The 60948-nt window shown below is 29.7% G+C and overlaps 5 protein-coding genes across 9 annotated transcripts; all 5 read right to left on the reverse strand.

Annotated features, from left to right (window-relative positions):
• Window positions 1-2732: 2732 nt before the first annotated feature.
• Window positions 2733-6353, reverse strand: LOC149883255 (uncharacterized). The gene is made up of 9 exons (XM_090101124.1): window positions 6184-6353; window positions 5856-5998; window positions 4965-5088; window positions 4555-4627; window positions 4055-4162; window positions 3907-3927; window positions 3368-3412; window positions 3227-3286; window positions 2733-3113 (listed from the first exon to the last, which is right to left on the reverse strand). Exons 1-9 carry the CDS (start codon window positions 6253-6255, stop codon window positions 2821-2823), a joined length of 939 nt encoding a protein of 312 aa, XP_089957250.1. The 5' UTR covers window positions 6256-6353; the 3' UTR covers window positions 2733-2820.
• Window positions 6354-12726: 6373 nt separating this feature from the next.
• LOC145181744 (uncharacterized) lies at window positions 12727-17127 on the reverse strand. Of its 2 annotated transcripts, none has more exons than XM_090100384.1 (8): window positions 17110-17127; window positions 15532-15706; window positions 14156-15366; window positions 13898-14052; window positions 13560-13803; window positions 13363-13467; window positions 13075-13248; window positions 12727-12873 (listed from the first exon to the last, which is right to left on the reverse strand). In XM_090100384.1, the coding sequence occupies exons 1-8, from the start codon at window positions 17110-17112 to the stop codon at window positions 12799-12801; spliced, it is 2142 nt and encodes a 713-aa protein (XP_089956510.1). In that variant the 5' UTR covers window positions 17113-17127; the 3' UTR covers window positions 12727-12798. The 2 variants fall into 2 exon arrangements, with proteins under 2 accessions (XP_089956510.1, XP_079913026.2); XM_080056900.2 differs by lacking the exon at window positions 17110-17127 and adding an exon at window positions 16118-16363 and having other exon boundaries at window positions 15532-15845.
• Window positions 17128-27734: 10607 nt separating this feature from the next.
• On the reverse strand, window positions 27735-46895 carry LOC145181035 (laminin subunit alpha-1-like). The gene is made up of 27 exons (XM_080056011.2): window positions 45904-46895; window positions 45330-45563; window positions 45076-45181; window positions 39621-39788; window positions 38791-39275; window positions 38008-38178; window positions 37234-37488; window positions 36852-37032; window positions 36297-36446; window positions 35920-36198; window positions 35450-35798; window positions 35017-35269; window positions 34761-34883; window positions 34293-34572; window positions 33979-34205; window positions 33413-33590; window positions 33141-33334; window positions 32879-32972; window positions 31720-31857; window positions 30978-31228; window positions 30440-30748; window positions 29923-30318; window positions 29245-29528; window positions 29000-29141; window positions 28648-28824; window positions 28307-28451; window positions 27735-28037 (listed from the first exon to the last, which is right to left on the reverse strand). Exons 1-27 carry the CDS (start codon window positions 46447-46449, stop codon window positions 27895-27897), a joined length of 6258 nt encoding a protein of 2085 aa, XP_079912137.2. The 5' UTR covers window positions 46450-46895; the 3' UTR covers window positions 27735-27894.
• Window positions 46896-50113: 3218 nt separating this feature from the next.
• On the reverse strand, window positions 50114-53052 carry LOC145182075 (uncharacterized). Its single transcript, XM_090065366.1, has 3 exons — window positions 52792-53052; window positions 51537-52038; window positions 50114-51398 (listed from the first exon to the last, which is right to left on the reverse strand). Exons 2-3 carry the CDS (start codon window positions 51979-51981, stop codon window positions 50287-50289), a joined length of 1557 nt encoding a protein of 518 aa, XP_089921492.1. The 5' UTR covers window positions 51982-52038; window positions 52792-53052; the 3' UTR covers window positions 50114-50286.
• A 274-nt stretch (window positions 53053-53326) lies between these two features.
• On the reverse strand, window positions 53327-56576 carry LOC145181513 (palmitoyltransferase ZDHHC12-A-like). Of its 4 annotated transcripts, none has more exons than XM_090065388.1 (2): window positions 56265-56576; window positions 53327-54246 (listed from the first exon to the last, which is right to left on the reverse strand). In XM_090065388.1, exons 1-2 carry the CDS (start codon window positions 56321-56323, stop codon window positions 53598-53600), a joined length of 708 nt encoding a protein of 235 aa, XP_089921514.1. In that variant the 5' UTR covers window positions 56324-56576; the 3' UTR covers window positions 53327-53597. The 4 variants fall into 4 exon arrangements, with proteins under 4 accessions (XP_089921514.1, XP_089921516.1, XP_089921515.1 ...); XM_090065390.1 differs by having other exon boundaries at window positions 56425-56548; XM_090065389.1 differs by lacking the exon at window positions 56265-56576 and adding an exon at window positions 54770-55299.
• Window positions 56577-60948: the final 4372 nt, after the last annotated feature.

The following is a 60948-nucleotide window of genomic DNA, read 5'->3' on the forward strand; positions in this document are numbered from 1 at the left end:
ATTTTTTAAGATGTATGACATGTTGCCAAATCTTGCTGAAATATTCAACTTTCATTCAAAAGTATCTTCAGCTTTCTACGTTGTTTTTTTGTCGAGCTTTAGTGTTCCTTTGCTTACAAAAGACCCTTTTCATGACATCTGTTAGTATTTGTAATAATAATTGCTTTAAAAGGTTTCGGGCAGGTCTTCTAGCAGCTAATAAACTCCTCTGCACCATAATCGAACACGCAATAATATCGCGTGTACTAAATCATTCATCAGTTGGTCATTTGTCTTTTTTGGATTTTTGTCTTTTTTGGGTTTTTTTATCTTTTTTGTCTTTTTTAAATTTCTGATACTCTCCTTGTTTCAGATATCAATCTCTGTATATTTAAAAGTATTATATTATCTCCGATATTATAATACCGATATTATCTCCGTATCATATATCAATCATGCTCTTTGCAGTCTTTTTTTTCGACCACATTTTCTTTTTCATAATGGCAATAAACTACCAGTTGTAATGTACAGTTTTCTAATCCGTCTAACTATGGATTGATTTAATTTATATGTGGCTATTTCTCGTTGGGATTCATCAGAAAACTTAACCAAAGCTAATAACTTTCTCTTGGTGTCAATTTTTGTTTTATTTACTTTTAGTATACTTTTAATCAATGAACAGCTAAAACACCGATTGAAACAAAGATAGAAAAAAAAAAAAAAGTTTGATCAATTTATTTACACAAGAATCTAAGGTTTATTAATTTTTTTGTTTTATATTTACATGGAAAAAAAGTTGCAAGCATTTGTTGGGTAACACATCAGTTTAAACTTATACGAATATTTCAGTGAAATCTTTTCATCTTGAATCCGCAGTTCCGCAAAAGAGACATGTGCTAGAAGTTGTTTTAAACCTTTTCTATTTAGTTTGTATAATAAGATTTTTTCAACGATCCTATCTGGAGTCTTGAAGTTGTTTCTTTGCAAAAAAAAAAAAAAAAAAAAAAAAACCTCAGGCCAAATTTCCCTAAATTGAACACATTCACATGCCGGGAGATTTGAACGCATTCACAATTGAAAACATTCCCAATTGAACTCATTCTCATACCGGCCATGAAGTTCAGAAGCGCCAGAGTGCAGAAAAGTTTTCTATATATAAAAACACCGTAAATTAACACTGTGAAAACAGAGAGGGGTAGCAGATGGTCGAAAGTGTCTGTAAACTAAGTGGTATTTAAATGGCTCTGTTCAGAGTGAAAGTTCTTTTAAAGTCTTTGTTCTCTGACCACAAGAATTTAAAGCAGACCGCTGATTTCCGAAGAACATAATTTAACGTAGCGTTATACTTAAAGCATGATATTTTCAAAAGCGGTAATAATTCATGTACTAAATTGTCCAATCAAGAAGTGACCCGATTAAAATGACGCGCTTAATCAACCGAGCTATATATTTAATCTTCCACATAAACCAATAATGACGGATATAACACATTAAAAACAGGAACCAGAAGAAATAGAGTATAATTTTGTTCTTTGAAAATCTTATTTTTTCTCTACAAAAAAAAAAAGACGATAAAACTTTTCGTCTTCATGAATAATACTTTTTTTTTAAAAAAAAAAAAACAACAAAAAAAAAACAAAAAAACAAAAACAGAGATCTTTTTTGAAATAAAATGTTAATACTTATTTTACGTTTTAAAAACCAGAAAGGTAGTTGCCGATAAAAGGCATTTTAATAAGAGAGTTAAAAAAAAACAAAAACCAAATAAATACATTTAAAAAAGAAAAGCAAAAAAAAAAAAAAAAAAAAAAAAAGCGCGTTATTTTAACTCAAAACTTTGTTCTAAATAAATGCACTTGTAATAACTTACATTTAAATAAATTATACTTAAAACCTTTCGCCACGTCACCACATCGCATTTAAACTTTTCATCTTTTTTTTACACTTAAAACAACGAACATCACAAAACTCACATTTAAAGAATTGACGCGAGACAAAACCTTAGGACATACCACAAAACTTTTTTTAAAACCTTTGAAACTCACAGTTACAGATTAAATACGCAAATAAGAGCAAACGAATTGACTAAAATTCGGAACAAAATTGGACAATCATTGCAACGGAACAAATAAACGGATATTTACAACACAGGTTAAATATTAATTTTTGTATAATAGTGGACTTTTAAAATAATAGACATTTTTATATAATTTAATGAACAGTCGTCGTTCAGTGAAAATAAATATAAAAATTTTTTAAAACTAAAAACGAACGGTTAGCAGTTATTTTTAAAAAAGAATGTTTTCAAAACAATATTTAAAAACTTGAAAAACTTTTCATAAAAGACGCGTTAACTAAAATTCCAAAACTTTCCGATTTTTATCATTAGAGAAAAAATTGTTTTATAACATTCTTAAAAATATAAACAAAATAGTAACAAAAATAAAAACATATTTGCCACAGCCAAACATATCGTATATCATTTTAACGCCATATTTAAACTTCATAAAATAATCTTTAAAAAAATACGTTTAATAAGGGTCAGAAACATATAAAATCTATTTGCTCAATCTTTATGTTCATGAGAGCACGAAAAAAAAAGGAAAAAAAAAAAAAAAAAGCGCTCTAATAGTAATATGCAGACGTACGCAATGTAGAAAAGAAGAAATTCAGGGAAGTGTAATCAACCCCATAAAAAAAAAAAAACAAAAAAAAAAAAACAGCAGAAAATAAAATTTATTTATAGAAAATAATTTTGGTTTTATGTAAAAAAAAAAAAAAAAAAAAAAAAAAAAAAAAAAAAAAAAAATTAAAATAAAAAAGGTTCAAAATTTAGAAAACTTAACATGACGAAGAACTTTGCAAAATAGATAAAACTTTCTTTGCCATAGTCTGCTTACCCATGTCTTCTAGGGCGTTTGACAGATCTTTGTATGTAACTTTCTGCTCTGAGATCAGAAAGCCATACAAACCATCAGGATAGCTTTTATGGCTTAGATTGAGGATAGTTCTATAAGGCAATCCTAATTTACCCGCCAGATCTTGCCAGCTGCCAGATGTATTAAGTTCTTTATTTAATTCGCAAATTAAATCATAATTTGTTTTATTCGAAAGAGGTACATTTAATAGACGCTCTATACAACAAAAAAAAAAAAAAAAAAAAAAAAAAAATGAAATTCCATAATAAAACATCTAAAAAGAGAATTGTTCACAAAAAAAAAGCATTAAATAGTATCATTAAAATTACCTTCACTGGGTGAATAAACAATACGAACTCTTTTGTTTGGAATTGGAAAATATTGGTTAGCTGAAACAAAACAAATAGGAAATGTTTTGCAATAGAACTCACAAACAAAAATATGAAAACCAAAATGTAACAAAACCATACCTCCTATATTTCTTTTGTCCAAAAACTTTGATGGCTCTATTAAATCTAAAAATCATCAATAAATAAAATGCAAATAAATAAAATATTCTTGCCAAAGAGAGACAAATAAGCTCTACAAAGGTAAAAATGCTGACATGATTTATTTTGATTTGGAAAATCATGCCACTAAGGCTCTCACAAATGTTTCCTTCTAAACTTGTATACTTAGGGCATTAAAGGCAAAACACAAATAAATTTAAACTAAAGATGCTTCAAAATGAAACTGAAGCAGGGTCTACTGAAGTTTATATCTACTAAATGAATAAGTTAATGATAAAAGTAAACACAAATATAATTTTCTAATAAACTTTCTGGAATGATCTAATCTGTAAAATAGTCAACCAATATAAATATTAAGCAAACTATTTGACAAACTGCTAAAGCTGCTTATGGTACAAAGCTAAAATACACCGATTTATCAGTAGAACTTTATTAATATTAGATCAAAATAATTAAATATAAAAAGAAGAATAAAAGGCATCAAAACAATCAAAACTTACCTGGTTTAATTTCTGCTCTTTCTAAAAACAAAAATTAAACTTTTGTTAAGCTCATTTCACATTAACAACATGTGAATATGCAAGTAAAAATTCTTCACAAAAAAATCCTGGTGGGTCACACATTCTGATCAAAAATACTAATGCTTACCTAACGCATTTTCTCTTTTGCGCCGCTTAGATCTTTGTATACAGATACAGACCACCAATCCAAGGATTAAAAGACCAAAAATAATAGATCCACACAAAATAAATATACCTTTAAAAAAAGTGAAAAAAGACATTAGTTATCAAGATCCTCCAATGTCAGGGTAACACCATGACATTTTATGCTCATAACTTCCATAGAGTAAACTAGAAAATCACTCAAAGTGATGTTTGAAACCAAACTGAAGGACCTTCCTTCATTATGCAACAAAAAATTGGATAAATATTTCATATCTTCACTAATGCCATGTGCATACTTCACAAAACCATATTTTAATAAGTTATTTTCATTTATTTTTGTACACAAATGTCTACATCTATTTTTAATACAGCATTTTTGTTGCCTCATTTTAAGGTAAGAGTTTTTATGTTGTTACTCAGATTTTAACTGAGGCAATTTTTTAGTATAACAAAAATACTAAAAATTAAAATATTAAAAAATACTTTTGTTGCTTGAAACATTAGCAGGTGCCACTGTTGAAAACTTCCTACACATATTATCAACAACTTCTTCATCCTAAAAAGTAAAATTAAGCTGTAAGATAGATGCAACTTTTAAGTTAAAAAATAAAATAAATCAGCCACAGACATAGGTCAATTCAAGCTCTAACTGCTGAGGAACAATCTGCTGAGCACCTCAGAGTTTTGAGAACAGTAAAATCAAAACAAATTCTTGTTTGCCATCCTAAAATTATCATACTAGTAAGAAACTTGTAAGATATTCAAAAGGAAATTCTTTATTCTGCTTTCACAGAAGCTTAGAGTAATTTGTAATTTTGCAGTTTATTAGTACTTTTTCTTTCAGAATTTCCAATGAACTTTCAATAAAAAGACAAAAATTTTTAAAAATATACCTCGCCACATTTGCGGCATGGCTCTTGTTTGTCATAACGAAAACCAGGAGGACATGCACAAACAGTGTCTGCTAGACTAGTGCAATTAGATACTAATATCTCTTTCCTTTTGCAATCAGCACATCTAAATACAAATCAATCAGCACATCTAAACACAAATCAGCACATCTAAACTCAAAATTTTAAAAAGAGCTGCTGTACTTTGTTCAAAATACAAAACAGATAGAATAACTTAACAAGTAAAAAAAAGTAATTTTTAAAAACTCACATTCAACAAACAAAGTACAATTTTAATATTAAAGCCTTTAAAGCTTTTAAAACTTTTTAATGAAATTTTAATATTTGCACTTTCTACAAATATTTTATGCAGCCACACAAAATTACATTTTTCTAAAGCCTCATGAGATCAATGCAAAAAGGATTGTTCCCTTATTTTGCTTGAAAATAAAACTAATATAATATTTACAGCTTGAGTGAAGTTTTTAACAAATAACTAATTTTAGAAAACTTATCAAGTATGGTGTAAATTAGTTCTAAGTAGAATGTGAAGTTCTGCATTTATATTTAGTGCTTTACCAATGTCAAAAAAAACTATATCCTTCTTCTTCTAAAGCTTAAGGTGTGTGTAAGTATGAGACTTTATTTTATATAGAATATTTTTTAGGAACTCTTACTTGTAAATCAATATGAAGAGGTTTAAAAGTCAATTAAAATATGCTACATGGTTTTACAAATGATATAAGAATGCAAAAAACAGAAAAAAGTTCTTTTAATGTATTAATATGACTTCACTTTATCATGATTAAATTTGCATGTAAATTTTAGCTAACAAATTTATCTTTAACTAAATATTAACTTAAGACATTTTACCAATTTCTCAAGATTACCTACCTCATACAAGTGGTATCGTTATTAAATGACATTGCAAAAGTCCTTGGTGGACATGCACCACAGTTTGTAGGAAAATGGTCATTGCAATATTGGACAACTCTTTGTCCAGGGGGACACAAATCACAATTCATTATATTTTTACTCTAAAAAGATTAACAAACTCATGTTGGCAAAGAAAAATTAAAAACTGAGTCTAAAAAATAATCACGGTTTAACATTGTTTATTTGAAAAAAAAAAAAAAAGAAAGTAATGAACACAATCTAAAGTCAAAAGAAGAAATATTTATTTTTCTAACACGCCAATTAATATTATAAAATGAGAATATACCTGATAACGACTTAGAATAAATACAAATGTAGCAAATATCTTATAAACAGTTGTTCTCATTTGCTGAAACATCTTTAGTAAAATAAAACCTGAGGTTGCGTAAAAAATTTCCCTCGGAAAACTTTTTATTGTGAAAAAATGTCAAAAATCAACTAACTGTTCATTTTCTACAAAAATGACATAGTACTTTTTTTAAACAAACAGATAAATAGCTGTGAATGTCAACAGATGAAGTAATTTGTTTTTTTTTAAAACATTACTTTAAAAGCTGTAATACAATTTAATTCAATTTAAGATATTTAACAAATCTATACAATAGTCAATAAGTAAATTAGAAATTATAATTCAACAAAATAAATTTATCTAACTTATTAGTTATTACTTAATTACATACCTACTAGTTTAATTATTTGCTTATTTCATTGTATCATTTTATTTAACTAAAATAAGCTTTATGCATTAGAGTATTACATATACATATATACATATATATGCATATGTATACATACTATATGCATATATATATATACATATATATATATATATATATATATATATATATATATATATATATATATATATATATATATATATATATATACTTTATTTTAGTTTGATGAAATTACTTTATTGGAATATTTTGATTATATATATAAACTTATTAGTTAACTATGTATAAAATAGAGTAAGATTTTTAATTACAATGTAAATTACAGAAGTTTTTGGTGATTCTACCTACAGAAAATCAATTCATTAAAAGATAGATGGCTTTCACACCCTTTATAAACAGAAAATCTTTACCATTTATTAAAACATTTAATTGTTAAGTAAATCTATTAGCAAATAAAATTCGGGAGATTTATCAATACGGAGCTAATAACTTACACACTGATTTTGGAATGGCACGCCGTCAGAAAATATTTTGCTGATGCAAGCAGCTCTTAAGGCATGCCCAAAACAGATGGTTAGTGGTTTTTTCCCTTGTACGCTCGCTTGTTTCTGTAAGGCTCTGGATGGCTTCTAACAAATCGCACTTCTAGTATTAGACTTAAATACATCAAAATGTGGTATTATAATATAATTTGGCTCAAAGAGAACGTGTGCAGTGAAACCAGCAGAACGAATTTAATTAATCTAACATAAATTTAAATTAAAAATTGATTCGTTGATAACCAGTAGAAATAGCAGAAAAACATGTTAGCTAAACGAGTTATATATAACGGTCTTGATTATCATATTTAATAACTATGTTATGTGTATATACATTATGCAGCATGTTGCATGTTTTTGACTTTTTAAAAAAGTAACCTAAACGTACCCTATGAGATGGTTTACAGTTATTGTTATAAAAACATTGTTATAAAAAATAATTTTATAGTTATAGAAAAAAATTAAAATTGATGTTGATAGAGCTGATCAGAGATTTGAGCTTATTTTTATTTTTATTATTATTGCTATTATTGTTGTTATCATCATTATTATTGTCATTATTATCATTATTGTTATCCTCCTCCTCCTCCTCCTCCTCCTCCTCCTCCTCATCATCATCATCATCATCATCATCATCATCATCATCATCATCATCATCATCATCATCATCATCACCATCATTATTATTATTATTATTATTATTATTATTATTATTATTATTATTATTATTATTATTATTATTATTATTATTATTACTATTATTATTATTATTATTATTATTATTATTATTATTATTATTATTATTATTATTATTATTATTATTATTATTATTACTATTATTATTATTATTATTACTATTATTATTATTATTATTATTATTATTATTATTATTATTATTATTATTATTATTGTTTTTATTATTTATTATTATCATTAATATTATTATTGTTAAGTATACTCTTTCAAATAAATTTATTTTAAAGCACTACTTAAAATGCCATATGAAAGTCATTTAGGATAATAGACACCAGATGAAACAAGCTTGTTTTCTAATTATTTCCTCATACAACTTTTTTTTTGTGCAGCTGACCATATAGAAGATGCAAATTGTTTTTTAGTTATCGCAGTAATGCAGTTCAATATATTTTGTATGAACTACTTTTTATGCTATTATGCTTCTTACAGCAATATATTTAATCACTTTTTCAGCTATTACAACATCTACGGCAAAGATAATTTGAAAATTTAATGGATCTGGTGATGTGGCAATGTGGTGATATGGCCGAAAAAAAATGGTCAGTTGGATAACAAAAAATGGGCAATCTATTGTTGGTAATTTTATTGTTCCTCGAAGGAAGTGCATTTGCATAATGTTAGCAACTTAGTAATGACAAGAAAACCCCCTCTGCAGATATTTAGCAAACTATACTGGATATTTTAGCAGTCGACAACTTCAAAATCTTTGAGTAATTCAGAGGTCAAATGGAAATTGGAAAAGAGGCATACTTGACTAGATTACATCAACTTTTGCAATTAACAAAAATTATCAAAGAAAAGCTATTATATCGGGCATTTGTAACTGGAATGTTAAGAGAAATATCAAAACAATGAAGAGCTCAAGTAAAAATTTTTGGAATAAAACTAATTGATATATCACAAATGTACAAGTGCTCATGTCAGAAGGAACTAAAGATGAGTGCATAATAATGTGATAACCTTGATAGAACATTTTTATCCAATAAAAAGCCTTCAACTGTCAAAATTGCAGAATGGTGCAGAAAAGATGAAATATCAATGAAGAAATAAAATATTCTCTTTGTGAACAAACCGACCACATTGTAATGTTCTGCTCGTTTGCAGTGTCTCAAAACATATTTTTTCTTAAAGCTATCACTTTTCTTTGATTGTGTTTACAAAGAAAAATTAACAGCTACTTAGCAGTTTATATAAAAACTATTGTTACTGCTTCTTCTTCGTTACATCATAATTTTATAAAAATACTTGTAAATATAAAAAACAATTGATAAATTGTATTATTAATAGTTATTAATAGAATTAAAATTCCCGCTTTGTACTTTAAAATAAAGATTTATGACTTTGTCCATAATGAGGAATATGGTAGAATTATCGTTTTTTGGTTCATAACCAAATAATTGTTCTTAAGTTTTTGACTATAGAATTACAGTTTGATAATAGTTATTAATGATATAAATAAGCAATGTGTTCCTCATTGAATATCAACACTAATGTGCTCTTTTTTTTCTGTTAAATAATAATTTTTGTTATAATAAGCAAATTGGTTTAAATTTTCACAAGTTTGAATTTAGAGTTTTGACAAGTTTTTTATCTCGATAATGACTCGAAAAAACTGCAAATTATTAATTTCCAATTGTTACTTGGGTGCTCATTTGGCATGTTTATTTCGAAACGGAAAAAAACATCACTAAAGGCTGACTATTTCAGGAAATTTGTCATGCTAGGAAGTAACTAATCACTATAATTCTTAAAAAGGAGAGATGTTTGTCAGCTTCAAAACACATCTTTTCGGCTCTTTTTTATAAATTAGATGCATCACGGAAAAAAATTGCAGAGAAATTGAAAGTCACCAAGGAAGCTGTGTAGGCTATTTTAAAAACATATAAAAGAACTAGTAACTAAAAATGCAGAAAAAGCATTGGAGGACCTCGCGTGACCACAAAACGAGATCACTTGTTAGACAAGAATTTTTTCCAATCGGTATATAATCCTCTTGTTTTGTGGTCACACTTCACCATATCTAGCTTCTTTTTTAATTTTTGTCAATCAACCAGAGGCTTCTTAAGAACATTAAGTAATCCTGGCTGTAGTTCCACTCGTGGGAACCATTGAACTTATTTGTAATAATCATCAACCCTGCTAATCCATAAGCAAACGAAACAATACTTTGTATCCCTTTGCAAGCCAAGCAAGAAAGTAAGCATCTTAAAATCACCGCAAACATCCCATTTGAATTAAGAATAACTAATTTCGTCAAGAAGTTCTTTGACATTATCATAGTCTTCTTTTTTCTGTACCGAGTGTGCAAGAGGCAAAGATGGATGTGTATTTCGATTGTAGAGAGCACTACTTCGAGACTCCGTTTTGAGCAATCTATGAACAGTCGCGATTGTGCAGAATCATGCTCGAGTCTAAGAGAAGTAAACAAACAAGTCACATCTTTACAATAACATAGATCATCACACAAGACATAAATTTACAGTAAATTTCCAACTCTTTATGTCGTTACACACATATCCTGGAGTCTTTGCCTTGTATTCCATTTCATCAGCCTTGATGAGAGAGGTTGAGCTCCTGGTTTAGTAAGACCTAAATCTCTGATTAAATTATCTAGCTCACTCAGATTTGGAAAATGAGGCTGAAAAGTCGTTATTGGTACAAAAGCTATCTCCATGTCTTCGCTACTGTTACTTGTTGACTCTTGAGATGAAATGTTCATTACATCTTCCTTCGTAAAAGAACGAAAAAATAACATACAGCAACTTCAACATGGTCATAAATAACACTAGCGTTCAAAACTTCATTAAAAAATAAATACATAGTAAGTACTTCATGTTTAATTAAATTAAATGTAAGACTTTTGGAAAGTATAATGAGAAGTGTACTTATGTTTTGATTGGCTCATGGTTTGTCCTGATCACCTTTCACGATCTTATGTAATACCTGTTTTTTGTCAATTTAATATCCACATACATAGCAAAAAATATATAGAGGATTTCGATATTCTAGTAGCTCTAGTAGCTATTATGAGAAGAACAGAACTTAATCGGCACAAATACGGATATAAAACGTGTTAGTTACACATTTAGAGCTTAAAATGTTTTAAAAACAAATTATTTTGGTCTTAAGCGCAAACTTTAAATGCATATTTGATAACAGGCATGCAAAACATTTTTTTATGAAAGATTTTACGAGGAGGAAACGGAAAGCCTCCTTACTAAAGTACCTATTAATGACGTATTTTTCCGTTTACAATATATGTATTACTATCTTGTAACGCAATACTTTTCCAATACTAATCCAACCCTCAAGGCTGCGAGAGAGGCACACTAACATGGGCGTATGGGCGTTCAGTTGCCGGTTGGCGCTAAAAACTTTTTAACTTTGAAACGGTTAATGATAAGAAAAAAGTTTTACATTTTTGGAATTAGCAGAGAAAATTATTTAACAAATAATAAAAAAAAATATACAGTGGGGAAAAATTTGTAATATTGTGTGATCGGCCGATAAAAGAAAAGAAAAAATTAGGACGATTAACATATGGAGAAAGTCCCTTGGACTCGTGAATTTCAGTTTCAAATATCTGAGTCGAAAGATAGAGTTTTTATTCGTCGATGCAAAAACGATCATTGGAAAAGTTTTCAATGTACATCCATAAAAATGCCTGAGGTTTTGTTTGAACTGCTTCGGAATAAAATTCCTTTTGAAATAATATTGGGATGATTTTGAAAGCCTTTGTATCAGAATAGGTATTCTATCTACGAATCCAAAGGCTTGAGGCATTTATTGAAATATGTACTTCATTTCTGATTCCTTAGGAGAATCAATAATTAATGGTCAGAGGTAATACATAATGGCCTTACATACCTCAATGAATAATTGCTGTGCATTGAAAAAAGTGTCATCCATACAGATTTTTTTATTCTTTAATATAGACAGCATCCTGCTTCCTTTTCAAGATTTATTGCTTTTATTTTGTAAGTAAACCCGATGTTATGCAGTAAATTAAATTACACTAGGATTGTTTTGGTCCTTAACTTTATTGACAACGTTTTCCGCTATTTTCAGTTCGATCAACAGAAATTAATGTTTGTAAATAAAAAAGTTGATTCAAGCAGGTGGGGTGTAATTTACATGGGAAAATTTTTATTACAACGGAACAAATTTTTTCATGTAATTAGCTCCTCAATTAGGCGAGGAGTTTTAATTTAAGGTGCACCATTGATGGTTGAATTTAATTCAGATACGTCGTAGTTTATTCAAACTTTAAAGCAATGCTGCGAACTGTGTTTCGGAAATTAGATTTGTATATTTATTTCAAAGAAAATGGGAGACCTAAATATGGAATTTATTTGCACTTAAATATTTACAGTAAGAATTTAACCAAAAATATCTACAATTGGTCTAAATGGCGGCAAAAAATTATGGCAAAAAATGTAAATGTCCATTTCGTGTGGGACATGTATACTTTAATATGTTGATTATGGGATTATGATATTTATGCGCCTGTTCATAGATATTTCGATACCTCTATGTATGTATGTATGTATGTATGTATGTATGTATGTATGTATGTATGTATGTATGTATGTATGTATGTATGTATGTATGTATGTATGTATGTATGTATGTATATATGTATGTATGTATGCATGCAGGTATGTATAAATATGCATACAGATACATGTATATATACATACATGCATGTATATATACCATGCATACTCATATATATATATATATATATATATATATATATATATATATATATATATATATATATATATATATATATATATATATATATATGCCCACACATAGACACCAAAAATTTATCTTCACAATTAACTGCCATCATTTTGTTATAAAAATTTAATTTTACTTTTAAACATATTTTGATTGATTTAATATGCTTGGTTTAATTACAAATTAGGACTGGAGGAAAGGATGTTGAAGGAGTTGATCAACTGACTGTCTCTCACGCTTGTCATATTTTAGACAGACCTGAAAGAACAAACTTCAGTTTCAAAATAAAATTTAATAAAAACAGAAAAAAAACATTTGCAACAAATTTAAAAAAGCAAGTTACATTCTATGGATCAAATCATCATTATTGACGCTAACATTATAGTAGAAGTTGTCTTTATGTAAATATAATAACAAACTGTTTAAATCTAACAAATTAATATAAAACTCATAATTCACCTTTAAGCAATGTAGAAGGTTTTTATCACGTATTCCAGAAAAATCAATTTCATCTCCACGTTGAATTGCTAACATCTTTGCATTTTGATTTCTAATATGCTGATATGGTGTTTTTTTAAAAATCATCATGTATAAGATACATCCTAAACTCCAAACATCAGATTCACGAGATATCTATGATCATAACAATTTTCATTATAGTTATATTAACATACTATATATGTAGGTGTAAAAGATGTAAACAAATTAAAAGTAAAGATATATAATTTAACATTTGAAATAACAAACCTTTGAAGCACCATTTGCATGGTTAATGTCAGGGTTGAGGGCTTCAGGAGGCATGTAGTTCAATGTTCCCATCACACATTCCCGTGTAATACTAGTCTTATTTGCCTAACAAAAAATTTGAAAAAATTTTATATGCAACAGAGCTTAAATGTACATCTGTTATAATGCATACACAAAGCAGAACTGTTCAAACCAACCTGAATTCCATTTGCTATCCCAAAATCAATTAGCTTAAGCTTTTCACCAACAAGCAAGAAATTAGCTGGTTTTAAATCTGCATGAACAACACCCATATTATGAATTGCAAGAACTGCTGATAACATTTGCCTCCAGAAATCTTTTAACTTTTCAATAGGTAAAACTTTAACTGTTCTGAGAATGCTTGCAAGATCCCTATCACCTTTCTCCATAACAATAAGTAAGGAATCATTGGTCTTTTCCCTTTAAATTCAAAGATATTAAAAAAATTAACAAACACAATTTATACATTACAGAAAAGACTAAATACAATGCATAAAACCATAAGCATAATCACCAGTCAAAAATGCGTATAATATAAGGATTGTCTTTCAACTTTTCCAACCATTTGATTTCACTTAAGTATAAGTCTAACATGCATGTGTCAAGCTCTTCTAAATGCACTCTTTTTAATGCATAAGTCTCACCGGTTGAAGAGAATACTTCAAAAACCTAATTAGTTAGAAACTCAAAGAATTGACAAAAGAAAAATCATGAACAAAAATTACAAAAGTAATATTTATCATCAATTAAAAAACGTAACAACTTCCCTTACTTTACAAGAACCTCCTTTTCCAATAAAAGAAACCCTCTTGTAACATCTCCCATTTACAAAAAAGTCTTTAGATCTCTCATTAGGATTAATGCATGTGTTTTTTGTTTCATTCAAGCCTTCTTCAGTTAGTGTCCTTATTTGAGGAGATGGATTCAATGAAAGATTACATATTTTTTCAAATAAATTCTCTTCAGTTTGTATTTTAAGCTTTGCATGATCTAAATTATTTTCTGATTTTAAAGTAGATTCATTTTTAAACTGACTTTCAACTAAGATATTTTGTTCAATATGACCACTTAATTCTTTTTTGACCAAAGATGAACAATCTGGTGGTTTAATGGATATATTCTGAAATGTTGAAGACATTGACACTTTATCATTATTACAACTATTGTCACATAAAACAGATAATGGAATTCTTTTTCTATTATTTGAATTTACAACATTTTCAACAGGTTCAATATTATTTTCATTTTTAGAGTCAAGTAACCTGATTGAATCATCTTTAAATACATTTCCGGACAAATCAGATACTTCTTTTACTTCTTCCTGAGAATGGCTAGCATAAAGGAATTCATCAGTAGGAATTCGTTTCTTAAGAGCTTGTTCATTGTTATTATTACATACTAAACCACTGGAAGCTATAGACCGACGCATAAATGACTTATTTCTTACAGAATGATCATTACTTGCTACTTTATTAGGAACACTTACAATGTCATTTTCTTTGTTTTGGTTTGGTGCAGGAGTTTTACAATCTTGAGTCTGTGAATTCAGAGAAGTCTGATTTTCAAAAACAGTACTCAAACGTAAACGTTCTGTTTGATTTGCATACTCCAAATCTACATTGTTTTTTTTGCTTAAAAAATCAAAATGCTTTGGTGTTTCAAAAACTATATTTTCTCGAGAACGATTACAATTAAATAAATCATGTGGTGTGCTTTCTATAATTTTAGCAGTTGAAGATTGGAATTCAAAAAGTTTTGATGAATCTTTCTCAAAAAAAGGAGATAAACTTGGACCATGGCTTTTTTTCTGTTGATTATCACCAGAACATAAATTTGATTGGTCTTGTCTTCTGAAATTTTCACATGGACTATTTGTTCCTTTAATTAGAGCAGATGTTGATCTCGTTTTATTTACTGACCTAACTGGTAATGACCGAGCTGGGAATGAAGATAAACTCTTTGAGGAGTGTAGAACATGGTTTTCTAGAAATTTCCCAATGAAATTTGTTAGGTAAGCATCTATTAAACTAGAGAAAACTTTGTATTTTAACAAGGAAACTATAAATATTTGACTTGTTTGATATTTGTAAAAGTAAACTTTAGTTTAAAAAAAAAAACAAGATAAATACTCCAAATCAAATAACTTACCTGGTTTCTCTGGAGATACAGTTTTAGAATTTGTAAATGTACCAGTATCAGTAACATCACATAGTGCTTCATCCCAAGGATCAGTTATGCCATCAAATAAATTTGCAATGTTGTTTTTTATATTACGATAAGCTTGGGTCAAGAGAATTTTTGGAGTACGACCATCACATTTTCCCTTAACAATAATAGTTCGTGCATTATCTTTGTTATGTCTATATTCAAATTGGGCATAGTATACACAAACAACAGCACAATCTATGTCCAGACTATTTGCATTAATAAATGTTTTTCGAGCATTCTCTGGAGCAATATTACTAGAAAAAAAAAACATAAGTAACAGAGAAATGGTTTTTTGATCAATTTAATGTCTGGAATGAGCAATGCAATACAAAATTTTTGGCAGTTAAAAAAAAAAATCCAGACATAGTAAACAAAAGAAAAAAAGGAATTTAGTGTTTTTCTAAAGTACAAACAACTCTCCTACAAAAATACAGGAGTAAAATAATCTTTACTGAAGACTTTATTTATAAACTTATTAAGAGAAAAAATGCTCTAACAAAAAAAACTTGAAATCTGATTTAAATACCTCTGAAGATTTGCAAAACCAACAAGTAACTTTTTGTATGCCTTGGACTTATTTTGAGAAATATTATTTAGAGCAGCAATATATATGCTTTCAAGAATATCGCGATCACATTTGCTTTTCACTTGATCAACAAAATAAAGCCAATCAGTAGCTTGACTTCCATTTTCAATAATTTTTTTTATTTGAAATTTTATGTCCATTATTTTATTTATATGATTTCTAAAGCTAAATGCAGTGCAAATTAAAAATTTTGTTCTGATTATTACTCTTATACATATATACATATATACATATATATACATATATATACATATATATATATACATATATATATATATATATATATATATATATATATATATATATATATATATATATATATATATATATATATTTGTATGTATATATATATATAAAAAGAGTAATAGTCAGAACAAAATATGCCGCCGCTCAAGACTTGATAATCAAAACAATACTGACTTGCCACCATTATTAGACATCTGCCGCCAAAAAAGACGAAAGTTATCACTTGAAACGTAAAATGTATTTAAAATGTATATTTGTGTATATTTTGTTTATTTATATCATTCATGCATACTCATGTTGATTTTAGATGTACTAAAAATGTATTAAAAATGTATTTTTAATTTTATATTACTTAAATCGATTTTTCTCTTGCTGCTCTAGTGTATATATATACACTTTATACATACATACAGATATATATATATATATATATATATATATATATATATATATATATATATATATATATATATATATATATATATATATATATATATATATATATATAATCAGTAAATTTGCAGTTAGCCATGCCTATCGATTATTGGATTTGCAACTTTTCGTTATAATTCGGCATATTAATTGAGAATTACCAGTACAGATAAATATCAGACATAGGGTTTGATATTTAAGTGCCAATAAATTTGATAAGTTTATGCTAATCAAGACTTGATTGGAAAAATTACCATTTAAAAATTATCGACGCTGTGGCTTTTTATCATATTTGTATTACTACAAGCATTAGTGTGTTACCGTTGTCGTTATTATGTTTGGTCTCGCACCTTTCGCGTCGTTTTAAAATTTTCGGTAGCGTCGTGTGTCTCAGCCATAGAATATTTTGTGGAATTCAACATAATCGCTTTAAGTTTGTGTATTTTTTTTTCAACTATTTTAATTGAAACCGAGCAAATTACTTTTTCTGATTCTGACCAATCCGTCACTCGACATAGAGTGAACTTTTTCTATTGGTTCTTTTATTCATGTAAAGCATTAACGCTATAAACATTTAATGACGTACAAACTTTATCAACATCAAAATACCACAGATAAATAAAATTGATCATTGGCTTTTGTAACATAATGGATGTTTTTCTCATCGGGTAATTTGGTCACAGTTCTGATATAGTGCAATTGGTCACAGTTCTGATATAGTGCGAAGTGACTTAGTCAGGCAAAAATCCATGATTATTTGGTTACCAGTCCCGTAGGAACGACAAATGGTTGAGAGGTTGCAAGAGGGGGATATACTAATCCACATGTTTTGTTTTTTTTTTTTGGTTGTTTTTGCGCTCATTTTTTTACATTTTTTGGTTCATCAGAGTAAAACTCCAGCATTAGAATTTTTAAATGTAAAAATTCATCGTCTCAGTAATAAATTTACGGTTTCTGAATTTGCGACAATTTTCTCTACACCTTAGTTGTAACTTCTCTGTTTATCAGTGCAATTCTCTACTATGTCCTCAGTTTTATCGTTCGGATGCAAATTAGTTGCGCAATTGTTCAATTAAATTAGTCACCTTCATTTTGCAACAATTTTTTTTTACTACTTTTTTTGTAACTAAACAAAACATTCACCGAGAGAAAGAAAACAAATTCTTTACAAACAAAACAATTTTTAGTTGTTTAAGTTGCCCAGATAACATGAGTGCTGCCTATCGAATAAATATGAGTGCTGCCTATCGAATAAATGAACACCTAATGAGTACCCAGGTTCTGGTGGCTCAAGGACAAAATCAATCACATCTCTGTTGTCGACAAAAGATCTCATGATGTTTTCAAGATGAAAGATCTCATCGATGTTCAGTTCAACACGGGGTTTTTGAACATCGGAATGAAGAAATGGTCAGGACCGTTAATCAATCATTAAATGCACAATTGGTTCCACCCAAGTTCCATGCTAGCTTTTTTTTTTTTTTTAAATATATATAGGGGAAAGTGGGGTAATATGGGATACTTAATTTTAACGACCTATAAAAATGAAATTTTAAAAATTAATGTTGTTGCTAATAGTCAGTTAGTTTCAATAGCTATCAAATTCATTTCTGTAAAAGATGAGTCTGAAAGCTTCAATACACTTTGAGAAAATTTAATAAACAGAAAATGTTTGGGTATCTCTTATTACCCTCAAGGGTGGGGTAATATGGGACACCTGATCAATGTCAGCTAAGGATGGTAATAAGTTATGCAAGATCTTATAAATCAATAAAACAAAACAAAAATTTATAATAAAAAATTAAAACAGCTTTAATATTACAAAAAAAGAAAAGATTAATAAAAAAGAATTTCAGTTTTTAATCGCTGTCAATGCATAAATCACATTTAAATTCATCTTCATCAGCCCCTGCACATTCTGTGTGGGCCCATTTTCTGCAAGTTTGTCACATGACCCACTGCTCTCCTTGGCCATCTTCCGAGAATAAGCCAATACAGTATATACGTGGAGTGTCATTATCAACCATTAACGCACTCGTCATTGTTGCGCCTGTTTGTTTTGACTTTATTTTCGGCTGAAAAAAGTTTTTTTTTTAATTTTAATTTTCCTTTTGTCTTTTCATTTTTTTCAGCCTTCTCACTAAGCGATTGTTTGTAAGGGGAACTTGTCAGCACGGCAGTAAATCCCTTACGCCTTCTGGTTCTGTTCACCCTTTCTTTGGCTACGGGGTAAGGACTTATGTCACTAGCCAACATGGGTGTATCACTAAAGGTGCTGGCCACTGGCGGATGTTGCGATTGAATGGTTATCTCACTTTCAGGGCAGGCATTTTTGTTGTTTCTGCCGCTTTTAACTCCCACTCCTCAAATACATTCCTATTCACTGCCCAAATTCCAGTCTTATCCATTAACTGTTGTTGCGAGGCTGGCAGTGCGCAGATAGGCCTTCGCAAATATAGAAGTTATTTGGAATTCTGTGACGATTCGCCCAGGATGTGAGCGGAGCCACATCTGAATCTCGGAGTCATAATAAGTAGTTAACGGCTTCATAAATGCAACATCAAGAGGTTGCATTCTGTGAGTGCAGTGCGGTGGGAGAAAGATAATTGTTATAAAATGTTGTCTAGCCAAATTGATGGCCTCTAAATTCTTGGTATGTGAGGTATGACCATCTAATATACGTAAAGCAGGGCTTTCCTGACTAGGCTTTACACATTCAATGAAATGTCTGAGCCATTGGGTAAACAATTCAAGTTGAATCCAGCTCCAGTCTTATGACAGGCATAAGTAGATCCTGCTGGTGCGCCGTCTATTAACTCCATTTTCATGCGCTGCCGAGGAAAAATAAACATAGGTGGGATATATGTCCCAGATGCACTCATGCAAAGTATTGTAGTAACCAACCGTCCTCTTTCAGCTGAAGAAAGGATGCCAACTTGTTTTTTCCCTTTCAATGCTATTATTTTGGCATAATTGGACTGGACAGTGGTAATGCCCTTTTCATCCACATTGAAAATTTGATGAGGTTTAAATTTCTTCTCATCGATTTCCCTTTCCAAAAGGTTAAAAAATTTGCCCACATTTACTTTGCTAAATGCTGTAGCTCTTGCAATGGAAGTAGATTCTGGAGTTCTTACAGATAAGTGTGAATGTCGTCTTAAAAACGATGCTAGCCAGTCTTTTCCAGCTCTTTCTTTTGCAGAGTTAAAACAGTTGGGAATACCGTTTATTTTTGCAAGCTGAAAGGCCAGTCTACGGACATCTAAGCTGGTAAGACCAAAAAGCCTGGCTTCCATTTCTACTATGTAATCAGCCAGATCTGACTCAAATTTGGAAGAGAAAATGGGTTTTCGTCCAAGTAGGAGACTGGTCAATTCTTGTACTGGATAATCGTTGCATTTTACCTTGCGTTCTAGAGTTGACCGAGGGACATTGAAGACTTTGCTAGCTTTTAGATAGCCCATTTCTTTTTTTCTAACGGCATTAATAGCTGCTGTCATAGCTTCTGCTGACCACTGTTGCCTCACTTTTTTTTTTCAAATGTTCTCGGCATCTAATAAAATGACCAAAAAAAAAAGAGTGACAACTTTTATACGTTTTATTTTCTATAATTTTAAACCTCTTAAGGGTTTATAAAATAAAAACATAAAAATTTAGTTTTTATAAAAGAGTTGAACACATAAGAGTCTATTTTCAATGTGCTATTCCTGAATGCGACCCCAATCAAAGATGTATGAAAGAAAAAATATCTAAAAATGATAAAGCTTTTTTAGCTTAAAAAAAAATTAACACATTTATCATTATGACTAATAATATGAGTTGAGGAAGTTGTTAGTGTCTATTTAATTAATGCACTTTAAAATTCTGAACATTTTTAAAGAACTGTTGGATCTTAAGGTGGTTTATACTAATGAGAAACTGTTGTTGGTTTTTTAGCTTTTTTTTTATCATGAATAACAAAATTGGTTATAAATTGTTTATTTTTTAATCTCAAGTTAATACTTAACACACCCAGACTAATAATTAATGTTAATGAAACTCCTGGCTAGCTCAATACTGACAATACAATAAAAGCAGAATTAGCATTGAAAATGTAATAAGATAAAAAGAAAATAATGGAAATAACGAAATAATAATGGGGGTAATATGGGATACCATCCCATATTACCCCCATTTAGGTATCTCATATTACCCCACTATATAGCACACATCTATTTTTTTTTTTTTTTATGTACCACGTGGAATGGACAACCCTTAAATAGTATTTTATTTTTAGTAATTGGTCAGTTACTAATTAAATTCTGAATATAGTAAGATAGTTTACCTTTTTAGACTATTTTGGCCTCCTGTAACAAAGTCGATGTTATGTAAGGTTCACTGGTGAAAACTTGCAAGACTTTTTTCAGACGCAAATAACTCGAAAGAGATCAACTTATACTTTCGGAAGTAACCTCCTGACATTAGCCTCGTTTCCAATTCAACAAATATTTTACAGCACTAACCTATAAGTAGATAATAGGGGTATCCCATATTACCCACTATCCCATATTACCCGACTTTCCCCTATCAATTTTTGTTAGATGATTTGGTAAAAAAAGAAAAAAATCGAAGCGTAACAAAGTGAAATCTTAACTTTGTCCAGAACAATTGCCACAGTTTAAAGCCTGGAACGTCTTTGGATGTGGATTTCTGAATAAAATAGGCTAAAATTGTTCGGGTATAAATGATCTTGGTAATAGTCAAGGTTACCTAAAGAATGTTGTTGTTTTCTTTTTCATTTTGTTTTGATTCCCGCTTTCTTGTGTAATTTGGCATTTCTTATTTGCAGTTGGCGGACCCTTTCCATGGTGGCTTTCTCTTTTAAAAAAACAAGAAACTTGAGAGTTTGCATCAGCAAATCATCAATGGTTTTTCGTTATTGCGAGAACACGTTACCACATTTACAGACAATTTTACGTTGAGGTCTTACAAAGGATTTCTAGACCAACTCAACTTGTTTAATTTATTGGAAAAAAAACAAAAACAACTGCGTATTGTTTGTTTATTTTTTTAATTTTTTATTGAGAACAAAATTTGTAATCTTTTTTATAACTAAGCATTGTGCAGTTATTATATTTTACAAAAATAAAAAAAAGATCTGTAAATAGCTTTTGGCTCTTTTTAACAAAAATAGAAGTGGACGCCATTTTTCCTCGTCAGCGTGTATTTAATAAAGTAAACTTTTCGAAAGACAGGATTCAGAAAGTTTGGCAACTGATTAGACCTAAATCCAAAGTATGGACTTGCACTTAAAAAAAACCCGTTTTTAAATATTTTTTATTTCTTGTTGCTATTTTCCCCGGAAATAATAAATATATTTTTTAATTATTTTTCCGAAACAAAAAAAACAATAACTATGTTCCCCCAAATTCTCTTTGATGCCACATTTTAATAGTTTCATTTTAATGATTCCATTTAGATACGCAGAGATTTTGCTGATGATGCTGCAATCACAAAGTTTTTTTGGTGAGAGTGAACCTTTCAATATTGTTTTCCGCTTAAATTTTAATTTATAAAATTTATGTACATAAATTGTATATTTAATTTAAAAAAGAATTTCCAAATGGAAATTCAAGCTCAACTGGAAAATTTGTGCTAACAATGTTACAGAAAAAAAAACAAAAGAACTCTTTTTAAATGTTATTTAACTTATAGTTTAAAAACTAAGTGGTAACGTTTCCAGTTAGAACGATTTATTAAGCTATTACCAGTTACGTACCAGCAAGACTTTCAAAATTGATATACTCAATATTGTCAGCAGAATTTCATGCAAACTGTCATGATGTCAAGTAAACATTTCACAAAAACTGATAAATTCAAATAAGACAAACTTCTATTATCATTTTTTAGTATCGGTAAAGTAGAATCCCTCATGATATGAAACAATGTAAAGCATGGTCTCATTCATGAGTTTTATTCAATTTCAATGAACCCAGGATATTCAGCCCTGGGGGCTATGTGGTTTAATTTCTGGAAAGAAAAGTTTTTCCAAAAAAATTATTAGAAAAAGTTTGGTGAAATATGGAAAACAATGACTAAGCAAAGTTTAGGTATTTGGATTGGTCCAGTGAGTTTGTCTTATTCAACCATAGAAAAAAAGCACTGCTTTGCATGGATTTTCAAACAAAACACGCTGGAAACACGTGTATTTAAGGGTCATTCCACGCCAAGTGGTCCAGAGGTCCCCGCACTACCATCTCCGATTTTAATAAAATTTTGACAGTATGTTGTTAAACATGTTTCATGAATATTGCCAAAACTTCAAATCAAAATGTTTATTATTTCGGATTTTGTGGTACTTTTTGTAAGGTTTACCCAAACTTCAACTTCAGTCAGTAGCTAAATTTCGTATATTTGGGGTCCTATATTTTTGAAATGAAAGGGTAATATATCTTAAAAACTTGGTTTCTTAGTAAACCGAAGGTGCAGAACACAAATAATTTATTACAAGTTTCATATTATGCCTACATTTTAGTCTATGGTTCGCCAAATATCGTCACAAACGCAACACTATAAATATTTTTTGTTTATTTGTAGGGTCATATCTCTAAAACTAAAGATTTTTGAATATTGCTATTTTGTCTAAAGGTTCTACATACTATTATAATGATATGGATTAAAAATTTGCTATTTTAAAAGTTTCTCTGCTGAGTTATTTCTGAAAGCAATATGGCGAAAAAAGTGAAAAGCCCTAAAATAACGTGTGTTTGAACCCCTAAAACTTGATGTGGGCAAATTTTCTTTGTTTTTTTAATTGTATTATTGGAAAGATCTTATTTCAAAATTTTAGAAACAATAAAAGCTGTCTTGGAAAGATTTTTCTTATGAACGAAAAAAATCTAGTTTTTATAAGCTAAGTTAGGTCTGCAAAGTTTTTGATATTTTAAAAACGATATTAAGGTCCGTATATTAACTATTGCCATGAAGAGGTAATTTTAGTAAGTATATTATTATTCTACGGACAAATCTCTCTAAATTAATTTCAAATATTTAAGTTTATCACAAACATCTAATATTCGAAGACGAAAATTAGAATAGATGTTATAATAAGAGTTATTTTGAATTTATCCTGACATGTCTGTTGAACAAAACTTAACTACTTGTTGTATTGGAAAATTTGATGGAAGTTTATGTTATTTAAGTACTTATTCTCGAAAAAAGGGTTTTATTGACTTTTGCTCAGAACTTTCGAACGAGGAACAGAGTTTGATTGTGAGGCGAACTTATAATTTAATTAAAAATATTACTTTAATTTGTTTCCACCACAAATCACAGCTGTTGGTTAAATACACGCATTTACAGCGCCATTGTTTAAATCCTTTTGGTATGGCCAATCGTTGCTCAGTTTAAAGGCTTGAGATGTATTGACCAAGAGACTGCAGACTGTCTTTCGAATTTAACAAATAAAGTTATCTGTCCAGGTCAAAAATTGTGTCCAAATTGCCGCAAAGCTTATTCAACCACAAGCTCTTCAAGTGAAAAAATTGACGATATTGATGACATAGATGATATATTTTGTTCAACTGACACTATTAATACTAGCCTTTCTAAGCTTGGAATTTCACCTTTAAGAAACCGTGTTAGTAAGAGAGATCATGCTAGTTATGCAAAAAGCAAAATTTCGAAAGTGCAAATAACAGTTGCAGAAAAAATAGCTTTTGTTAGTGGTTTATCACCAGACAATAGTGTCCTACCACTAAGTAGTGCAAGTGTAGAGTGTGAGAATTGCAGTGACTGGTCAGATTTGATATTAGAATTGAAAGATAAAATAGCAATGGATAAAAGTAGATCGTGAAACTTTAGAATCTTCGCAATTACCAGTAGACGACTTCATAGATGATTTAATTTCAAAAGTATCTATTTTATCTAAGCATTATTTTATTGCCAAAAACCAAAACAACTATTTGCAATTATTGAAAAATGAACTGAAATCAAATGAGTTGATCATTTTGATGGATTTTTCTGAAAACTATTCATTTGTTGTGCAAGATGCTGTTCAAGGGTTTTACTGGGAAAACAGCCAAACAACTTTGCATCCTTTTGTTGTTTACTACAAACTTAATGACATACATGCATCACAATATTATTTCTGTTCATGTATTTCTTAGTAAATTATTAACTGAACTTAAAACATTTTTATCTTTTGAACTTATTCATTATTTCACTGGCGGTTCAGCTGCACAGTACAAAAACTTTATGAATTTATGTCACCATTATACTGACTATGGTATTAGAGCAGGATGGAATTTCTTTGCAACTAGTCATGGAAAATCTCCCAGTGATGGAATTGAAGGAACTGTGAAGCGTTTAGCAGCACGTGCCAATTTTCAACGGCCAATTGATAATCAAATTTTAACGCCCTTAAATTTATATGATTTTTGCAAGGAAAGTATCACGGGTATTTCATTTATTTATGTTGATAGTGATGAAGTCGACAATATTAAAGACAATCAAGAGAAACGATTTAGTACTGGAAAAACAGTTGCAGGTACTTGCGATAATCACAAATTTGTACCTGTAAATGAAAATCAGGTTTGTGTCAGTTGTATTTCAAATGACAATACATCTTTTATTGCAAACGTTAATGAGAGTTACAACAACAACTCAACCAAATTAGTTTCACTGTCTGATCTTAGTCCTGGAAATTTTGTTGCATGTATTTACGATGCACATTGGTGGATTGGACATGTTTGTGAAATTTCAGAAGAACAGGAAGATGTTTTCATTGATTTTATGCATCCTCATGGTATGGCTCACTCATTTTACTGGCCTAGCTCACTCATTTTACTGGCCTGGCCTAATTGTTGGGTTCCTAAGCATGTTATTGCAGTCATTCCAAATCCAATCAGTTCTGCAACAGGTCGATATTACAATTTACTGTCAATTGTTGTTTCAGACATTAATTCCAAGTTTGAAGGTATTTTAAATATGTAATTTGGAATCAAGTTGATTATAGTTTCGTACAACTGAATTTTTTCTATCACAAATATTTTTTTTTTGTAGATAAGAAACAATATATTAACATAAAAATATTTGTTTTTAGTTTTTTGTTGCAGAAAATGTGTTGTAAAAGCTGTATTGTTTAACTAGATTTTGCATCTATAACCAGGACCGCATTTGTGATGTGTTGGATTGATGGTGCTCTTAGGCATATGAATAATCGTCGCCTAAAATTTCGTAATAAAATTTAAAAAAATACATATATAACAAAAAAACAAGCGCCCCTTTTTGGTTGGTGCCCATAGTCAGTTGCTTCAACTTCTCTAGTATTTTAAATTGCCAATAACATGCATTTATCCGCAGTATTTTATAGATAAAAAGATAATCTCTTCAATAAATCTGTTGTAAGTTTTTTTCTTTTCCTTGGCGTAGTACCATTTTCAAGAGATTAAAATAGCTCTTCTAAATCTTGAATTTAATGGCTATATATTCTAGTTTTTATTGTCATTAATAGCTCTCTACTTAAAGTACCATTAGATTCTTTTAATTTTCTTAACATAAAATCAATTGCTAATTAGGCTGTTGCAAGATTAGCAGCGTTTCTACTAAAAGCTTCAACATTTAATTTAATAGGCTTTAGAGTAGTCAACTCATGTTCCATATTAATAATTTCTTAAAGTGCACACTTCCAATACCTTGAAGAGTTTCTTAAATGATACAAAATTGTTTTAAAATACATTAGAAAATATTGTAATTTACATTTTGCCTCTTTCTGGATTAGATTTACCCAACTATTTTTTAATTGACAGTTTTGATCCAACCGTTAATTTTATGAACTTTTTTTACTTTTTTTAAGAAAAATCTCTCCAAGACAATTTTTATTGTTCCTAAAATTTTGAAATAAGGTCTTTCCAATAATACAATTAAAAAAACAAAGAAAATTTGCCCACATCAAGTTTTAGGGGTTCAAACACACGTTATTTTTGGGTTTTTCACTTTTTTCGTCATATTGCTTTCAGAAATAACTCAGCAGAGAAACTTTTAAAATAGCAAATTTTTAATCCATATCATTATAATAGTATGTAGAACCTTTAGACAAAATAGCAATATTCAAAAATCTTTAGTTTTAGAGATATGACCCTACAAATAAACAAAAAATATTTATAGTGTTGCGTTTGTGACGATATTTGGCGAACCATAGACTAAAATGTAGGCATAATATGAAACTTGTAATAAATTATTTGTGTTCTGCACCTTCGGTTTACTAAGAAACCACGTTTTTAAGATATATTACCCTTTCATTTCAAAAATATAGGACCCCAAATATACGAAATTTAGCTACTGACTGAAGTTGAAGTTTGGGTAAACCTTACAAAAAGTACCACAAAATCCGAAATAATAAACATTTTGATTTGAAGTTTTGGCAATATTCATGAAACATGTTTAACAACATACTGTCAAAATTTTATTAAAATCGGAGATGGTAGTGCGGGGATTATTTCGGAAATTGGACCGTTTGGCGTAGAATGACCCTTAAGACAACTTTTAGTGCACTAAGTTAATCAAAGATGAATTTAATTTTTGATTTCGCTTCATAGAAAAAAAACAGCAGTTTTTTATTTAAAGTTGTAGTAAATCAGTTAAATATACAAATGCGTCATCTTTTAAATAAAGGCTCTATAAATACAATATGAAACATTTTTAAAAAGTATCAAACAAATATAAAATAATACTAAAGTTTATAAATAATCTATAAATATATGTATTAAAACAACTAGTAAATTAATCTGAAGGAAAAAAACATTAAAAATACTTAAAAGGAAACTTTCTGACCCTACAACATTTCCAAGAGATATTTTGGATTAAATAAAAAAAAAAAAAAAAAAAAAGAGACTAAGCCCGTACTTTCACATGAAGTTATCATTTAATAAAAAAAAACAACGTGGCGATTGCTCCGAGTTCTGTTTACAATCTAACAGCAGAAGGATTCAGTATATTTGAATAAATTATTTATGAAACTGACAGACTAGCTAACCAGACTTTGATCATCCCGTCGACAATTACGGTTGGTTGCATGAACTTAACCTGACTCTTTCGCTTTCATATTTCAAAATAAGGTTGTTCAATATGCCTTCCATGGTTTCTGTTTCAACTTTGAGAAGATCAAGTTCGCTTTGTTGAAACAACAGTTGAGCTTTTAGACCTAAAAAAAATTTTTTTAAATCGGAAGCTAAACTATTTGAGATACTAAATAACAATTTTGTTTTATTCATTTATATTTATGTTAATTATTATTATTTTGTTATTTATATTTATGTTAATTATATTAAAAAAAAAAATTCGCGCTTGATAAAGCATTTTTGTGAAAACAAATTTTGTATATGCACATATTGAGGCCAACATACTAAAAGTGTTAGAGCAAAGTTGTACTATAAATATCGATAATAACAACATAACATAAAGAAAAATTACGTTCAGCTTCCGTAACGTCATTTAAAAGTACATCGGCGCTTAATTTAGCTTTTTTTGCTTCAGCGTGTGTGGCGGACGTTGAGGCGTAAAGTGTATTAATCTGTGTAGCATAAGTTGGGAGTGATTTTTCGTTCGATAGATGAGCCTAATATAAATTTTAACAAAAAAAATTTACAATCTAAGTCTAAAGATCATGGTGTTTCTGTGTAAATTAAAACTTGATTTAAAATTTATAAAATTCAAAGTATTACTTCGATTTTAAAAGCAGTAACTTCTATTTTTAAGTTTAAAAGAGAGGGGAAAAGAAAAGCATAAAGAAAAAATATCTATCGAGTACTCACAGCAGATGCATCGGTGGCTTTCAATCGAGCACTTGCTGCAGTTGCAGTTGCATTATCAATAATCGACTTGGCATCTACGTAGCACATTTTATTATTTTCAACATTATTTATTGCTGAACTCAACATGTTTAAGGCTTTTGCTCCTTGACCAGTGATCATACTAAATTCAGACTCAATCTAAATGCAAAATTTTCATGGTACTCAATTTTATACCGAGTTTAAATTGTAACAGAAATTAATTATAAAAAAACAAACTCGGATACTAAATAGAAGGGATTAATATTGCATATCTAGTTGCGTGAGCTTTGAAAAATGAGAGTGCAAGCAATTTAGGATTAGGGTCTAAAATTACATTGGCTGTGATGTTTTGAACAATAATTCTCCTCCGATCATTTTGACTCTGAACATCTTGCGTGGATGAACGAACAGCTGCAGACTGGGTTAAAGAGTTTTCAAGATTTTTTATATCTTGAAGTGTTGTTTGTGACACATCGCTAAAAATACATACTGCAAACATTATTACAATTATCATGATCATTGAAAATCTATTTATATTTTTTACCTCATTCATCACAAATTATAATTTAAAACCCTTACACAGCCTCCTGGGATCTCTCTTGGACTTCTTGAGCTTTTAGCAGGCCAGCCTGAGCATCGTTATATGTTTCATTGATAACTCCCTCATTAACAACAGTATTTATTATTTCATTCGATAGGTATTGAATATCTGCTAATGTAATGGGCAATGAAAAATTTTGAATTTGCAAAGATAGTGATTTTGCATCAAGCGTTTTGTTTCTTGAAATTGCAATTTGTATAACATCTTGAGCCAATGATTTTGTTTCTTGCTGTGCATCATATAAAACGTCATCAACAGTTCGCTTCAAAGGAAAATAATTTTTTTTTTTATTTATGGTCTTCCATACTACAAATACCAGCATTAAATATTTACAACATAAGAAGCTTACATTTAAATGCACTAAATTTTATTATTTCTGATTTACTGCTCAATAAAAAATATCTGATCTTTAAAAATAAAAAGACCAATTGTTTTAAATTAATTTCAAAGCCCTATTTTTTGCAAATGAAGCTTTAAATTTAATTTCAAAGTTTTATTTTTTGTAAATGAGGCTTTAAATCTAATTTAAAATGTTGTAAGTGAAATGCTATAATTAAATAAAATACTTTTATCATTGCTGACTTGATTCTCACTAGCAAAATATGTATATACTCAATTAATCAGAAAAATATTCAAAAATGCATATATAATCATACCTTTAGGTTATTAGCTACAGATAGTTGTCCTTCTACATTGGCCTTTAGTGTAACAGCATCCATTTTCAGCTTGCTAGCAGACTGGGAACCTATGTCAGTCTTTAAGTTGACTCTAATGCTTTCTGATTCAGCCCTACTTATAAAGTTCATGGCAGTCTGCAAAGTGTCCAAAGAATTTTTATAAACTTCAAGAGTCCGATTCTGTAGGATAATCACACTTGCAACAATATCATGAATTTTCATCAATTCTAGAGAGTTTGAAGCAAATCTAGCTTTATAGGCACTATCCAAATAACTGTTTGCACGAGAACGCTCAATACTTGATTGTGAAAGATCAACCATAGCTGATGATAACCTACTTGCAGCATCAGCAATGCTCTCATTTGCAGAGAGAATCTATAATTGAAAATAGCTTTATAATTTTAGCTGACGACACTAAAATTACAGAGCATCTTTTTCAGATTTACATTTGTAAATATAATTTTATTTAACTACAGTATACAGTAGTAATACATACGTCTTTGTATTGATTTTGGATTAAACTGTACACAGCTTGTCCTGATACATTCTGCTGGTATGTAGTTGTAATAAAGCCATGGGCCATCTGAGTAACACGAGCTGCATCTATTGTGTTAGCAGGATTTATTACTTGCCTTCTAAAACGAACTGTGATGTTAGAGATGGGAGTAATCTGTGGTATTGGCGCAAAGAGAGAGACACTGCCATCAAAGTTTTTTATGGTGGTTTCAAAGTAGTCTTTTGACTTAAACAGCTGCTGCTTTGTTAGATTAAGCACAGAATCAAAATTCATTATGTTCATCTCAATCTAAGAAATTTATGGAACCTTCAATAAAAACCTTTGAGATAAAAATGTGCTTTTTTTTTTACTTTTTTTATTAACTTTTTTTATTATTACTACGTTAAAAATAAGCAAAGCTCAACCATGTATCAGTAATAAATAACAGATAATTACTTCAACATGAATAAAGTCAAACAAATTCTAATGAATAAGAAAATCAGAAAAACAAGGTTTTCTAATCAACAAGAAACTTTACTTGTTTAAATTGCTTGTCTTTTGCACTTGTGTTATAAGTCCCCCCAGTAAAAACCTTCATGGCATAAGTTAAATTATTTCCTAATTCTGACAGAGAGGACCGTATATCTTCATATTCCATATTACCAAATCGTCCTAGTAAGTCAGTAATATTATCGCTGAGGTCATTGATATCTGCAACTTCTCCTTCAATGTAATTTTGCCAGTTATCATAACAAGGTGAATGACAAAGCTCACAATCAGGTGGTGTTCCTAATCAATAAAAACAAAGCTTACAAGTTTTAGGAAATTCTTTTAGTTTTCTTATTTAAAAAAATAACATTAAAATATAGTATACTTTAATATAAGTAAAATCACACAAAATATATATTCAATTTAAGCAATTCATTGATTGGTTTACACACTAAAAATAATTTTTTCAAAGTAAACTACAAAAAACTTTAAATAAGTCAGTTTTTTATGAAAAATTTTTGAAAAATCATAAAACTTTAAAAAAAATTTGAAATATATACATTGAAAAATATGAAGAAATTATTGAAATGCACAAAAAAAAAAAAAAAAAAAAAAAAAAGGCCTAATGTTAAGAATGGGAAAATGCTGATATTCCTAACTTTCATACTTTTTTTTTACAGGTTTTATACAAAGGAAAAGTAAAAATAGAACAAAAAAAAAAAAAACAACAAGAAATTGTTTGTGAAACCACAGAAAAAAAGTAAAAAAAAAAATAAGAGAATGTTTTTAACCAATAGCATTAACAGCACATTCGTTGCATGTCCTTCCGCTGTATTTACCACCTAATGGACTATCTATGCACATACATTGACCAGTTAGAGCATCACAAGTTGTGTTTTTTAATGTAAGATTAAAATTACAATCGCATGCTAAAAATTAAAATCAAAATGAAAATCAAGATAAAAGTAAAGAAAAAATTAAGAAAAAATGAACTGATAAAACAATTTGATAAATATTCTTAGAAGAAAAAAATGACTAAAAAACAGTTAAAAAATTATTAATAATCAAATTATGCTACACATGATGTATACATGATACAGTCTTTAAATGTTTATTAAATAATTGAGTAATTAGTGGTTATTTGGAATTTAACAACAAATTTTTCTTCGTTTTTATCTCATTTCAATTAACAACAGTAGTTTCAAGAAAATGTGTTAATCATTTTATCACTCAGAAATGTCAAAAAAACAGGATTAAATGCAATATATAGAAAACAGGATTAAATGCAACATATCAGTTATAAATCCTAATGAATAATGATTTTTTAATGTAACTAGTCAATTACAAAATAACAGCAAATAAGCTTAATAATGTATATTGATTATTCCTGCAATTAATTTTTTTATTGCTGATTTTTTAAATGCCAACATTCTAAATGATAACACTCTATCCTATTAATTACTCATAATTACTGAATATCTAGTGACTACAATGATATACTATTAAAATGTCTTAAAATAAATCTTTTGAAAAATATACATCAAATTTTGGAAGTTTACTAAATTTTGTTGCAAATTTCTTTTTGAACTCCTTTCCAAATAGCTTTGAGCTCTTGCTTTATCAAATACAAGTGGACATTCTAATTCATCCATGGCCAAATTTATCCAATATAAGTGGACATTAATCCATGGCCAAATTATTTTGGTTATATTTAAATCTAGTGATTGAACTGTTCAGGGCATTTTGATGCAAATCGTACAAATCACAGAAATAAATAATCTTGCTACTTATTTTTTTATTGTTAAGACTTGCATCCTTGATAGCTGTTAGCTGCTGTCTACTTGTTTTGCTTATCAAATTATTCAAGCAAAGCATGAATAAAATCAAACTGCTGGTTTGAAAATAAATTTTAGGTGAATTTTTAAGCAAATACATCAAAGGTTAACATACGCAAGCATCCTTTAGAAAGGTCATAGTAGCCTGGTGCACAGCGGTCACACTTCTCTCCTATAACATTTGGATTGCATTTACAGACGCCAGTTTGCTATAATAAAAAACACAGTAATGATAAAAAAAAAACAATTTATTACTTTCTCATTCTAGGTTATGACATGTTCCAAATGTTTTTCAGACAAAATACCATTTTCGAAGGAAAGTCTAGCCAAACATTAAAATGCAATATTGCCTAAAGGCAAAAACTGAACACACTTACTGAATCACATTGCTGAGATGCAGAACCAATTAAATGACACTGACAAAGTTCACACCCTGTGTTACTTTCAAAGTTGAAGGTATTTTCTGCACATTTATTGCACATGCGACCAATAACATTTGGCTTGCAAGAACAATATCCAGTTATATTTTGACAGTCATTACCAAATGACCCAACCGAATCACACATACATTCTAAAAATATTTCTCTCAAATTATATCTTCTGTTGTTAACAAATTAAAACATAAATGCACTCAAAAAATTTATAGTACCTTTACAGGTTTTAGTTAAAGCATCTCCATAATAGGTAGGCCGACAATATTCACAGTTGTCACCATATGTATTGAAAAGACATCGAAGGCAGAGACCTGTTGTGGTGTTGCAATTACCTGCTGCAGATTCATCAATGTTGTTGTTGCATTTGCATTTCTTGCATGATCCAAAGGGATCCTATAAAAATAAAGGCTTATTTAAAATTCAAACTCTGAAAATATTTGTACAAATTATGTTATTATATAACATATATATAACGTATATACTTGCGATAAGTCGATCCAAAATCAATACAAAATCAATATTAAATGAAACATTTTTTAATCAAAAAATAAGAAATACAAAAAAAAAAAATTTCTAGGAATAAATTTGTTTTTTTTCTGACCCGCATATATGTCGAATTGCTGTTTTAGAGTAAATATTTCGTCCAAAATTTCTCAACTTATACGCGAGTATATACGATAATTGGAATATTAATTCACTATAAAGTGAATCAGCATTCCAATTAATTAAAAAAAAAATAAAAGATTCTAGCTCTCAAAAAGGTAACAAATTCTCTTTTTACCAGCGGGTTTCCGTAATATCCATCACTGCAATATTCACATCGTCTTCCTGAGTAACCTTTTGCACATTCAATGCATGTTGGTTTATTGTCATTATCCAGCAAACAGCGATTTGAAAACTGATTTTTTGCACCACGCCCTCCTGGACATGCACATTCTTTACAGTCATCATCATTACCTTGAGTTGCATCACCATAATATCCAGCAGCACAAGTTCCACAGAAATCACCTAAGAAAAAGTATTACAAACAAAAATTATTTCTCTGCCACATTTTAATATACCTAGGTTTTTAAAAATTAAAAAAATCTCACAAACCTTCAGTATGATCCTGACAATCAAAACAAAGCCCAGTATTTGGATCACATTTATTTGTATGTTGATTGCATTGACATGGGACACATACATCAAATATAGATCCATTAGCAGGTGATCTTGTGTAACCATCATTGCAATACTGACAGAATTGCCCAGAATAAGAGATTGGACAGTTGCAGTATTCAACATTCTTGGCTATAATTGACCCTGATGTTTTTGGTATATTATACGTACTGTAAGTGATACTTATGTTTGTAATTCCAACTGATGCAAAAGGAGTCTAAAGCATGAGGAAAATATCAAAACTATGTATTTTTAGTACAACAATAAATGAGAATAATAAAATACGAACAAATGTAACATTTAAAACGAAGAGGGTATTTTGTGAGGAGTTTGTCAAACCCCTCACGAAATACCCCCTAGGTTTTAGCTTTCTTTAATATTGGATATGCAAAAAAAATTCTTTACTTTTGTCCATTTTCCTCTGATGTATATATATTGCAAATCACTGAGAGTCTGAATCATATCAATATTTGTTGGTGTATCCCCTAGCATGTTATTTTTTCTCCATAAGTTTTCATAAAATACAACCTAGATAAATGATCTTTATCAATCATACTTTTTTATTATTAACCCTTTGTATTTTTGTTTGCAAAAGTATGAAAAATAATAGATAATTGCATTTTAATCAATTAGTATTATTACTCTTTAAATTTTTTCTTACTCTGTATGGAGTGAAGGTTTGAAATATAGTTGGTTGATTTGGTAACATCATAACCAGGCTGAAATCAAGCCCTCTTCCCTTAATAATTACATCACCATCATTTGTAGGATCTAATGGATTAGTATTGTCCTGCTGTGCCAGATCAAATGTGATATAGTACATATAGAGTGAACGTTTATTTCCAAGAAATATGCTCGGAGCTGAGAAAAACAAGCTTTCACTATTTGAAATGTCGGTTAGCTTTGCAAAGCCCCTGAAATGTCAAAAGAATGAAACTAAGGAAAAAAAATCCTACAACACTGAAACAAACTTTTTATACTTATACTCAAGCTTTAAGTCAACAAATATTTAGTTTGCGGCTTCTATAAAGTAATTTGCAAGTTATTTTCTTTTGCAAATTTTTGAAGTAAAATGAATTGAAAAATATATCAACCTATCCACTGCATAATTTGGAGCCCAGTCCCACTCTAATTTACCACTCTCTCTCCCATAAATATCAACAGAGGTCCATCCTTCCAACCCAACATTATTTTTTGTTGTAGAAAACAGAGTACTAGCAGTTGTCAGATAATAATCCCCAGCTGTATCACACTCACTTGTCTTCCCAGAACAGTAACACTTTAAACATGTGTTAGGAAAATCACTACTAAAACCATAATAACCTATTGTGCATTGATCACACTTGGCCCCCATAACTAGTTCTTTACAGGTGCATGAACCTGTTGTTGGATTGCATTTATTGCCAGCAGTACCCACAGAGTTACATTGACATGTTTTGCATCCTAGTAAATATTTAAATAAGCAATGAGTAAATTTTAAATAAATTATGTTTACAAACTAAACATACTTTTATCTAAAAAAAAATTGTTTTATTTACAAGATTTCAAAGCTTTCAATGTCTACCTGAAACAGAAAGGTCATAAAAACCAGGAGCACATGATTCACATTTTAATGAGCCAACACCAGTTTTGCACAGGCATTGCCCAGTTTCATCACACTGAGAACTTGTTGCATATAAAGCTGAACATAAACAGGGTTTGCATCCAGAACCAGTGGAAATGCCATAATACTGTAAAGCACAATGGTTGCATGTGCGGCCAACTATATTTGGCTTACATTGACATTGACCAGTGTTATAATCGCAATCTTGGCTTATTGAGCCTTGCATATTACAATTACAAGCTAAAGAAAAATAAGATTTATCAAAATGACATTTGCCAAGTAAATTGAAAAAAAATCAATCAAAAAAGTGGAACTAAGATCAAGAAGAAATTACATACAGACACATCCAAGTCCAGAAGAAAAGTTATAATACTGTGGTAAACACAACATGCATGTCCTTCCGTATATATTTTCCTTGCAGTTGCACTGGCCTCCATAAATGTTACAAACATAATTGTTGATGCTACCTAAACTGTTGCATCCACAGGCTGTAAATATTAAAAAGTAACATAAATATTAAAAAGTAACATAAATATTAAAAAGTAACATAAATAAACATTTGTAGTACAGTTAATCTATGGTATTGAAAACTAAGCAATACAAAAGTAAAAAAAAAAACTCATTAAACCAAAAAAAAAATAAAAATTGAAAAAATAAAACCATAAGACCAAATAACATAAAAAATTCAAAAAATATTCACTGTATATTATTAACTTTTATGTGTTCTCTGCACCAGATCTGATACAGAGATCTGATGCAGAGATTAATTTGATAATAAAGCTCAATAATTTGTTTTTACTATCAAATTCAATGGCAAATTTAAAAAACATTTTCTTAACTAACTTTTAATATTAATAAGTTGATATAAAAACTGAGTTGATATAAAAACCTACAATAAGCTTGATCATAGATAGATCCATAACTGTATGCTAGATACTTTGAACCAATTGCTTCCTGAGTAGTCCATAATATTCGAGAAGAGGCTACTGAATAGTACTGTTTCACCATTGCCTGCTTATCTAGGTCAAGTTGCAAGTAACGAGGCTGTGACTCATAGCTGGGCATCAATAGTAGCTGAAAAAAGATGGTTAGTGATTACTTTCAACTATATTGAAGGCTCATTGAAGTTCATAAGTTTTATGTAAAAAGTCAGTTAAAACAGAATTTCCTTTAGTATAATCATTTAATCCTACATTCAATTTATAAACTCTACATGTTCTATATTTTCTACTTTGACAAATAAACTATACATTTAAATGTAAAAGTATCACTTACTGAAAGAATGAAAACATTTGCTTGATTGCTCAAAGAACCAGCACTGTTAGGGGGAAACCATAATACAACATTATATTTCCCATTACTTAAACAAAGACTTCCAAAACTTTGAGTTTGTGTATCGGGAGATAATTTCCCACTTAATGTCATTGCAAGACTACTTGTAATTATTACATTACCATTATCACATGAATATGGAATAAACTGACTTTGAATTTCAACTTGCATACTCAATCCAGAAAATGCATAAAGAGTCTAAACCGTAAAATGATAGAGCAAACTAAAAACCAATTATTAGGTCTTTTATTCCAATTCACTAAATAAATTGTATTTTTAAAAATAGACGTTCAATTGATTTGCTTACCTAAGCTATCTATACCTAAAATTTTTATAAATGGAAGCTTATTTTTCTAAAGTATCAAGGCAAAAAAGGTTATGCTTTTACCCTAAAGCAATTTAAAATTAATTAGCGGTCTAAAATAGAAAAGTTGTATTCTCTTTCACCAACTAAACTGGTGGAGATGCGTTGTGTTGCCATAAACAATATTTGTTTTCAGCATTTCATAGCTTGTATGCTCAAGTGCTTCAAAAACTCAAATTTTCAAAAGAGCTTGGATATAATTTAGCAAAAAACTGTAATTTACAAGAATCAGTTAGCAAACAGAAGTCAGGAGAAAAATTTAGATTACTGAGCTGTTGGTAAAAATAAAACAAACTATTAGAAAAAAAGTAACAACAAAAGCATTAAGCAGAGAAAAAAGTGCAAAAAAATACCTTGTATTGAAGGAAGAATTCATATATCAATACTTTTGGAATCTCAATTTGAAAGGTTACAATGGTAGCTGCAGTGCTGCCTGAACCTCCAAGAGCAACTGTATAACCAAGGACATAAAATGTATTCCCACTTGCTTCTGTCAAATTTACATACTGGTATGTGTAACTGGCCTAAAGTTTATATAAAATATTATTATGATTAAACATTATAACGAATTAAAAAGTTATTGATATATTAAAATAATTACAAATATATGAAAAAATGTGTAAGTAATTGTGAAAAAACTTTATAACAATCCATTACTTTGAAAAATGTATAAATATTAGAATTCTAAGAAAATAGTTTGTTAAATTCAATCAGAAACTATAAAATTCTGAATAACTTGTATGAAAATCTCAAACAAATCTAAGAAAAGGCAAAACAGTACTTTCAAAGTTGTAGGACAATGCAGATCCTTATATAGTGATTTTATATGATAAAAAAAAAAAAGAATTTTTCTTAAGTTTCGTTTTCAACCAAAAAAATAAAATTCTTCAAACCCCAAACAAACCCAAATAAATTACTTTATAGTCAATAATTTGCATAAATTTATTGATTTTTCTGAAAAAAGCTTTAAATTACAAAAAAATGAAAAAACAACAAAACTTATTTGTACCTCCAAAAGATAATTAATGTTCAACATTATTTCTAAATTTTACTCAAACGATAATCTAACACTTTATAGCATGCTCACTAAAATAATTCAAAGTAATACTTAAATTAAATAAAAAAAGTATAAATACCGGAGAAGAAACTTGTAACGGACTAAACAATAACTGTGCAACACTAGCAGAATAATACCCAGTTCTAATTTGTTCACACTGTGAACCAAAATAATTCTGGCGACACAAGCATTGTCCAGATTTATCACATGTCATGTTAACTGAGCCAGAAGGATCACAATTACATGATCGACATTCTGTTGGGTTAAATAAAGGGTAAGAAAAGTAAAGTGGTTTACAATCAGAACATGTACGACCAGTAAAACCAGCTTTGCATGAACAAAAACCAGTCAACTTATTACAAATAGTACTTCCATTAATGGTACCATATGGGGAGCAGGCACATGCATTACAACCATTTAAAATAGTAGCTGACAAGCCATAAAAACCATCCTTGCATGTGTTACATAAAGCACCATCAACATTACTTTTACAAAAGCATTTTCCAGTAAGTTGATTACATACTGAACTTCCAAATAAAACACCACTCATAAAACAGTTGCAAGCTAAAAGACATTCAAAACATTATATTAATGATAATAATAATAAAGATAATGATAGCAATAATTGTAATAACAATAATAATAATGATGATGATGATGATGATGATGATGATGATGATGATGATGATGATGATGATGATGATGATGATGATGATGATGATGATGATGATGATGATAATGATGATGATGATGATGATATCAATAATATGGTTTTAAGAACATGGCAATCAAGCAGAGAGCACTTCTTGCAAATAACTTTATATTTATATTAAGAATCAATATAACTATTCATAATTTAAGTGAAGAAGACAGAAAGGATTTTGATTTATAAAAAAAATTGAAACTTACATATGCAAGTATCAATATCATATATCTGTTTACCAGGATTTCTATAGAAACTAACAGCACATGAGTCACACTTATCACCCATAGTATTATGCAAACAGTTCTGACATACTCCATACTTTTTTAAACCATCATAAATGCAAGCAGAACTGTGGGAATAACATTCACAACCTAAAAAATATTAATGAGCAAGTAAATTTTGATGACCAGAATTCAAATGTCTATTCCCTGTACGACTATTTTAAAAACCTTATTGTATTATACTATCATAATTTTTTTATTACCACTTTTATTGTATTAACTGTATAAATTATTTCATTTTTTTCAATGCTACTACTAAATTAGTTAGCGCATACCAGGGATTTGTTGATCTATTATTTTTGTGTTTTTAAAAGAAAATTTTATGCACTAATTTTTAAATTGAGGTTTGCTGGCCATTTTTCTTATGTTTTTGACCATATGACTGTGATGACTGATTCTCTTTTTTTTTATCCTCAAATTTTCAGTCCAATTATTTTTAGCTTCAAAATATTAGTTTATCACATAGTTATTGCTTGTTTTTTCTTTTAAACCAAAATTAGACCACAAGTGATAATTTTATTATTTGTTTATTCTGGTATTTTGTATTAAGTAATAGTGGATGCGCACATCCTATACAAATAAAGATGTAATTATAAAGCATGGCTTAATTATAATTATAAAGCATGGTTTACAAAACTAAAGATAAAGTTAGCTGTGAATTAACGAAATTAATTTGCACAACACACAAATTCTTAAAGTCAGAACTGACAACTTTAAGAGATGTTTTAAAATATGGTCCCTTTCTTAGAATTATTGAAGGAAATGATGATAAATTATGACAAACCTCTGAGAAAGTGTGGGCCTCAGTGAAAAATTTATGGCAGAAAGCTAATCCACTTATAACAATTACCTCTGATAAAAGAGGAAGCAACAGAATTGTAAACGATTGGAAGAAAACACATAATTTGTGATTAAGTAGGGAAACTTCTAAACAAGTCTCTGATTATAACATGATCATAGTGTGATTTTAGATAAACTGTTTGGCATAGCAAGATGTAAATGTTCAATCATATCCTGCAAAGAATCAATCTGCGATGGCTGCAACCAGATTTTTCATAAATTCTTGTTAATGAACATCAATTTATGAAGTCTCAGAAGGATAAAATTGTTTGCAAAAGTGAAATGCAAATGGGATCAGTTGATAAAAAAGAGGCTACACAATAGAAACAATGTTAAGAAAGAAAGCAATCAAAGAGAGTTAGAATTGGTAGTGTACAGGCTTCAGTTGTGTTATCTCATGAGATACAGTTGGAGTCAGATAATGTTGACAATAATAAAGAAAATAATTATTCACCAAACATACAAAAAAAATCCTAAACTAATTTGTCAGCATTAAGATATGGTGTAAATGACAAAACAGTTGCATCAATAGGTACTGCAACATTAAATACAACCAAGGATGCAGTTTTGTTAAAGATAATGTTCCTGATACAAGCCTGGTTCTGGATCATTAGAAAAATGAGAAATCTAAGCAAAGATTTTTATGAAAACCTGTGAAAAAAAAACATAATAAGGAAATCAAGAATAATAATATAAAATGTGTAATGTTCGATGGTAAAAAAGATCTTACAAAAACCATTGTCTATAGTAAAGATTTTAAGCCACACTAAAGGGAGATTTTAGAAGATTTATATGAATGGATAACAGAACATGAGTTTGAGAATCAATTAGTTGCAACTGATGGAGGTTAAACCAATCTTAATACAGGTTGTATTATTCCTTTAAACTCCTGTACTTGTATGTTGTATTAAAACTGGATTTTAACAGATTTTCAGGAAAAATTGGACAACTGATTGTTAAAGTAACAAATCTTCCTTTGCTAAAGAAGCTACTCAGCTTGATAATGTTGTAGAAATGCTTATCTTGAGAATGTAGTTGTAAGTTCATTGTCTACAGATCAGAAGTATGTGTACAAAATATCTAGAGCAGTTGCATCAGGTATTTTCCCTGATGATATGAAGGAGATTCAAATTAGCCCACACAATCATGCCAGATGGGTGAATTCCAGAAGTAGACTTGCTAGAATATGGTGTTTTGAGTATGGATTAGAGGGACTGCTTTTCTGCTTGGAATGCACACAGTAATAGCATTTTTTAGACAATTCTTTGTATTTCAGATAAAGAAGAAAGAAAACTTGTTATGCAGAAATTTCTCAAAGTGAGAAAAGATAAAGACATTGGAGACAGAAGATACAGAAAGAGAATACCAAGAATGTATCACGAAGCTAGAAGTATACCAGGTCTAATGAATTGAAAAACTAAGGAGATCAGTGAACCAGTTCTTACTCGTTATATAAAGAAGCAAAACATAACCAATCCATGGTCAATTTATTGAACACATTTAGAAAGAGTCCCAAAAGCTTCAAATGTGGTGTATGGGGCTAAGAAAAGAGATGGATTCATAAGGGCTTCAATGGCTCATAGAGAACAATTGGGTTGGAAAGAAAGTTCTTTTTTCATTTTCATGAAATAGCTTAAACCATTTCAATTCTCTGAATAAACTTCAATATAATAACCATTATCATTAAAAACAATTCCTCATTTATTAGCCAATGAGCTGCCTGGTTGTGCCTCAAAGGATTTACTGATGTTGACTTTAAGTTGCCAAACATTATTGAAGCTCTTCTCTGACATGAAATTGAAATTGCAGGATACAGAAAAGGTGATAGCTGCTGTGAGGAATGTCTGGAGAATATGGCAGGTGGGACAAGATCTTCCATCCCATCTCTATAAGTTTATGACATGTCGATTTTGCCATGTGTGGCCATGCATTATTGTGCAGAAAATAAATCTTTTAGTGCTGTGGCTGCATTTGAGTGACCTTTTGCCTGAGTCTTTCCAGTTATTGACAGTAATAGTCAGCTAATATGTTGGTGTTAGGAGGAAGAAGCTCAAAATACACAATGTCATGTACATCTCATCACACTGACTAACTGATCTTATTTTGGTGAGGATCTACTTTGTGCTCTGGTTCTCCCTATCAGTGATTAAGTGATCTAACCAGTTAAACCATCGCTTTTTGAAGAGCAAGAACGTGCAGATCTCCAAGCACATGTCCTCAGCATGTTGTGTTAGACTGTGAGGAATCCAAATCCCTAATTTTAGAATCTTTCCCAATGAAAGAACACAGTACAGCACTGATGTGTGAGAACATAGAAGTGTGGAGATATAAAATGGCTATTAAGTCTTGGATCCTTCTCCACCAGTTTGCACACTGCCTCAGAATAAACTTAAAGTGGACAACCATACCTTCGACAATTCTCAAGTCGGAAGCCATTGGAGCAAAAATGTTAAAAATAAGTGCATTTGGTAATACTACCTTGACCTAGGGCATATAATGTGGAGATATTCCTGAGGATTCATTATGTTTTGCTTCACCTGCTGAATAACCAAGCTGGTGAGCTCAAACATAACATATGAACTCATATAAGATGCAGTGTCAAATATGGGATTTATGATCTGAAATTTTATGTCAAGCGAATCACCTGTACAAACTTATATATAGTGTGAAAAAAAACAAAATGCTAGAACATTCTAGAAAATCAGAAAAACTTCTCATGTTCTAATGAGATCTATATATTTTTGATAAAACTAATAATTTGAGGCTCAAAATTACCTGATTAAGCAATCAATCTTGAAGTAAAGAGAATCAAAATAAACTGGTATATTACATGAAGCAGTTGATTTGTACAGTGAAATATGGAAGAAAATATGGAAGGAGAATCTATAGATTTGTGTACTACATTATCCAAGGACAAACAATATCTTGAATATAGCTCGCCATGTCTCAAAGCTATGCAGTTGTTACTAATATCAACATTTCAGATGTGACCATAAATCCTGAGGATATAGTATTCCAAATATTATGCCTTTATAAGATGATTACCAGGATATCACAGAGCTTTCACTTCTCTAGCCATCATCAAGAAAGGTTAAAGTGACAATCCAATGACCCATTGAACTGCACAAAGCCTAATGGTTGGCCAAGCTGATCTACAGTCTTAGGATTGCACTTTGTGAGCCATTACCAGTCATCACTAAGTACCAAAGGTGTATTTCTTTGCCACATTTGTAACTCATGTGTTTATTGCTTTTTGGCTAACATGTAATACCAAAGGTGCATCCCTTTGCCATATTTAAATCATGTGTAAATTCCTTTGCATTTGCAGATGCAATGCTCAAGTTCAGACCATCATCAGCTAGTGATCTACAAACTCCAGTGCAGTAATATGACAATTAATAGGGTAAGCCTAATTTCTCATTGTTCATTGACAGCTCAACATGGCTATGCAACCTTGTTGAAGAGGACTCTTAATTTACAGTTTACTGCATTCAAATTGATCCCAGCTTCCTGTCAGTGAATGGGGTAAGCCGGTGTCTTACATGGTCAGTACTAAAAATATTGTTGCACTTAATTTATTACTGATTGTGAGATGTAAAACTGGCCTTAGATTTATATCTCTTTCAGCACCATAATTTTTTTTTTTAATTTTCAGTGAAAAAAATAACATTTTCCTCCTGACTGCTTTGTGGTGTATTTGAACAAGTTTTACACCTTAAGTTTTCAGAATGTGCCTGTTTTTTTTTTAACAAACCATGGCCTACCAAAACTATTATTTACATTTCTAATCGCTTTCTTCAATTAGCCAACTCTTATAATAAGACTACCATTTAAAATTAGCAAAAAATACATGATCAGCAAAATCCACCAACCAATAAAATAACATTTTTATCCAAGGGGACCTTTAAATCAACTCTGACTTGAAAAATATTTCATTAAAAGTATTATTAATTACAATTGAACACATTGGAAATATAGACAACAAACAAAATATACAGACATAGACAAAACATATAGACAACTTAAACAAAAATAAACAATTATATTTATGTCCTCCTGCGGTGATTCATCTTTTAAAAATGTGCATTTAATTTAGAATCTGTAATATAATAGAATTTGTAAAAAATGAAAAAAACAGCATTATACTACTCAAAAAAGTAGTATAATGCTGCTTTTTTTTAACTTTGCAAATAATACTAACTAAGAAGTACCTAACATTTCTTCTAAGTTTAAGGTTCTTTTTAGCTATTATGTTAGTCTCTAATCAAACATTCTTGAACAAGGTTACAAAACAAACCTGATCTTAACTAATTTAAAATTAAAATTTTGGTTTTAAAATCTTTACTTTTTTTAGGAATGAACATTTAAACAAGTAATACCACATGTCTGCCTTATTAACAAAAAAAAAAAAAAAAAAAACCTTAGTTTTTAGAAAGAGATAATTTTACTGAGTCTCTTGATATTAACTGCTTACAAAAATAATATTAAAGTTAATTTCATACTAAAAAATATCATTTATTAAAATTTTAAATCTTACTTTCACATGGTTGGCCAAAAGTCCAGGGTTTATTATTAAACAGGCTTTTGCATTTCTCACAGTTTTTACCATCTGTATTTTTCTGACAAATACAAGTCCCATAATCCTAAACAAAATTACAAAAACTTTTCAATTTTATTAAGTTAAAAAATTTCAAATATCCAAAAAGTGGTTGCAATTCCAGATAATAATCAAAATCTTAACAGTAAATTTATTGCATAAAATATATTCCAAATAAACATAGTTTTTTTTACTTCTGGTGAACACTGATTAGACATTCCATTACAAACACAAGAGGCTTGAATATCTATGTCTCTTATAGCAAAATAAAACTTTCTGTGATCAGCCACTGATCTATCATATTCAGATGGCATGAAAAATGTGTTCAGGACAGTTCTGATATTTGTGGTTAGAAAATAATCACGAACAGGTCCATTTTTTAAAACTTCAGTAGCAATATAATCATCTCTTCGTGGTACATAGGAGATCTGCAAAACAGAAACTTTTTGCATTAATTCAAAAGAACTTTTTTTTTTCAAATATTTTTTAGACAATAGTGACTCAATAAGTATTTACTAATGCTAAAGTAAAAATGTGCATTAAAACATTTCTTAAATAATATAAAGCACTTTAACTACAAAATATTAGTATGAAATAATATTTAAAAACTAAAAAAAAAAAGAACAAAAAATTTTTTAATTTACAGAAAATTATAAATAAAGTTAAAATGTTAAAAAAATTTTACGCAAGCTAAAACTTTGTAGATACTTTTAGTAGTTTTTATTATGGTGCTTTAGTTTAGGCAAAAAAAAAAAAAAAAAAACTCACTTGATTTTGTGCAGCTCCAGAATCAATACGAAGACAAATTAGTTCCAGTTTGTTGTAATTAACTGATTCTGGCATACCAAATGTATCATTGCAACGAATAGCAAAGTAAATTATAGTGCTAAAGGAGTTTCCGTTGTCTTGAGACCTCTGAATATAAATGCTTGCTGGAAGTTCAAACTGAAATGTAATAGTTATTTGATGTAATATCAAATTAAACCCAAAATCGCATTGAATAAACACTGGTTCATCAAAATTTCTACTTTTCCAATATGTATTCAGATCATATGAATCAATAAGATAGCTGCCAGGATGAGAGGTTTGCGGATCGTTTGCGTCACATTTAAGTGAGCAATCTGTACCCACGCAAAAATCCTCAGGAATATCTCCACATGTGGAGTTAATTAACATTTTGTGTGGAACTAACTTTCCCACATCAATAGGAGGAGGAAAGCATGGAGTATTTGAAATGCATTGTCCGTTTGTAAATAAAATGTATTGCATAAATATGAAAATTATCCAAAGCACAAAGCTCTTAAAAGAATTCATCTTAAAGGTTAAGAATATCGATGTTTAAACTGCTGCGATTTCTTTTACTTTTCAAAAAACACTTGTCGAATGGTTAAAAAAAAAAGGAAAAAAAAACAGCGCATATGTTGAATAAAAGTCCATATGAAACATGAAAATATTAACACTTTAACATCATTATTCTCTTTCTTTTAAATGCTGGATTGGATAGACGCTAGTTTTTGTATAATCGATCTTATGAAAACTTCCATATGAACAGTAAACAAACAAGAAGCCTTAAGTTACGCTATGAAAAACTATTTTTTTACAAGAAAATATTTGGGAAGAGACCATCGGCTAACAGGAATTTTGAGTTAGGGTTCTACATATTTGATTGTTATTTCTTCCACTATCTTAATTTTTTTAAACTTAATCTAAAAAAATTTTTCTATGTCACACAGTGCAAATTATCAAGCACATTAGCTGCGTGCTCTGAATAAACCTTTTTAGCCGGGATTATATAGGCCCTGAAAGAAGGTTTTTTTTTAAAAAAGGGACTTTTGAAATCTTTTATTTTATCCGAACAAATTTTTCAATTTTAGCTTATTTAGGAAAATTGATTAATACAATATTTTCCATTTAACATGATGGTCCTTAATCCAAGGACCATCACCCGCGCACCCACACATGCTCACTGTTGCGAAATTGTGACTGTTTAAATGAGAGAATGTTGTTTTTCCTGCTTTCATTTTTTAAAAAAGACTTTGCTGTATTTTACTTTATCTTATAACAAAACAAATTTCATGATTTTGAATCAGTATTATTTATGAGAAAATCATTTAAGAACTAGAAAAAAAAACTATTGTAGAATAAAATATACAAAAAAAAGGTTTAAAAATATATATTTTTAATGGGTTTCTTCTGTAATTTTATATAATTTATCACACTCTCACCGTATTCTTCTTGATAACAACATATCAAGAACAATACCGTTTCATAGGACCTAATTTTATATGCAACGGAGGCATGAATAGGTACTTAGGCTCCTCAATCGGTTTAACATTTGACAAGTTTTTCGATTTCGAAATAGTCCGCTTGGGCTAGGGTGCTGTTAGTAATGGGCTGTATCTGCCTTACTGCTCCATAAGCAAATGCACCATGCAATCTAAAACATAATTAATAAGGTTCTCCTCTTCCCCCCCCCCCCCCCCCCATATTCTAAGCACTGCAAGCCTCATAGACTTTTCCCGTGGAAGAATCTTGTGATTATTTTGGATGACGTCTTCACAATAAAGGGTTGTATTGACTTAATGTGCATACACATACTTACTGAACCACATTAGAGGAAAGCCATTTGATTTCCATCCGTTTGACCCCACTCTTACTTACGCGTCTCCTTATATGGTCATCAAAAGTAATAAAATATAGTGATTGCTTACAGAAATTACAGAAGCAAAGATTATAAAAAACAAATTAAAGTTTTAATAACTTTTAAATATAAAGAATCAGAAATTAGTCATTAAGGTTTTTTATTGTTCGGTGTTATGCAAACCATATTTTTAAATAAAGGATTAGGACTGTTTTGGGGAATTTTAGATAATCGCAGGATTGTAAAAGCTAACTATAAAAAGTAATCTAATTCTATTTTTGTTACAAATGTGTAATGGTCGAGCACGTGTCCGTGATTGCTATGTTCTTGCATCAAATGTCTGTGCCCGATAAAAAACTAATAAAGATGAAATTTTAAGGGTTATAGTTTCTCTCAAAGCCCTCACTTTAAACAAGTCATAGCAAAAAGATCCAGTACATATGTTGTTAGACAAAAAGGATTAAGGTAGTTCACCTATAAAAAAAAAAAAAAGGCACAAAATTTAAAAAAAAATCGTTTTTTCTATGTTGGATGATTTTTGTACAAAATTTATTCAGCTTTCTTATTGTGAAAAAAAGAAGTTTAAAATATATTTTAGTTTTTTTGTTATTAAACAAAATCTTGTACTATGTATTTTTAAAACGCATAGCAACGCACATAGCAACATACTGGCAACCAAAAAATTATTTATATTATCCTATCCTTAACTCATTTAAATTATATTTTTTGAAATATGAATGCTCAAAAGCGAATGGGATCACGATTGCGCAGTATTGTACAGTCATATAAAAGTACGAAGACCCCAATTCATGGTAGAAATAAATTGACTGAGTCTGCTATAAACAGTATGCAAAATTATTATAGTCTTGCCATAAGAAAAAATTTAAGTAATGTCTATGCTATGAAGAAAGCAGTTTTTGCTACTCTTTTTCACTCAACGGAGTTTCCGGATCAAAACTTTAGACATTCATTTTGCCCACGGTCTGAAAACACATGGTGTAAATGACAATATGATAAAATCAAAGGAACTTTTTTCTACAAAAACAAAATATCACTACCAAAATGGATTCATGATATAATTAAGCCTATATTCTTTGATTTATCTGCTGATACCTTGTTATTAAAATGTCTCCATGGGGAAACTCAAAATGCTAATGAATGTCTTAATTCATTAGTGTGGCAAAAGTGTCCAAAATCAGTTTTTGTTACCAGAGAGGTATTTGAAATGGCAGTATACTCTGCAGCCTTACATTTTAATGATGGAGGAAATGGTATTAGAGAAGTTTTATCATCATTTGGATGTGATGGTTTTGTAACAGCCGCTAAAACTCAGAAACAAGATATTCTTCGAATAACACGTATGGAACACAAATCTAGTCAACCTGTTAAAGAGCGTAGGAAAACTTTAAGAACAATAAAAAAAGGGTATCTTGATATTGAAAACCAAAAGGAACAACTGGGATATGAAGCTGGGGGTTTTTGATGCGTTTGTTCAACTTGTAGTTGTCTAAAACTATAAAAATAATTTCAAAACATTGCAATTTTAGTTAGACACCTGCTTTTGACTTGAAATTTTCACAGTTTGTTCATTATAGTTAAGAGATTCGTTTATGCCATGGATTTATAATACTGGTAATGGGAAATATTATTTTTATGCAATGTAACACGCAATAATGTGGATATTTAGTGCAATCTTTTAAAAAAAAATAATATCATCACACAGGAGCATGTATTTTTAAAAACCATGGCACAAATGAGAGATAAGGTAGTTTAGAACCAGTATGTAAATTTTTGGCACTATCTGATGTAAACATTTTTAGTTGTCCTGTGATGAAATTTTCATTTTTATACACTAAAGTGTACAAAAAAGTATGGATAATCGAGGCAAATTACTTTGAACTTTTTTTCTTCAATTCTTCAATATTTATTTTATTATATTAAAAAAAAAATTATCTTGGTAGAGCTTATTTTTATCAAAAAAAAATTAAAGGTGAACCACCTTAAGGAATATTTTAAACCAGAATTCAGAAAAGAGTACCGAATGGTAATTTTACAAAATATAAAATTCTTTTTTTTTTAACACAATCGAAGTTCATAATTTTGTTCACTGAAACAAGAAGTAAGGGGCATGTTTGTTCGTTACAGCGAACTTTGAAAAAGAAATTAGGAAATTTCATTACTTATTATTTTCAAAAAGAAATTAGGAAATTTCATTACTTATTATTTTTAAAAAGAAATTAGGAAATTTCATTACTTATTATTTTTAAAAAAATACTGAGTTAATAAGGAAAAAACTCGTTAAGCACAAAAGTTCCGGTAAAGTTAACAAGGAAAAAATGTAAGAAATTATTCTTTTTTAAGTGTAGCCTATTTACAGAGAAAAAAAAAAAAAAAAAAACATCGACAGCAAAAATATATATGTTAAGTAATTGTATTTAAAAAATATGCCTATTTGATAAAGATTATTGCGTTACTATTTGTATAGAAATTACAAAGTACTTATTTAAACTTTAGGGAGCTTGCTGAGTATCAAATGCATCAGATTTTTTTAACAAATAATCATCGTTTATAAACTTGTTCGTATCTATTTCGTTATCATCCACGCAGTAATAACCAGAAGAACTTCCACACAAAAGACTGGTCGACTGAGTGCCTCGATTAAATTGTTTATCGTTATATAAATTGCTTTGAAATTCGCTTTCGTTTTGTTGCTGAAGAAATATTGAAGAGGCATCAATGAATAAGTTGCTGTCACTAATAAAAGAAAAACTTGGGTCGAAGTGGTCCACAAGATAGAATGCTTGGCTGTCAGTATGCCCATCTGTTGTTGCTTTTTCCTCTTCCAAACGTACTTCTGATGGGTTATTAGTACTAGAAATAACATCATTATTACCATTAAGAAAACCGTCGGGATGGATGGTTTGTTCGCTTATATCAGAACGGTAAGTGATCGGAACAGTTTCACAAAGCTCTGGCGAACTGGGATGGGAGAATTCTTCTAGGGACTTAAACAAAAGTTTTTGATCCAGAGTAGTGTTGCAAGTTTGTACATTATCTGGTGTAAATTCTAAACTTTTCGCTGAAGTCTCTTGAGGAAAAATATTTGTAGAATGGAGTAAAGGCTGAGCATCGTTTAAGTTTTGAATTACTATTTTTTCACTGTGTTTAATGACAGCTGAAACACTTTCCTTTTTATTTTTAACTCTCCGACGAATTTTTGTTTTTTTGTTACAGTTATAAGCCTTTTTATGTTTGCAGAAATTTCCGGAATCACTAAAACTGGCTCCGCACATATTGCACATGAAACGCTTTTCGTTAGTATGGGTGCGTTGATGCTCTCTACAATTTTCTGATCTGGAAAATCTTTTTTCGCAATAAAAGCACTTGTAAGGTTTTTCTCCTGTATGTTTGCGTGTATGTCGAATAAGATTGCCTTTTCTGGGAAATGCTTTTCCACAATGTTCACATTTAAATTGGGGCATAGGATCGTGTTTTAAGTAGTGGGTGCGTAAGTCACCTTTAATTGCAAACGACTTATTACAAACATCACAAATGTGAGGCATTTCAGTACCATGACGTAAAGCGTGAGTTTTTAAAGAGCTCTTTGTTGCAAAGGATCGTCCTTGAAGAAAAAAAAAGCAGATTATTCATTTCATACACCGTTTTAAAAATGACATTTACATTTTTGTTAGCAAGTACAAATAAAAAAATGTAGTTTTAAAAAAAACTTATAAAAGTTAAAAACTTGCACAAAACTTACCACACAAGTTGCATTTAAATGATGGTGGATTTGCTTCATGTCTTCTCAAATGGGTTTTTAAAGCTGCAATATTGGAGTAAGTACTTCTACAGATCTCACATTTAAAAGGACGAGCAATGTCATGTTTTGAATTGCAATGCAACTTGTATTTATGACTTGAAAAAAACATGGCATTGCATTCCTCACAAACATATCTTTTAGTAGTAGAATGCTTAGAATTGATATGCAAATTTAAATCTATAATCTCATGAAAAACCTCATGGCACTCTAAACATGAGTAACCTGCATCAGCGTGGTTTAAAATAGCATTTGAAGGAATGTAGGATACATTAGGATCATCACATGAATTAGTAACTAGATTGAAATGTTCTGAAACTACATTGCTGATTTCAGAACTTAAGTAGGATGAGCTTTTCATGTCAAATTCTGTCCCTATAAAGTCCATGTCTTGCGTCTTCTTGAAGAATAACTTTTGAAATAATTAACATAGAAACCACTAATCCTAAAAATCAAATAGAAATTTTATATTTGAGAGCATTTTCTTTTAAAGGTTGCTCAAAAGTTTAAAAGTCTTATTAATGGGAATCTGGTGATAAAACATTTTTTTTGTTCTTAACTTATATTAGATTTTATTAACAAAAAAAAAAATTTAATGACATTTTACTTTTGAGTAAAATGTCATTAAATATTTTTCTTTTTTTAAATTACCTTCTTTTAAACCACTCAAAAGCAGAATTGTTAGGAATGTTCACATATGAACATGATAAGTTTCACTATGAGAATATGATGCACAACAGAATGAGTTTAATGAGTTCTCTTATTATAAGGAGACCTTTCATGTCTTTGAACATTAAAATATAGTAATTAAATGATTGTTACCTTCTACTAAATTTAAAAAATTCAGAAAAGTAATAAAATTAGTAAAAAAAGTTTTAAAGGAAGATTTAGAGCTTTTAATAGAAATTTGCCAGTTGTAAAAAAGAGAGAGGCTCCTGCAGTGATTAAGAAAACAGAAAGACCCCTGGAAAAACTTCAAAAGCATTTTTGGATCAGTTAGGAACTAATTGGAAGATATATAGGAAGAAATTAGTTAAATTCAAAACAAATCTCACTTGATGGGTAGTGATGAAAAAAAAAAAAAAAACAACAAAAGATAATTATGAAGCTAAGAAAAGCTGAAGAAGTTTGTTTACTTAAAGTGAATCACTCTTTTTATTCCCTCAAGTCAACAATTTACAATAAAAAAAAAGTTTACCTTTTAAAAATTTTACTTCAAGAGATGTTATCTCAATCTTTTACTTCAAGAGTTTTGTTTTGTTAATTAACAATTTTAACATAGTTTAAGACCAACTTTATTTCAACCCATAAATAAAAATTTTCACTAAAATAAATATTTAAAACAAGAAAGTAAGCTTAAAAAAATTTATCAAATTTCTATTTAGAATTGAAATAATTTTCATCCTGATTATTAGAACAATCTTAAATAAATGCTGAAAATTATTTTACTAACCAGTATATTATAAAATATATCAACCTAAAATGTGTTAAGAGAACTAAATAGAAGTCCTTTAAATAAAAGCAACATCAAGGAAGACATTAAGTAATTCAAACTGAAGTGATTTATATTTTTAGCATAAATAAAAATATATACTTCTTTTTCACAATTCAAAATTAGTTTTAAAATACTATATTAACTATACCAGTTTGTGAAACAAGCTTATTTAAAAACTCTTAAATACTTTCACTGAAAATTGAAAAACTTTAACAGGAATTTATTACTTTGTTGTAGAGTAAGTGATAAAAAGTTAATCTTAAAATAAATATAACAATTATACATAACAAATCATTAATAAATAAGTTTTTTTAAAAATTTTTAAAATTTCAAAAAATGCTGATTTTTAAAAAACAAAACTAAACAGAGAAACATAATAAGGATTACAAAATAGTAATAACTAGGATAGAAAGTAGAGATTTTATTTATACTTGCAAATAGTAACTTTGCATAAGTTAATGCAGAAATAATGATCAGGAGAACATGACGATCAAATGCAGTGTTTCCCTTTAGGGATTTCCATAGACATTGTCCCATTGCTGGTAATGGCAATAACATAAAAAACTAACCATGTTCATGAAATAACCTTTATCAAATGGGTTATAATGCTCAGGAAATATTTTAAGATAGGATATTCGGGGTCGAGACATAAACTCCCAAGTTGTTTGAGCTGTAAACATCATATATGAATGGCATAGTGTCAAAAGTCCAGATACAAGCATGCTTATTAATAGAAAAATAATAACAAGTAAAAACATCCAGTTTTTCTCAAACCACTGTTTCCACATAAGGTCAGGAACAAATGCTTTAAAAATAATGTATGCAGACCACCCAATCAGTGTTGTTTCAGCACATAAAAAAGCTAAAAAAAATTTATGATTTCTTTCACCAACACAATTCCCTATCCACGGACAATGATGATCATATCGCCGTACACATCGCCTACATTCTTCACAATGTCTGGCACGCAAGGGCTGTAAAATATCACAATATCGACAATGGCGTAATCGAATATTTCTTGAATTATTTTGAAGCATTACAGAAGTTTCAGAATCTTGTTCATTTTGTAATACTTCAGCTTCATCATCTTTAGAATAAAAAACAACAGCTGCTTCAATATCAACTGACATTCGTACAACAAAACCAGGATCCAAAAAACTACATACAAAGTATAAAAAAGTAGTTAATGAAACCAATGATAAATATGCTTCAACATAATAAAGGAGACCATTGTAAATAGCAAAACGTATCTCTGTTTCTTTTAAAAATATTAACAACAACACTACAGCTGTTAGAAACACATGCAGAAGTCTAGCAAACCAGCGCTCATATGGTTTCATTAGGATAGATTATCAGTTCTCTAAAACTTCATAGTAGCAGTTATGACTGTAAATATAAATATATATTTACATATATGTAAATATATATTTATATGTATGTATGTAAGCATGCATGTATGTATGTATGTATGTATGTATGTATGTATGTATGTATGTATGTATGTATGTATGTATGTATGTATGTATGTATATGGGAAATATTAAATACATTATACAAATGGCAGAGAACTTCCATTTGTATAATATATTTGTTATTTTTCATAACTCTTTTTTTAACTTTTTACTTATTCATCAAGTTATGTTTTTATTAAAATACATCTAACAATATAATCTATACTCACTCTTTTAATATCATGCTATGAGCCAAAAAAAAGTATTCAACCAACTGTGACTGAACATTTTGAGGCAAGTTTAAGCTAAGCAATAAAAATGTTTATGAAAACAGTCAATATTCAAACTGTCTACAATCACTGTGGTACAGAATTAAAAAATTTTTTAGTAGCTTCTGTCAGTATGTTATTTCATTTTCTTTAGTTGATGGAAATAATCTTATTTGGATTGACAATTTATTTGCTTTTTCAATCTGTATGATCCCACAAGTGTTTAATTGGTATAAAACCTAAAGATTAAGTCAGCTATTCCAGAACTTCTTTGGTGTTTTTTAATAATCATTACTTGAAACTACAGTGTGCTTAATGTCATTGTTAAACTGGAAAACAAAATTGAATACAATGTTCAATTGTTAAGCACTTGAGTTAGATTTCGTTCAAAGATGCATTTGTAGGCATATTAGTTAATTTATTCATCAATAAGAACACGTTTTCCTACAATAGAAGCAGCCATACAAACCATAACATAACAGAAGCTGAAAACATACCTCCAGTATTAACTGTTGCAATTAAATTTCCTCAAGTTCAAGTATGCCTGACATGCAATGCACTTGGATTCATTTGAAGAAAATATTTCAGATTTGCTTTATGTGACCAATTCCATTATTCCAAAAATACAGCTTTTTTTGACTTGAAGTAATCACTTTATTTTACTTACCAAACATTTTTCTATACAATACATGATTAACACTTTTTCACAACATATAATTTGTGCTGATAATTGATCATGGAAATATGCTTTGACATTTGTTGCAACTTTTATTGCAAAAACCTATAGATTTTTTTTGATTCCTTGAGTTACAACATTCCTGAACCAGTCCTTGACCTTTGAGAGCTAGATTGATCTTTTTTTGCTGAGTATTGAGCCAGTATTAAAGCATTTCAATAGAATTGTTGATCATGGTTTGGAACCAATACTAGCAATTCATGTTCACTTTTATTCTCTTGACATAATTTTATGTTTTATTCTTTAAGTATAGTTTCTTTCATTCATGCTATTTTTGAGGAAACTTATCTAAAAGTAATATTTTTGAGTGCAAATACAATTTATGCAAATGATATTTTATAATGTTGTAGCTATCAAATTTAGCTCATCACAATTATCATAATGTTTAATGTACAACTAGTATTTTAACAGTAACTATACATTAAATTTCTAAGTGTTAGATGTATTTTAAAATTACATTTAGAACATAATCAATTGAAGAGAAAATAATTTCTGTGAATTTTTTTATTAAAAAGTTTAAAAAAATAATTTGTAATGCATACATACATACATAACTATATACATACATACATACATACATACATACATACATACATACATACATACATACATACATACATACATACATACATACATACATATCTATATATATATATATATATATATATATATATATATATATATATATATATATATATATATATATATATATATATATACTTCCAAGAAAACCATTGGCTTATTTCAGCTTTAGATTCAGTGATTTTGTTACAAAACATCTAAGAATATCCAGTAATTGTTTCTTAAGAAAAACTCCACTTCCTCCTTGAAGCAGTAAAACTAATTCAATGTAATCAGAGACAGTGATTTGTGAACATACATTTTTTAATTCTGCAAACAAAATAGACTTTTGTTCATCTGTTAACCTTTGTATTATAGCACTAAGAGGCTTATAACTTTCTCTATTACTGTAATAAGCATAAATACTGCCTCCAATTCCTCCGAACAGCAGACCAATAGGACCAAGTAGTAAGCTACATAGCATAGCAATGATTGCAATAGTTAAACTTCCCAAAAAGCTTCCTTTTACTGTCACTTTAAGTTCATCCACATCAGAGATGTGAGACAAAGCTCGAAGCATCTCTTCTTTAGATATTGGCATTAGTGCAAACTATTTTCAGTTACTTTCCAAAATAAACACCATTATTTCAACTTGTTTAAATGTATATATACATACATATAAACACACACAGACAAAAACAAAATCCAAACAAGTTTCATACATGTGTAGATCCCTTAAAATATTTCGTTACATTTGTAGCAAATATAACACTACTTAAAACATGTATTTTCCTTTGTTAACTTAAGATTTTTGAAGTTAAGGCTTTAAATAAAATTTACTTTTAAATTAGACCTAAATTTTGTATACAAAAGAAAGTTTGTACAAAAATTTGACATATGTAAACACAATTTCTATAAATAATAATATTGTCCTGTTAAGTGAGTTTCCAATAGACTTTTCATCGCCATTTTCGAACGAGATTATACGAGCACCTCGTGTGAGCGCAAATGACGAGATATTCAACCCGTTGTGGTCTTACGATAAACATCTATTTTATTCTTTTTTGTAAGGGAGCATTTTTTTTATAACTTTCGGAGTTTAAACTTTATGAACTTTTGAAGACTAAGCACTTTATAGGTGAGAACGGGACACAGCAGGTTAAAAAAAAAATTCTTTTACAAAAAAAAACAAATATTTCTATTAAATTATTATCATCGCCATCACCATCACCACCACCACCACCACCACCACCACCACCACCACCACCATCACCATCACCACCACCACCACCACCACCCTCACAACCATCACCATCATCATCATCATCATCATCATCATCATCATCATCATCATCATCATCATCATCATCATCATCATCATCATCATCATCATTATCATCATCATCATCACCAGCATTATTTTTAGTAATATTAGTAAACACGTTGTATATTTAGCAAACCTAAGGTGTACATGGACATGAAATGTATATTTAACTCATAATGTTACTACATATATATAACCTTAGTATCCTTAAATTATCTTTTCTAATTTTGATATGACGGGGAGTTATTTTTAAGTCAACAGATATCAGCCAGTTACACTCATAACATCTAGTCACATGATTTCCTCAAACCTTGTAAAGTTTGATCACGTGATTTTTCAAATGTCTTTATCATTTCTTTAAAAGTGGAAGTTTCATATTTTAATACTCATGAAAGAGAAAGCTTGTCATTTTTACATTATACAAACTGAAAAGAATTGGCTCCAGAAACAGCCATACAGCAATATAATATATAGTCAAAAGGCGGTTCCAGGACATCGACCCTTCCCATACTTAAGGATGCATAAAAAATGGTGAACACTTCATATCATGTTCTTGGACAAAACCAATACTTAAGAGTCGTCTTTAAAAATCAAGAAGAAGTATAGAAATAATCATGTTATTTCTATACCAGTTCTTCAAGATGCCTGTTCTTCGCTTGGTTTATTGCCTTGTTTTGTAATGTCCGATGGCCAAGGTGTGAATTCCGTCTTCTAAGATGAATCTTTTGTCGTCGTTAGCGCTGAGTGCTACTTTGTTGATTTCTTCGGTGTAGACATCGTGATGACGTGATCGGAAGACGGTCATGGTGGTGAGTTTTTCTGTCTTGTTCATTAAGTAGTCACCACAAGGTATTAATAACTTCTTGAAAGTCAAGACCTTCATTCAATTTTTTCAAAACATAAAGACACAAGTGGCCGCAATAAGACGTATCACCAAATTGAACTCTCTCGCTGTTATAATAAACTGGGCTTTTTAAATAATGAACAAGTTCGACAAGAGGAGGTTGAGCATAAGAGTCGAAGCTGTATTTTTTGTCAGCGTCTTTATACCAGCACACCCAATGAAACCCACCAGTGCTTGAATCTCCTGTATTCACAATACCACATTCTTTTTTTCTTGGCTTTTTTGGCAATTCATCCCTGACAAACACGCCTTGAAAGTTTTTTAAATTTAACTGTTTAGCAGCCTTTATCAATTGAAAGTTAGTTAAAGCTTCATTAGGTAAAACAATTCCTTCTACGTCAATCCATTGAAAGTCGATCATTTTTTTAATTTCTTAAAAAGTTTATCCGAATTTTTTAACAAGCGATTTTCATAGAATAGCGCCTAAAAAAGGAATGCTTGAGAAGGGTGAGTTAGGTCCGAGCAATAATCCGGCTCCAACAGATTGATAGCCTTTTCCATTTTTAACAAAGAGTCCATCACCGTGAACATTTTTAGTCCATGGGGTGATAAACAATCCTTCTCCACCTAAAGTTTTTATCTTCATTCCATTTCCATTTTTGCTCATGTAAAAAAGACCTCTTCCAGCAATTTTATCAACCATAGCAGAACCAGCAGAAGATCCTACACCTGCTAACAATCCTGTGGCTAGAGCAGGAACTACTCTTGTTGCAAGAGTGCTGCCTAACATACCTAATAACGGTAAAAGAGCTCCGATGAATCCGCCTTCAATGGTTGAGTTGTATGATAATTGTTTTCTGCTCAGTTTGAGTGTGACTCCTTTACCAGCTTCATACGCTTTTTTAATTTTGTTCAATTGCGCATTAGTGATAGCGAGAACATGTTTACCGTTCAAGTCTTGATGAGAAAGCTTAATGCTAGTATCGGTTTTGTCTTGAATGGCTTTTTTAATTTTATCAGATTGGCTCTGCGAGATATTAATTTTGATATTTTGATAATTGCTCATTTTTTATGTATTAAAAATTATTTATTTCACTTCTCGAATATGATATCGTATTGTAATATCCTCTCCACGAAAATCAACCAAATCTCCATTCTGATCAATCATGCGAGTAACCATTGTTGAAATTTCAAACAGTTTAACAGGAAGATAAATCAAATGCATTGGTCTCTCGATGATTTTATAGCCAGGACTAACATTTGGATAAAACGAGTAAATGCAATTGAGTTGGGTTCCATTAATATAGGATGATCCAATAACGTTGTTAACGATTCTGATGGTGTTAATGCTTGAAATTCTAACGATATGATCCGACTCGTATTCGGAATTGGAATTTAATTTTCTTTTAGTAAATCCTAAAACTGAAGAGATGCTATTCTCCACGTTAAAGTCAATCAAATAATTCAAACCAAGTTTAATGGTTGATTTTAAAGTATTAAGATTGATTCCAATTTGAAGGTTGTTTGGAGAGTAATTAATTTTATTTGCAATAATATAACTTCCACGTTGAGCTGTTTTTATTGTGTTTAAAATAGACTTTTGCAAATACTCATTGATGTCTTTAATGTCATAGCTTCCTGATGGAATGATAATGTTTTCCCAATTAGCTCCATTGTTCATGCTGTATTTGAAAGAATTGTTTTTACTGTTTACATTTGGAATGCTGTTGTAAGTCTCAAGACCGAGAAAAGCCATTTCATAACTTTTTCCTTCGTCAAAAACGATTTTATCCAAAAAATCAGTGGTGATAACACTTGATTTTCCATCTACATCGATGATTATACCTGACATTTTTTAAATAAGAATTATTTTTTAAATTGTTTTAGAAAAATAAAAAATCGTCAAACCCGCTTCGGTACTTTCCCTCGTTCTTTTTAGAAGAGAGATCGATGACGGCAAATCCGTGAGGTTCATTCCAGCAATGATTGCAAAAGGTTTTAAATTCTTCTATTTTCATATCGCAGGAAACGTGATCTTGATAAATGTGATTAACGCTTTTTTGGTCTTGTTTAAAGAGGCAAATAAAGTTGGCATTTTCTCGGATGGTATGTCTTGGAATCTCAAAATAGTTTTGAGCGAGGTAAAAGCAGTCGACGTTAGAGTGTCTTCCTCGGATGTAATATTTTTCGCACTTGTTTTGATTGGTTAATTGCAAATCGTCAAAGATCATTAAATTGTTTTTGGTTGAGTCTAAGGATTCAGGTTCAGACACATCATCAGCCGTTTCAAAGAATTGACACTCCATATCATCATTGTCGGAATATTTTTTTGAAATTTCCTCAATAACATCTTCAGGGTTTAAATTCAATTTTTCGATTTCGTCTTGTACATCATCCGTTAACAAATCAGCAATATCCTTTTTAGGAAGTTTATTTTCGAAGGATCTTTTGAGTATTTTGTATTCAGGTTGAAATATTGATTTGCCAAAGACTTGCAAGCGGTTGTAATCTAGCCAACCAGGTCTTAAAAGTAAATTTAAGAGCAACGTTGTTTTTCCGCAACCGGACTTTCCAACGATGATTCCTCGTATACTTCTTGGTAAAAGCGCGCTGTTGTTTCTTTTGGTTTTCCCAATTTTACACGACAAATTCATCACTTCCATTTTTTATATAAA

This window comes from Hydra viridissima, unplaced genomic scaffold (genome assembly GCF_058129835.1).
Source record: "Hydra viridissima isolate aposymbiotic clone 2 unplaced genomic scaffold, HvirCarnegie_v1 scaffold_10, whole genome shotgun sequence".
Lineage (NCBI taxonomy): Eukaryota > Metazoa > Cnidaria > Hydrozoa > Anthoathecata > Hydridae > Hydra > Hydra viridissima.

Excerpts from the sequence above, each read along its gene's own strand:
- LOC149883255 (XM_090101124.1), bottom strand. The coding sequence starts at position 6,255 with ATGTTTCAGCAAATGAGAACAACTGTTTATAAGATATTTGCTACATTT. Across the intron at positions 5,089-5,855 it reads AACGATACCACTTGTATGAG|ATGTGCTGATTGCAAAAGGA; the intron begins GTAGGTAATCTT and ends ATTTGTATTTAG. Across the intron at positions 3,114-3,226 it reads TGTTTATTCACCCAGTGAAG|AGCGTCTATTAAATGTACCT; the intron begins GTAATTTTAATG and ends TTTGTTGTATAG.
- LOC145181744 (XM_080056900.2), bottom strand. The coding sequence starts at position 16,317 with ATGGACATAAAATTTCAAATAAAAAAAATTATTGAAAATGGAAGTCAA. Across the intron at positions 14,053-14,155 it reads GAAAAGGAGGTTCTTGTAAA|GTTTTTGAAGTATTCTCTTC; the intron begins GTAAGGGAAGTT and ends CTAACTAATTAG. Across the intron at positions 13,804-13,897 it reads ATTATACGCATTTTTGACTG|GGAAAAGACCAATGATTCCT; the intron begins GTGATTATGCTT and ends TTGAATTTAAAG.
- LOC145181035 (XM_080056011.2), bottom strand. The coding sequence starts at position 46,449 with ATGAATTCTTTTAAGAGCTTTGTGCTTTGGATAATTTTCATATTTATG. Across the intron at positions 35,270-35,449 it reads CCAAATTATGCAGTGGATAG|GGGCTTTGCAAAGCTAACCG; the intron begins GTTGATATATTT and ends TTGACATTTCAG. Across the intron at positions 30,749-30,977 it reads AAGACAAGCAATTTAAACAA|ATTGAGATGAACATAATGAA; the intron begins GTAAAGTTTCTT and ends TAAATTTCTTAG.
- LOC145182075 (XM_090065366.1), bottom strand. The coding sequence starts at position 51,981 with ATGGACTTTATAGGGACAGAATTTGACATGAAAAGCTCATCCTACTTA. Across the intron at positions 51,399-51,536 it reads ATTTAAATGCAACTTGTGTG|GACGATCCTTTGCAACAAAG; the intron begins GTAAGTTTTGTG and ends TTTTTCTTCAAG.
- LOC145181513 (XM_080056617.2), bottom strand. The coding sequence starts at position 54,428 with ATGAAACCATATGAGCGCTGGTTTGCTAGACTTCTGCATGTGTTTCTA.